Source organism: Pinus tabuliformis, chromosome 2_1 (genome assembly GCF_031772625.1).
Source record: "Pinus tabuliformis cultivar Carrire ecotype Pingquan chromosome 2_1, CPIR1, whole genome shotgun sequence".
Classification (NCBI taxonomy): Eukaryota; Viridiplantae; Streptophyta; class Pinopsida; order Pinales; family Pinaceae; genus Pinus; species Pinus tabuliformis.
The window spans coordinates 630482156-630554244 of record NC_142299.1 but is presented as its reverse complement, the minus strand read 5'-3'; the positions used below and the strand labels follow the sequence as shown (position 1 = coordinate 630554244).

Below are 72089 nucleotides of genomic sequence, written 5' to 3'. Positions count from 1 at the left end.
TATATTTACCACAAAAATGCATATATCATCAAACATACAAGAATGTGGAGGAAAAATTGAATAGCTTTATTAATAATCAAGAATAGTAAAGAGGATTACAACCAATTGTTCTGACCCAGCATCATCCTCTAGCATGAAAGCCCTTCTTTCACCTCATGAAAAGCTTAGATCACCCAACACTATGATATTCCAACAAGAAACCAACAGCACTTCCTTACAAGATACAAAATTCCAGCCCCTAGATCTCTGGGATGAGGGATCCATATATAGATGATTGTAGGGGGGTGAGTCAGCTTCTGGGATTTGATAAGTGTCCTCTCTCTAATAGTTATTGATTCCACTTGGAGATTGATGATCTCTTACTCATCCCTGGGCGAATTCAGAGAGGCAAGTGTCACAGGAGAAGTTTCTGGAAGATTCCATGATCATCCACCTCACAAACTGTCTCTGCCATTTGTCCACTCTCGCCCATCGCACCCCATAGAAGGGATTTTCAGTATGCATTGCACCTCCCATGTGCATTAGGTGGGATGCATTGCACTTTGACCATGGAGCAGGTGAGATGGTCTAGTTTTGACCAGTTCTGAGTAGTTTTTCATGGAGAACTTCTAGGAGATGATGTAATCAGCTGACCTTGTTGTTTTAGGGGATGGAACAACACTTTTAGGGACTTAGGAGCCCTTGGTTTATGGACATGTTTTATTGGGGTTGCAGTGCCCAAAAATGTCTATAACACACAAGGCTCGTCATGATAGGTCAGGAGGATGTCGAAGACTTCCTCCTCCCTGACACATCTTCTCAAGATCTGATCTCGGCCAAGTTTGAAGAGATTGCCTCCAGTCCAGGTGAAAGGGGCACTTTTCCTTACTATCTTGCTTTTCTCTTTTGAGGAGTGTGGTGGGAACTGTGCTGAAACCAAGTAGTTTGCTATATCAGCAAACCATGGAGAGAGTGCTGATATAGAAAATAGGTGTTCATCTGGCATTTGGTCATCCACCATTTCTTCTTCACCTGCAGGAAAATTTATTCTAGACAAAAATTCAGCAACAACATTCCCTTTACCAAGGCTATCAATAATGGTCAAATAAAACTGCTGCAGTAAAAGCAACCATCTAATAATGTGAGCATTTGCATCTGGTTTGTTCATTAAATATCTAATTGCAGCATGATCAGTGTGCTCAAAGGTTTGATAGCCTGTGATATAATGTCTGAATTTGTTTAAGGAATGCCCAACAGCTAGGAGTTCCTTCTCAGTCACTGTGTAGTTTAATTCTGCCTTTGACAAGTTTTTGCTTATAAAGTATATGGCATAAGGTAACTTTTCATCAATTTGTCCTAAGATACTCCTATTGCTTTGTTCAAGGCATCTGTGTGAATGTGAATGGGTAGGGCCCAGTTTGGGCCTCTGAGAATTGGGGTGGTCACTAGCTTTCTCTTCAAGGTATCTAGGGCTTCTTAACAGTTTTCTGACCATATGAACTCAACATCTTTACCTAGGAGGCCAAACAAAGGAGAGGCTATCTTGTTGAAGTCTTTAATGAATCTCTTGTAATATCTAGCTAAGCCTAGGAAAATTTTGACATCTCTCACCTTTTGAGGAGGTGGGACCCTTTGGATGATGGCAATTTTGTTGGGGTCCACCTGCAATCCTTGTGGAGATATTTCATGACCTAGTACGGTCCCTTCATTCATCAAAATTTCACATTTTTCTGGACTGAGGGACATGTTCATCTCAATACACTTATCTAGAAATCTTCCTAGGTTAGATAAAGCTTCCTGAAATTCAGAGCCATAAGGAGTAAAATCATCCATGTATATTTCTACTACATCATGAACTAGTTCAGAAAATATACTCAATACCGCTCTTTGGAAAGTGGTTGGAGCATTGCACAAACCAAAAAGAAGGACTTGGTATGCAAAGGTACCCCAAGGACAAGTGAAAGTGGTCTTATCTTGGTCTTCCAGGCTGATTTGAATTTGATTGTACCCACTAAACCCATCTAGGAAGGAGAAAAAAATTTTCCCCGCCAGGCCGTCTAACACTTGATCTATGAAAGGTAAAGGAAAATGGTCCTTTTTGTGGCCTTGTTCAACTCTTGATAGTCGACATAGATTCTCCAGTTACAATTTTTCTTTGCCACTAGCACCAAAGGAGAGACCCATTCACTGTCAGAGATGGGATAAATGAATCCTGCATCAAGAAATTTCTGTAGTTCTTCCTTAACAATATCTTTAAGTATTGGGTTCATCCTCCTTTGAGGTTGTCTGACTGGCTTGCAATATTCCTTGATGTATATATGATGAGTACATACTGAAGGGTGCACTCCCTTCATCTCCTTATAACTCAAGACGAAGGAAGCTAGATGTTTTCTCAGTATGCCGCATAGCTCCTTCTCTTGGGAAGTGGATAGGGATGGATTGATTTTTAATGTTCTTTCTGGGCTGAACTCTATATTTTTGACACGGAGAGAAGTGGAGTCGGCCACACAGAGATCAGTTGAGAGGTGTTTTTGGGTTTCTCTTACTATGTCTTCTAATGGTGATACACTGGGAGGTGGATTCTGAATCAAATTTTCAATCATATCATCCTCATCTTGCAGTTCCCCCCCATGGTGATTTCCAATGCACAAATTGGTGCAAAATAAACTTCATCTTCATCTTCCTCCTCCAACCAAAGAGGTAGATCATGTTCTAGCAAGGGTTGGGCAGGAGCATATAGGACTAACTGCTTGGACATGTGCCCGTTCTTTATGGTCATGTTCCCATCTCGGCAGCTGACGTAGGCATCAACTGTAGCCAACTAGGGTCTTCCCAGAATGAGAGGATACCTCGTGAGCTTTGCCTTTGGCTGGAGAACTAAGAAATCGGCAGCGTACTCCCAAGAATCAACGGAGACCATCAAATCTTCTACAATCCCCTCAGGGGTTACTGTGGAGCGGTCTGCTAGCTGTAGCACTGTCGTGGTCTTCCTCAAGGAGCCCAGGAGGTTAAGTTTGAGCATTGTGTCCTTTTTCATCACATTAATGGTAGCTCCTAGATCAATAAAAGCACGTGGGATCATTGTGCCGTTGATGTGGACATCAACGACTGGGCTTCTATGGTCCAGATATTTTGTACAGATTACCTGCCCCAACATCAGGTCAGACAGTTGTCCTATGACATTGATGGTTTGGGCATCTGCCTTGCAACTTCTTGGATGCCTAAAACAATTCTCTTTAATCAACCTATTGTAGATAGGCACATATTTTATGGCTTGGAGAAGTGGTATCTTTACACATAAATGTTTCAATTCTCCCAGGAGTTCAGTCTCTTTTGGGTTAGGCTAGATTATCAGGGATAGTCTCTCAGGAAAGGGTGGAGTTGCTTTAGGTTCGCTTTCCTCTTTATCTTCCTCAACCTCCCTAGGTGGAGGCTGGCTATCTCGGAGAACTTTCCCGAATCACAAGTTAATTTCTTGAATCTCCATAGCATAAATTGGGCATGATGGTTCCCCACTATACACTTGTTGAGCCTGTCTATTGTTCGGGTTCGGATAAGGCTGGGTAGGCATTTGGGGTTTCCTTGGTTGGACAGGTGGTGGAGGTAGAAGAGTAGGAAGAGAGTTGTATTGGGGCCTCCACCCTTGATGAGATGCATTCCATTGAGGTTGCGGCTGAGCATAGGATTGAAATGAATGGGTGGCTAGTTGGGCATGATATTGAGATGTGAAGGACCAAGGAGGGGGCTTGGGCCGGGAAGGATGAGCACGGAGGCCCCAAGAAGGTATGGATGCAACTTGGTTGGGGTTGTAGTATGCCTGAGATGTCCCTTGCATCCCCTATTGGTATGGTCTAGGTCCATGCGATCTCCTTTGGTTTATGTAATAGATTGGTTCAGTAACTCCTTCAGCCCCTTGGTATACAACTTTAAGTCCAGGCAAGGAAGGGCACTTATCTGTAGAATGATCTTGTTCACAGACTGAACAAACCTCTATAGAGTTCATCGAGCATTCGTTCCTAGGATGCCTCCTGGTGCATCTAGGGAAAAAAATGGCCAAAGCCCTCTCTAATTCCTCTTGTTTCCTTTTGATATGTAAGGTATCCATTTGCATGAAAAGAGTCTACATCATCTCACTCTTGAAGTCTTCCAGCATGTTTCCAATTTCACCTTTAATGGATGAATTGGAAGAAGAGGTACTAGCTATGGGTTGACTCCCCCTACCTTTCTTTATGGCTGCTCTAGAATGGTTTCTAAAAATAGTCTTTATGTCCTCGTATGATAGTTGGTAGATGTCTCCCTCGACCGGTAGATGGAGGGCGTCTAGAAGGTCTTCCTAAATTCGCCCGAGTAGGACCAACTTCAGGGACACCGGGTCAAGTGTACACCTGGCCCTTTTGTAACTGAGCTGGAACCTCTCTTCATAGTCTTCCAGGGACTCATCAGTTCCCATGGTCATTCGGAACATTTCTTCTTTAGTATCTTTTGACCTACAAGTATTGATACTTATCGTTAAAGGCCTACTGCATCCGAGCCCAAGTTGTGATGCTATTTCAATGTAATCCAATGAACCAGCACAATGTTGCGTCCTTGAGAGTAGAAGGGAACAATTTCAAATTTTGCTCACTTTTTTCATAGTCATAAGTTCGACAGATGACAGCAAACTCAAACAAGAAGGTTTCAGCATCTTCTGTAGTTAGACCATGGAAGTGAGGTAGAGCTGAAGGACTTATATTCTTAATTTTGGTGTCCCCATTAGTCTCCTGAATGGGAAAGGTACCCTCTATTCTCTCTCAATTTCCCCTAGCATTTATGTTTTCAGCCATTGGCTTCAGGGGAATGTTTTCTTCTTCTTCTTCTTCCCCTATAGGTTCTTCAAATATGTCTGGCTATTCACCTAAGGGTTATTCTTGATTGTAGCCACCTACGAAGAGAGAAGGTTGGCTATGTGAAGTAGTGGGGGTGTTGGGAAATTTTTTTCCTGAGTTATCTATATTCCTACGAGGTATGAAAGGAAATCTTTTTGGTTGGTTTTTGTTTCTTTTTCCCCACATTAAATATACCTGTAGAAACTGAAATTGTGATTGAACTAAACAAATTGCAACTAGCTGAAATGAACTTGCTGAATGGAAATTTGCAGAATTGAAAAGGGAAGAAAGGAAATGCATAACTGAAAGAAAAGAAATGACTAGTCTACTTTTGCTGAAATAAACTATTAGCAAAATGTTGCAATAGGAAATAGAAGAAAGCAGTAATCACATAATACTCTGACACTTCCCCGCCAATGGCACCAAAAAGTGGTGAGCGCCAGTATTACAGTAAGAATGCTACAACTCCTAGGCTACCAACTTTACTTTTATCAACCCCGTATTTCGTAACAAACTTGGAAGTGTCGGTGCTGTATGCACAAGTAGTAGTTCTTATTGCAAGTTGTCACTTGGTCAGCTGGTGCAAGATCACTAGGAGCTCAAGCAAACTTCTATAGATTTCAAAAGAAGCTCTATGTGTGATGAAAGGAGAGAAAGATTACTCTACAGATGCTATTCTAAATGCAGAAAGGAGAAAGACTAAAGTGCAAAGCAAAACCTAGTAAACCCAAATTAACAAGCTAATTCTACTTTTGCCAAAAACACTATGAAAACCATGAAATAAATTCCATTACCTTTCCAAGGAAGTGAGCAACATCTAACCATGCTATTTCTGGGAGTAAATAAGCAAGAATCATATTTTTGGATTTTTATGTGAATTCAATCATGCATTTAATTTATTGTGTGTGAGTGTGGCTACCAGTGAATAGGTGGCATTAGAGGGCGGTTTTACATATTGGGATGATGTAGGATGGTGTGGATGGGTCCTAGGAGGTCTTAGGTGGCCTTCTGGTGGCTTTTCCTCCTCTTGGCCTTCAAAAGAAAGCCTAAAGGAAAACCTACAGAAGGACACAAGAAAACTACAGGAGGAAAACATGGAAACTACAGGAGACCTACAGGAGGAGGCCGAGAGCAATTTTCGCTATTTTGAGGGTGTGAGAGTGGGTGGAAAAGGTGGATGAAGGTTGGAGTGAGGTGTTAAGTTGCTTAAGATCTACCAAGAATCACCAAGAGAGAGAAAGATGATTGGGATTGCTTAAGGAGAGAGGAAGAATTTCTATGAAAAATGAAGAAAACTAGGGAAGAATTGAGGTGAGGTTTGGGTGACCTATAGCGCATGGATCAGATGGAGGGTGCGATTGATGGTAAGCTGGCCTACTACTGGAAGAGATATTCTGCATAGAAACTGACAGTCAACCAAGAAAATCAAGCAACAAATGAAATGAGTGTATCTAGGAAAAACAGAGTTTTGCATTAAAATGGCCTAAACTATGATAAATAGAAGGAAATGCTGGGAAATGCTACAAGAAAGGAAAGCATGTAAAAGGAATATTGCAAATTAGGAAGTGAACATGACAAAGAAGATCTGAAGCAAATCAAAACTGGACTATCAACCTACTAGAGAGTTGCAAACACTAGTAGTACTATGAATGAGGAAAATCTATGTTTTTGGGGTAGCAAGAGAGTCTTTGCCTCAAAACATGGTCCCAAAGGGAGGAAGAGAGGCCAAGGTGTTGTTTCTATCCTTTTAAATCTTTTTTGATCACTGCTTAACCTACTACAGAAAGCACAAATGGAAGCAAACTACTAAATCATCAAAAGAAACCTATTCTTAACCATGAAAAAAATACATCTAACAGTAAAATATTCTACAAACTGAAGTAAAGCATATAAATACAAGTAGAGAGGAGCTTGGATTCTTGGATTGGGCCCTAAGCCAAGAGCTTTAGCCCTTTGAGGTAACTCAGTGCTGGCTCAAAAAGGATTCCATCTTCATTATCAAAAAATAGCAAGATTACATAAAACTGTCAAAAAATAGTGAGCTCAAAATTTGAGCAGGGTTTACATAAGCCAAAAAGTCGACCCTAGTGAGGCCCTAGGCCTCTCTACTTATACATCTGAAGCTACTAATAGCTTCCTTAAAATCAGGGAGGCTTTGATCCCAAAACTCGAGATAACTCTCAATCAACTTCCACTTGCTCGACTGCCTTCTAGTGCATGATTCGACTGCTTGTACTTCGAGCTGAATGAAGGGGAATTCGAAGTGAGGAGCAATAAATGAGGGGGATTCCCTCCTATAATTACTATTTTCTGTCCACTTCAATTTATTACTGCAGTTTGGCCTTTAAATCCTTGACTTTGACCTTGAAATCCATCAATAATATGCATTAAATACATGTTAGACCACATGGCATAATAACTAACTCAATTCACTCTATAAGCATAAATATAATCAAAAAATCATACAATAAGCTAAGAGAAAGGTTTATTTGACTAGGTTAGGAGGTAAAATGAGCCCATATAATTACCCATTTATGAGGCTTATCACCAGTGTAACACTCTCACATGATGACAACCAGAGCCAAGGCAAATCTCTAAGTATATGGAAACCGAGCCTTCATACCAGATGGGACTCTTACACCAAATGATGTGAGGTCTATTTGGGACTTCACATTGGGGAAATCCCCTTGGTTGATAGATTTCCAGCACCATCAACACTTTGGTAGGACTTCATGTTTAATAAAATCCTTCACCTCTCTAAAAACCACATCTCAGTTGTACCATCCTTGTTTATGGATTCCAAATATTATAACTTTTTAAACCATGCTTGTACCCAATAAAGATGCACCTTTCATATTTTCCATCCATCTTGGTTCTTTTCTCCTTTGGAACATGTACTTAAGCATCATAGCTAAATACCCTAAGATGTGAGAGAGATGGTTTCTTACCAGTCCATACCTTATGTGGAGTCTTATCCTCCAAAGATGATGAAGGTGATCTATTAAATAGGTAACACGCAGTATTCACTACCTCTACCCAGAATTCATGTCCTAACGTGGCACCACTAATCATGCTTGTTGCCTTTTCCATCAATGTCATGTTCATTCTTTCTACAACTACCATTTTCTGAGGTGTGTATGGAGTAGTCTTCTATCGTGCTATACGACAGTTCTTTCAGAACTCTTCAAATTCCTTCTTGCAGAACTCTCCACCATTGTTTGTCCTCAACACCTTGATATTTTTCTCTATTTTATTTTCTGCCATAACCTTAAATTGTTTAAACTTGTCAAAGACTTCATATTTCTTCCTGAGGAAATATATCCATGTATTCCTCAAGAAGTCATCTATAAGTGAGACATAGTACACAAACTTACCTAGAGATGAAACTGACATGGGTCTAAACACATCACTATGCACAAGCTCTAATATCCCTTTTGCCCTCCTAGGAATTGAGGGGAAACTCACCTCATTCTGTTGGGTGTGGAGCCTGATTATCTTCTGTATTCAAAGGTTTTAGCCGGATGTATACCACAGGAAGACTGTACACCCCTCCAAGTGGGGGGGGGGGGGGAGGGGGGGTGCGGGGGGACTTGTCCCCCCTGCGGGGGTCCGGGGGCTAGCGGTCCCCCAGTGGGGGTTCAAGGGCAGTGCCCCCGAAGCTAAAAATAGATGTAAAATTTCCTTGTTAAAGTCTAGTAATTTCTAGTCAATCTGGGCTGTTCATTAAGCAGATGATCTGATGGTAGAAGTTATGTTTAATTTAGGGTTTTTTGCCCTAGAAGGCAACCCCTCAGTATATATGAGGGAATTGTATTGTGTTTATGGATATCTGTATTCTGAGTAAGGAAGAGAGATGAGATTGAGAGTGAAGAGGGTGTTACGGTGGATCTGTTGTAGGTTGTATCTCTTCAGTTTGCTGGATAATATAATAAAAGAAGGACTGGCTGTTTCTCTGTGGATGTAGCCCAAACTGGGTGAACCACGTATATCTGTGTCTCTCTTGTTTTATGTGTTTTCTGTGTTTATATTTATGCAATATTTTATGTGTTCCATTGCTCCGTAATATATAATTTTCTAACAACTGGTATCAGAGCCGAAGGTCTATTTGGCTAATAAACTTGCAAGAGAGAAGGGTTCCTGGTTCGAGTGGGAGCAATGGCGGAAGATGGTAGGTTTAGGGTTGAAAAATTCAATGGCCAAAACTACCAGCTGTGGAAGATGTAGACGAAAGATTATCTGTGTCAGAGAGATCTATACCTACCATTGAGCAGAAAGACAAAGAAGCGGACGAGTATGACAAACACAGAATGGGATATTCTCAACAGAAAGGCACTTGGAACAATACGGCTGTGCCTAGTGGCGTCGATAGCATTTAATATTTCAAAGTAAATGACAACACAAGGTTTAATGTTGGCATTAGCCAAACTATATGAAAAACCCTCGGTGTCAAATAAGGTATTTCTTATGAAGCGTTTATTTGATATGAAGATGTCGAAGGGTGGATCTGTCGCTGATCATTTAAATGATTTTAATACAGTTACAAGTCAGTTAAGTTTTGTAGGGGTAAATTTTGATGATGAAGTAAGGGCTCTATTATTTCTGTGCTCATTGCCAGAAAGTTGGAATGGTTTAGTTATGGCCATTAGTAACTCTGTCTCTGGATCTATTACTTTAAAGTTTGATGATGTTGTCAGTGCAATCCTTAGCGAAGAAATGCGATGGAAAAGCTTCAGTGAGACATCAGGTAATGCTTTGATTGCAGAGACTAGGGGAAGAAAAATGGAAAGAGGAAAGAGCCTAGGATATCGCAGTAAGTCAAGAAAAGGTAGATCCAAGTCTAGTTCGGGGATAGTGTGCTGGAAATGTGGGAAGAAAGGACACCTGAAGAAAGACTGCAAGTCTCGGAAGGGAAAAGAAGGAGATGTGCAACAAGAAGCTAATCATGAAGCGAATGTAATAGGTGATGTGTTGCAAGATGCTTTGATTCTTTGATTAGAAAATATTATTGATGCCTGGGTGGTAGATTCAGTGGCATCATTCCATGCCACACCTGATAAGAAACATTTTCATGGTTATGTTCAAGGAGATTTTGGAAAAGTTCGATTGGGTGATGATAAACCCTGTAAAATCATTGGAATGGGTACAATTTTCATAAAACATAAAAATGGAAATCAGTGGCTATTGAAGAAGGTAAGGCATGTTCCAGATCTGAAGAAAAATCTGATTTCAACAGGGCAGTTGGGAGGTGAAGGTTGCGTAACTACTTTCACAGATAAAACCTGGAAGGTCACTAAAGGATCCCTGGTAATAGCGAAAGGAGAAAAGGTTGGTACATTGTATTTATGCAATGGTATTTCTAATTTTTTTAATGCTTTAATGTTTATAGGAGAAGATACGACATTGTGGCATCATAGGCTCGGGCACATGAGTGAGAAGGGGATGCAGATTCTTCACTCAAGAAATTTCTTGTCAGGTTTGAAGCATGTTGATTTAAAATTCTGTGAGAATTGTGTTTATGGAAAACAGAAGAGAGTCAGATTCCTTAAAGTCGGGAAAGAAAAGAAGAGCGAAAAATTAGAGCTTATGCATACAGATGTATGGAGACTTGCTCAGGTATCATCTCTTGGTGGCTCTCGTTACTATGTTACTTGTATTGATGATGCAACCAGAAAAACCTGGATTTATTATATTCGAAATAAATCTGATGTATTTGATACTTTCAAGAAATGGAAAGATTTGGTTGAAAATGAGACAGGGAAAAGGTTGAAGTGTCTCAGATCAGATAATGGAGGTGAATATTGCAACAAATAGTTTGGTAGGTATTGTTCAAAGAATGGAATTCGCAGAGAGAAGAAAGTTCCAAGAACACCACAAGAAAATGGTGTGTCAAAAAGGATGAACAAGAAAATCATGGAGCGTGCAAGGTGCATGAGATTGCATGCAGGATTGGCTTTATAGTTTTGGGCAAATGTTGTAGACACTGTTGTTTATCTAATAAACAGAGGGCCTTCAAGTTCCTTGGATGGTGGTATTCCAGAGGAGGCATGGACAGGTAAAAAGGTAAACTACTCATTTTTAAAGACTTTTGGTTGTGAAGCCTTTGTCCACATTAATAAAGAAAATAGAACAAAGCTTGAGGCGAAATCAAAGAAATGTACCTTTATTGGATATGGTGTTAATGATTTTGGTTATCGCTTATATCTTTATGAAAATCACAAAATCATTAGGAGCAAAGATGTAATATTCAATGAAAAGGTCTTGTATAAGAATCAATGGCAGGAAAAGAAACAAGGAAAAGAAAACAGAGAATACACAGTGCTTGACGATATCACAGGAAAAGTGATGGTGCCTGAAAATCATAATGATCAACAGGCAGAACAACAACCGCAATAGCAACAAGCACTTCAAACACCTGAAAGTGGTGTTAGAAGATCTACCAAAATAAGTAGACCCCCTGAACGATACTCTCCTTCATTATATTATGTATTGTTGACTGATTCTGGTGAATCAGAATGTTATGAAGAAGTAGTGCAGGTAGAAACCAGGAAGAAGTGGGAGCAAGCCATGAAAGAAGAGATGGAATCCTTAGAAAATAACTAGACTTGGGACTTAGTCAGGTTGCCTACAGGTAAAATAGCATTGCAGAATAAATGGGTTTACAAGTTGAAGGAAGAATATGGAGGTAGAAAAATGTATAAAGCTAGACTTGTGGTGAAAGGGCTTGCACAGAAAAAGGGTATAGACTTTGATGAGATATTTTATCCTATTGTGAAAATGACTTCAATTAGAACTATTCTAAGTCTAGTAGCTGCTAATGATTTACATCTTGAGCAGTTAGATGTAAAGACAACCTTTCTCCATGGGGATTTGGAGGAAGAGATATATATGCAGCAACCACAAGGATATGAGGTAAAAGGGAAGGAAAAACTAGTGTGCAGGTTGAAGAAGAGCTTGTATGGCTTAAAACAGGCTCCAAGGTAGTGGTATCTAAAATTTGACAGGTTTATGTCTGAACAAGGTTATACTAGATGTCACTCTGATTATTATGTTTATCTCAAAAGGCAAAATGATGGCAGCTATATTATATTGTTATTGTATGTAGATGTCATGCTTGTTGCAGGTTCTAACATGTAGGAGATAAAAGAAAATTGGCAAAGTAATTTTCAATGAAGGATTTGGGTGCTGCAAAAAAAATCCTTAGTATGAGAATAACTAGAGATAGGAAGAATTGCAAATTAACATTGTCTCAAAGTGAGTACATAGAAAATGTGTTGAAAAGGTTTAATATGCAGAATGCAAAACCATTTAGTATACCTTTGGCTAGCCATTTCAAATTAAGTAAGGAGGCATGTCCCAATACTCAGGAAGAAATGGCCCATATGTCTAAAGTTCCATATGCATCAGCAGTTGGAAGCTTAATGTATGCAATGGTCTACACAAGGCCTGATATTGCACATGCAGTGAGAGTTGTAAGCAGGTACATGAACAATCCAAGAAAAGAACATTGGATGGCAGTGAAGTGGATTTTCAGGTATTTGATAGGTACCACAAATCAAGCATTATGCTTTGGTGGTTCAAACATTGCTCTACAGGGATATGTTGATGCAGATATGGCAGATGACAGAGATAACAGGAGGAGCACTACAACATATGTATTTACTGTAGGTGGAACAACTGTCAGTTGGGTTTTAAAAATCCAAAGTTTTGTTGCACTTTCAACAACAAAAGCAGAGTATGTTGCTGTTACAGAGGTTAGTAAAGAAATGATTTGGTTAAAAAGGTTTTTGGATGAATTGGGTAAGAAGCAGGAGTTGGGTAGGTTATACAGTGACAACCAGAGTGCCATAGATCTTGCAAAGAACTCTACATTTCATTCCAAGACTAAACATATACAGCTTAAGTACCATTTTATACGGTCAGCATTGGAAGATGGACAGTTGAAGCTGGAAAAGATACACACTAACCAGAATCTTGTAGATATGCTAACAAAAGTTGTAACCAGGGAGAAACTGAGAATCTGCTCAGTTTCAATTGGTCTTCAAGTATGATGAAGAAGATGAGAAACGGCTAGGTCCAAAGTGGAGTCATTGTCTAGCAAATGAAGCAGCGATGGAGTTGCTGTAATTAGATTCCAAGTGGGAGATTGTTGGGTGTGGAGCCTGATTATCTTCTGTATTCAAAGGTTTCAGCTGGATGTATACCCCAGAAAGACTGTACACCCCTCCACATGGGGGGGTGTAGGGGGGACTTTTCCCCCCCGCGGGGGTCCGGGGGTAGTGGTCCCCCGGTGGGGGTTCGGGAGTAGCGCCCCCGAAGCTAAAAATAGATGTAAAATTGCCTTGTAAATGTCTAGTAATTTCTAGTCAATCTGGGTCGTTCATTAGGCAGATGATCTGACGGTAGAAGTTATGTTTAATTTAGGGTTTTCTTGCCCTAGAAGGAAACCCCTCACTATATATGAGGGAATTGTATTGTGTCTATGGATAACTGTATTTTGAGTGAGGAAGAGAGAGGAGATTGAGAGAGAAGAGGGTGTTACAGCGGATCTGTTGTAGGTTGTATCTCTTCAGTTTGCTAGATAATATAATAAAAGAAAGACTAACTGTTTCTTCGTGGATGTAGCCCAAACTAGGTGAACCACGTATATCTGTGTCTCTCTTGTTTTATGTGTTTTTTGTGTTTATATTTCTACAATATTTTATGTGTTCCATTGCTCCGTAATATATAATTTTCTAATAGATTCTTCTTCCCATATACACAATGTTCATAGAAATCGAAATAAAAAAATAAAGATTTGCAAATTTCCATTTTTCTAAAAATGAATTTGCCCAAATTTTATAGTATAAAATTATTTTACCTTAAAAATTGCCAATATTATATATTATATAATATAAAATAATTAGAAATATAAACATTTTTATAAAATTATCATCAAACATTTTAAAATTTGGATATTAGGGATTAGTAAGATTCGCCAAGGTTGCTAAACTTTAAGATAAACTTCCATCCTTAAACTTTTCGCTGCATACCTTCTACCATACCATTACCATGCAGTATTCAAAGGCTCTTCCCTCCAATATGTCCAACCCTTTGATGCCATATGATAATATTTTCTCCAAAGACCACTAGATTTCCACATTCAGGAACCACAAAATTGCTACACCCATCAATAGCAATGTTACCCAAAATGTTGTACAAAGTTCCAATCCAAAATCCCTGCATCAATACCAGTGCTCCCCGAACCATCTTGTAACTATCTTTCTTGAACACTATTTCTACACCTTCATCATCCATCTTCTTACAGACTTCATATTCCTAGCCAATGCAAGAATATGCAGAACACTGAGAAGTGCTCTAATCCTTCCACCTTGCAACTTTAGCTTGAATTTTTCTCGTTTGATGAATTTTTCCTTCCTGTCATCCTATAAGAAGACATCACCACCATGATATTTCTCATACTTGCATGACCACTCTCATGGGGAGTGAAGTGAAAGAATGCACTTGAATCAATCAACCATGCCTCATGATCTACATATGTACTTGAAGAAGAAGCCATGTACAAATCCCCACCTTCATTTGAGGTGATTTTTTCCTCTGTAGAGGGAGCATTGTCACATCCATTTCTTTTCTTAGGAGTTTATATTTAAAGTCATTTTTTTAATGCCCTTCTTTTCCACATTTCCAGCATACCTTCATAGGTTTTCCTGGAGATTTAAATCTCCCTCTAGTTTTAGATCTCCCACTTAAGGACTTAATTTTGTTTATGGTTTGGGAATGTCCTCTTACAAACAAGGCATTCTGGATCTCCATATTTTTTAGTGTCATCTATTCCGACAAAAAGGATTAGACTATTTCATCAAACTTCAAGGTAGTTATATTTCTACCTATAGCAACAACCGAAATATCCCTTGAATCTGGTAGAGAACAAAACAAATTGATGCACTTATCTTCGTTTGAAATTTTTATATCAATAGATAACAATTGGCTTACCACAATATTAAAGGCATTCATATGCTTCGTCACTAATTCTCCATCCTTCATCCTTAGGTTATACATATTTTTCCGCAAGAACAATTTTTTTACCAGAGACTTAGATTGGTACAAAGTCCCTAACTTTTCCCATAAAGGCTTTATCCTTGCTTCCCTGGGTACATTCAACAATACTGGATCTGAGAGACACAATCATATTGTTCTCTTCCCCTTCCAATCTAATTTTGGATAGTATTTTGTCGACATTCCTATTGGTGTCATTCCTGGATCTACAACAATCCACTAATCTTGATCCACCAATAGATTCTCCATATTGAGCTTGCACAACTCAAAACTCTAACCAATAAATTTGTCAATATCTATCTTTTCATTGTTATCCATATTCTTTCACTGTAAGAATCGATCCCACATATCTCCCATTGAATAGGGTCTACCATAAGCCAAAGAAAAACCCCTTAGTGGCAAAGGCATACCCTTTGTTATAGCTCCAAATCTCACCTTTGATATTTGTGATGCTGCATTTATCGCCTGGGGCAACCCCTCCTTCCAGACTTGGTCCAAATATTTAAAAAACAGTGTTTTACTCCCTACACACGACATTGACCTAAGCTAAACACGTGTGTACGCGAGTCAGTCTATACCCAACCCACGTATATGTATTAAAACACTTTAAAAATTAAATCTCCTTAATTTCGGGTGGAGATCACGAGTTTTACCTGTTGATTACCTATTACTGCCTGTGGCCCAACTGTTCCCAACAAATTCCCAACTAAAAAACTACTTTGGGATAAGTATAAAAAGGCTTCAATGGGAAGACCTTAAGGAGGAGAGAATAGAGAGAATTACTCTGTTGAGATTATCCCTGATCAGGTCTGAAGATCTCTGTGCTTCCAGCACTTCCCCCACTACAGGAAACCCTTGTTTCCTTGAGTTATGATGTCATTTCAATAGTTGAGATATCTTTGTGTGATTCATGGAAGGAACCTTTTGAAGACTTGGGATTGGACGGACCCGGAGGATAGTTTCGCTTGGAGACTGCAAGAGGAAGATTTAGGTGATATCATTCCTTGCTTTGTTTTAGTTATTTGCAATAAAGAAACATTTGTCTTGTTCCCGAAATCAATCTTCTTTATGTATATGATGTTATTGTTATGGTTTACATATGAATAATTGTTTCAATGAATAAGTAACCATCTTTCAATAAGTTGTGAATTTGATTTCTATATGATACTTTGTTTATATATGGCTATGCTTCTTTGGATTGGCTATTTTGCAGGTTCAAGGTGTTAGAGTCGGTATGGTCATCCCTCCATCAGAGATCATTTCTCTTATTGCATTTCATTTTTAGGTGTCTCATTCAGCTCTTCCATTTGCATTCCATTAGGGTCATACCAATGTCTGACGGAAGGGTCTCTTCACTTGTTTCCCTCATGGTTGTACCTGCTGGGTTGGTAAAAATTTCTCAAAGATCATCAAAGTTGATTTCAGTCATTTACAGTCATAGATGGTGTTTTGGTCAAAAAAGAGTCTTTCAGTTTCTAGGTCTAGGGTTTGGTCTTCAAAATGTCAAATAATGTCCACAAGTCATGAGGATGTCTTCATTAAGTTTTCATTTCAAATATTTTCATCGTCATATTACTGGACTATTACTTTTCTTCAAAACTCTGTTTTGAAGAAAATTCGTCATTTCGTTTTGTAATAAATTTCCATGTAATTGTCAAAAGTTTTTCAGTTGTTGAATTCTCCAGGCGTGGCCCTGGTCTTCCTTTGTCAAGACATGCCACTATCCCTGCAAAAATAGCCAAAGATTCATCATTCAAGTCAGATAATCAAAGAGGAAACAAAAGAACAGGGTTTGTATTAAAGTGAAGAAACACCAATTTTAAAACATTACAAAAGTGGGTCTTTACAAAGGCAAAATGAAAGCCATGTATTTATAAATATATCTCTATGTGTATCAATGTCATTTGCATCCAAGAGATCAAAGAAGGTCAAAGTTTAGTGGTGAGAGGGCGAAACTGTAATTTTCCAAGCCAAAACTGTGTTTAGAGTGCGCGCAGTGCACTGGGCAGAAGGCGCGGCGCACCTGAGAGGCGTGGCGCACTGGGAGCAAACGCGCAGTGTATTTTTGCATGGGCGTGGCACACTGGGAAGGCACGGTGCATTGGGCGAGCTGCGCGGCACACACAACAAAAGGCCCGAAACTGCTAACAATTCCTCCAAATTGCCATTAACTTGCACGGATTTGACAGGTAGAGCCTCCATCTCTGTGATTTATCAAATTTTGTGATTTGCTATGGTGGTTTAAGGGTGATAATGGTTCAAACATAATCAAACCCTACCTTGTCAAAGCCCTCACATAAAAATTGCTACCTAGGGTTTCAACAACTGTTTGCCACCAAGTTTTCTCCCTTATTCCATTTTCCCCTGATTTCATTGTTCCCTATACCCTAAAACCACTAAACCCCTATCCCAAATTCCCTTTCCCAAATTTCTAAATGTAAAACCCTAAACCCTATTCCCATACATAAAATCCCAAACCCTCCCATATTTTCCTAACAAAATCTATCCCAATACCCCCTAATCCCTCACTATTTTCCTCCCTCCTAACAGTCCCTTGTTCTGTTTTCCCCTTGGTGGCAGAGGTCAAGCACATCACTAAGAGCAGTCCAACACAGTTTTCATACATCAACAATCAGTTTTCTCCAAGGCATTTTGTATAGTAGTCATGTCATCTGGTCATTCATCTGATTATGGAATGGAAACCCAAAGTGACTCACCCATGGAGGAACATGCACCCCGGAGGCCTCATAGAGGTGGCAGACATATCAGAGAAGAACCAATCACCCTCACTGAATTACAAGCTTTCCCTCTTGCCATGTCTTGTTTTCAGTATCAGTCATGTTATGAGTTTTTTCAGAAGGTTGCTAATGTTCAATTTCATCATGAATTGGCTTGTCTATTTATGCTGCATTTACATGGAAATCAGGCTACCTTAGCTGGTGTTACTTTCACACTAACACTAGAAACGAAACCATTTCATTGGCAACCGACATACCCAACATTGGAGAACCATGGAACAAGAGGAAGAATATTGAACGGTAGCATTATGAGCCCTATATTAAACCCGGTTTCTTGAGGCAGCTCAAGAGAGTGTTTCCATTCAAATATCTTAAAGATGAATATGCTCCACTAATGAAATTAATCATGAAGTATTTCAGCTATGAGGGACGGTTCTTTCGTTTATATGCTTATCACATAAGGTTTCTCATGCATTTCACCGGGTACGGATGATGAAAATTCCTTATTTCATATGCCGGAACATAGAGAGGATGACCACCCTTGTGCAGCACAAAACCCCTCAGCAGCAACTTAACAGTGTTTATCATTTTGCTCTCATCAAGATTTTGGTGGTTCATCAGCTTGGATTACAGGGCATCACTTGGGATGATTTCATCTCCCGCGATTTCTCCAGAGCTTCACAGGGGCCTTTAGAGGCTGGGCATGAGACAGGTGGACCTTCTCATCAGCATGAAGGCCATGATCCACACACTGCTACTATACCGGTTTTCATTACTTATCAGAAGGGTACCGGGCAGTTGTTTGTGGCAGCTAAGCAAGTGTTATATCCACCTAGTGTGGAAGGGGCCTCGCTTCCGGCATCAGCACCATAGGAACAGGACAAAGGCAAGAGGGTAATGCAGGATGAGGGGCCTTCAGGTGAACGAGAGACCGACTTCATTCTCATTCAGGATGACGATACAGACATGGGTTCGCAGAGTGCCAACCTTAGAGATATCATCCAGGAGTAGCAGACAAAGATCAAAGCCTTGTCCCTCGACTTGGAGAGGGCTAAGTGGAATATAAAATACTTGGAGCAAAGGAACAAGCAGCTTGAAGATCAGTAGGCGATTATGGAATTACAAAACATCAGGGAGAATCGTCAAGCTGCCCAAAGGAGGAGGATTGAATTCACTTCTTTGGAGCAAGAGATTCATGATTATAGGGAGTCTTGGATCGAAAGATTCAACATCCACTTAGAGGGACTGCTAGACAAGGTTGACAGGGACAAAGCATTGCCGAGATACATGGATTTCCACTACATGGCACGGAACAAGGTTTGCAAGGCACGAATAAGGGATCTAAAGGCAAAATTAAAGAAGGCAATAAGGAAGAAAAAGAGACAAAAGGAGCTTGATCATATTCAGATATTGGCTGAAGCATCTTTAGCCCAGCATGATACTTGATAGAGAAGGTCCAGCCCAAAAATTCAAGAAATTTGGAGCAATTTTTGACATTTTGAAATTTTTTGCACTAAAAAACAGGTTTTGTCTCCCTATGCGCCGCGCCACGTGGCGCTCACTTTTGCTAGAGGGCTCCAAATCCAAAACAAATTGCATTTTTTGTTTTTTCATGATAAATTATGGTTTCTTTTGCATGGCCAAGAAATTTGGGCAGGTTTTGAGGCCTCAAAAGATCAAAAAACACTCAAACAATGACCTCACTACCCCTATTTTGACACACAAGAAGAAGTGTTGGGAGATTGAAGTTTTGGAAGGGAAAATGACATCCAAATTCAGAAATTCTACTCGGGTTGGAAAGTAGACAGGTAGACCTTTCCAACAAGCACACTTGGGCTCAATTTGGACTTTAGGAAGTGCCTCAAAATCAGCTCCAAAGTGGCGTGATGCATAGAGGATTTTTGCCTATTTTTCACTTTTCAGCTCAGTAATTCGCCTAGTTTTGACCAGTTTTGCTTTTAGATGTTACAATTGACCTTTCATGATGTAATTTGATAACCATGATGTAATATTGACACATTTTTACTTGTTCTAGAGGATTCATTCACTAAAAAGTGAAAATTAAATGAATGCATCAGTTTCCTAGCATATAGGGGTAAGTTGTTTGACTACCTAGATTTCAGTTCCTTGTTTAGAATTGGTTCAAACAGCTCCTAGACTGATGAGCTCAACCCCTAGAGGCATGGGAAGGAGTTAGGCTTGTCTATATCATGTAATTTCTCAATCATTTTTAGGGTTGGATACTTGGGATTGCTTGGCACTTCATTGTACATTTCATTTCTGCAATTTTGGCAAAGGAAAGACCAGGGTTTTGCAGCACTTGTTGGGATCCATGTGGCTCTATGTTTTGATGGTGTTTTTCTCTAAGTAATTGTAAGTTCACTGATGTTTATGTGTATCATTTTCCCTTCTCTTTTCTTCTGAAATTAAACAAATGAGTGATTGAGGTAGAATTCATTGGACTGTTGTGCTCTGCCTTGAAATTTTGTTTAATTTTACATGTTTTCATTTGTTTGAGGAGGACTCTTGAGACATTCTTGCCCTCCTTAGCCCCTCACCAGTCTGATCCATCCATTCATTTCATCTAAAGCATCAAAACTACTGCCTACCTTGCCCCAACTGGAACTCTGCAAAAATTTGGACTCATCCCCGGACCCAAATTTTCCTTTCCATTTTTTCCAACAAAACCCCCAAAAACTCAAATTAAATCCTTGCACTTAATACCTAGCCTAAGATTAGTAGTTAATTCAGTCATCTCAAGCCCCATATGATTATCTTTTGCTGAGATTGACCCGGAGAGAGCCCTCTCCAGTCCTTGTAGGGCTAGCTACGAGGCTGAGCGTGGTTTGATGTGGACCTAGAACCTTACCTTTTAAGCCTGAGGTAAATCTAGGCTCTAACACAAGGATCGAGAGGAACTCAAAGAGAGTTTGAACCCTGGCTGGATCTACCCGAACGAACGACTCCCAGGTGCACCTCTCTTCATATAGTTTGCTTATTTAAGTATCATGGCTGTGTGGAATGTTTTTTTTTTACTGTAGATAGCCCCCTCTCTGCTAGGGTGTTGACCCAAAACCCTAGGGAACTTTGTCCCTCAACAGAATTGGTGACTCCACTGGGGACAACAGTATTGTTGTTCCTATTTTGGGTTATTTTAAGCCAATCAGGGCTCAGCCATTGGTGTTCTTACTATAACTGGTTTGTTTGTTCCTGTAGGAACTCAGACTTTAAGTCTGAGCAGTTTCTTTAGACTTCTTTTTGTTTTTTCTTGTGAACTGTTATATACGCAGTTTTGTCAGGTTATAGTAGCATATGTACGCAAGTTTCCCCATATGAACCCGCGTATACGCAGGTTTCTTTGGGCTGAATTGCGTATACACGCAACTGTGTATTGACACAATCACGTATACCCTAATTTTCCAAGATTTTTTCAAATCTTTCTATTTCAGAAGATTTGTTTGCTGGTCTGAGTATTTCCTGAGCAGTCAGTTTTTGTTGTTAGTCTTTGGTTTTGCAGCAAGTTTACGGTTTCAAATTCTCTCCTGTTGTGGAAATTTTTGGTCTTGTTTTCTTTTGTTACAAGTATCATCATTTGTGTTTGAGCACATGAGATTTCTTTATGAGAATCTTGGTTGTTCTAGTCTTCCAAAGCAGAAATATTGGTTTCAATCTTTGTGACAAACTTTATCTTTGTGATCTTCTTGCTTTTTTTCAAAACTGCATTTTGTGACCATTTGCTTTTCCCACTTTTTGAAAGTTGTTGATTGACGATTTTGAAAGTTGTCTTTCTTGGTCTTTTGATCATTGTCAACAAGCTCTTTTTGCTGCTTTTTGGTCGTTTGGGATATCTTGAAACACCTATTTTGTTGAGTTTTTCCCACATTGCGTTGATAAGTTGCAAAGTGTTTTTGTTTCCTATCTTTCGGTCTTAAAGTCTTCAATAGTATTTGGAGCGCTTTTGAAAAATTGTGTTTTTTGCTTTTGTGAAAAAGAAAATTTCTTAAAAACTTGGTTTTTGCTTTTTTTTTGCCTTGTTTTTGGTTTCTTTTTGCGAGTGAGAGTGCATTTTGTTTGTCTTAAGATTTTCTTTTAGTGTTTGGATGAAAATTAGCATTAGGAACTTATATTCTATCTAAACATCTAGAGTGGCTAATTAGAAGCGATAAACAATTCACTTTCATTCTTTTCTTTAGAGTATTCTTAAGTTTTTGCATCAGAATATACTCATTGCATTGGGGTAGTTTATGCATCTTTTAGAGCATCCAATAGTTTTTGTTAGTTTTTGTGAGTGTGAAGCTTGTTGAAAGAAAAGAAAAGAGAAATTTATTGCTTTCTTAGAAGTTCCTTAAAACTTGGTAGAAATTTCTTTCATCGAAGAACAAAACAAGTGCATTTTCATATAGTTTGGTTTTCATTAATTTCTTTTGTGTCGAAGAACACCACAAGTTTCATTTCCATTTATCCTTTGACTTAAGAACAACCCATTTAAAAACAAGCGCTAATTAAAATATACTTGAACTTTTTTATATTGTCAATTTAGACACACCAACAAGTTTTAGGATATTTAGGGCCTTAGATTAGGCGAGTGGAGAGAAAACTCTCCAAGGCCATTTTAAACTGTCAAAACATAGAATTCTAAATAACGAGTGCAAATCCAATAGCGTTAGGGAGACCAGGAAAGCTCTGGATCTGGGAGTTAAGCATGAGGATTTTTGAAGATACGGAAGAGAGATACCCCCTCTCCTACTTGTCAGATCTTACCTCAAGACCGTTTCGCCTGGCTTCTGACACGAGTTGGTAACCTTAGTTGCTTATCCTAGGGATCTACACAGGTGGCTATAGAGGAGAATCCCGTGGCACTTGAGGTCAACATTGTATCACTCTCAACATTACTTTTGGAGGGCACCCTTGCGAAGCTCAGGGGCTTGCACCAGCACAGGCTGTTGTTTTGAGGTCAGCGTAACTTCCTCTGATACCTTTGCTAGTAGGCCTGGGCTGTCATTATCCCAAACTATCTTCGGAAGGCCCCTACTTCACTTTCTTGTATTTTGGTGTCCAGTCCTCATCACCCAGAGCGGAAATACTTGAAAGTTGTTTGAATAGCTTATATCTTTTAGGGACATTATTAGTGTGTGCTCTGAGCTCTTAGTTGGCCTAGATTTCAATTTTTCTTGAGTCTTTAATTAGATCTTAATAACAAATTCAAAGTGGTTGACCGATCACCTAGACGTTCTCGAAGACTTCGTGGTCTTTCACCACAAAGTTTAGAGCCTCCTCCTAGAAGGCGCAGAGGCAATACTGCCAATGGTTTTCACCCAGTGGCAGCTGATGCAATGGGGATTGATCCTCCACTTGGGGGTAGTAGTGTACAAGATAGGCCTAGTGCTACCACAGAGCCATAGAGGAACACTCCAGTTCTTTCTCGGGTTCTCTTCCAGTCAGAAGATTATATTCAGGTAGAAGAGCTCTCGGAGTCGATTGCGGCTCCAAATTCTCCTCTCCCTTCTGATTATCTGGACGTATTATTATACGTTGGGACTCTGACACATAGACCTTCAAGTCTAGGTCACCTCACACACATACCTTTGATAATCACTGCTCGAAGCATGGCATCCACCGCAAGTGCTACAAGTATGCAGACTCCTATATCAATACAAGGGGGAGGAACCCTTTCCATCCCTTCTACATCTTTATTTGAGTCTACTACTAGCACATCCTTGTTTGGGTCTATTTCCATTCCATTGATGAGTAGAAGTTCCCAAGCACATGCATTCGGTACTGGATTCTTCCCTTTTGGCTTGCCTTCTCTAGGTATTCCTTCAGTTCTGTTAAGTGTACCATTAACTGCCTCCACATCCATGATGAGTGGATCGACATCTTTTTAGGGTTTTCCTTTTGGAAGTGGTCATATACCACATTCCAATCTGACAGTCGGTTCTATGCATTTTTCTTTCACGAATCAAGGCAACAATCCCTTTCAGGGTTGGAATAATCCTACAGTTAGTGGCACAGGAGCTGGGAATCTGTTTTCCGGATAGCAGGGGAATATGTCGTACTCCTCGGTTAGTTCATTTTGAACTTTTCCACCCTTAGCTAATGCTTGGAACCCTTACCAAGGGTTTTCCATTGCTTATAATAATGCATTAGGGGGAAACTTCGCCAGTTACGGAGGTGTTTTGGCTAGAGTTGGTCAAACTCCAAGTTTTTCTAGACCATAAGGGTCACCTTTTGGTTCAGCGGGTTCTACTAGTTACTTCAAGCAGCCTGGTGCCTTTCAAAATCCAGGCCAATCTTTTCAGAACTTTGGGAACTCTGCCCAATCTGGGTGGAATCCCCAAGGTCCTCCTAGGCTTCCTTTTCTAGCAATGTTGAATTTGCCAGATCTCACGAAATTGACAAATGATCTAATCAGATACAATCTAGCCTGGTCTCCAGTCCCAACCAAACTCCCATAGGATATTCCAAAATTTGAAGGTAAGGGTGGTGAAGACCCGAGCGACCATGTAACCACATTCCATTTGTGGTGCTCATCAAACTCCCTCATCGATGACTTGATTAGGTTGAGACTTTTTTAATGCACCTTAATTGGAAATGCGGCTAAGTGGTATATAGAGTTGTCAGGGGGAAACTTTACATATTTCACTGATTTGGCTAACATTTTTCTAAACCATTTCTAGTTGTCCATCAGTTATGATGTCGGAACTGAACTTCTGGCCAATTTTCATCAGGATACGGCAACTCACATTTCTGATCATATTTAGGAATGGAGATGAAGAAACAGGCTCATTAAAGTCGAAATTCCTCCTGAATACCGTCTTGGATGGTTTTTGAAATTGTTACAACCTGAGATCTCCAATGATGTCTCTTTGTCTAGAGTCTATTCCAAAGAGCAAGCTGTTTTTCGGGCCCAACAGTTAGAATTGATTTATTCTCAATTGGGATCCTTCAAAAAATATTGCCTGATGCTCCTGGGGCTAAGGTTGATATAGCCAAATTGAAGCCAGGTCCCCAAGCGGATAGTATTGTTGGATCGATTGATGTGAATACGGTGAACCTTCTGAGCAAATTGTAGCAGTGGTCTATGCAAACTACTTCGTCCAATCAAGCTGCACCGCCTAATCCTTCACCTTCTTAATATTCTTCTGTAAATGTCATTCAAGCTTCTAACCCCAAAGGAAACCAAAATTCCAATGGGAAGAAGAAGGGATGAGGTAGAAAGAAGAATCAAGATGGGAAGAGTAATGCGAATAAGCTCGGAAATAATGCTAGTGAGGGTGGAAAAGAGTCTAAGAAGAAAGTTAAGTTTCCATGCAAGCTATGCAGTGGGGACCATTTGACTCATCCCTGCCCAAAAATTCAAGATGCTCAGCGCTTGTTAGTGAAGAAAGGTTCTTCTAGCTCCTAGGTTGTCTTAACTAACCCTTTCCCCCAAGGGCAGTAGTTGCTTGCTGGTGCGAATTCAAACCCTGATACCTCTGCAGGGGGCAACCAGGAGGGGGATCATTCCTCAAATGTCTTCATGATGAGTTCTAATGTCAATGTGGCTACACGATCACGGGATTATGGTGAAGCTGAAACATCCAAGGATAAAACTGTTCCCGGAACTACAGAGCCACTTCATATCGAGCGACCCTCTGTCGAGTCTATGCCTCAGATACCGAAAGGTTCTGCCAAATGCGCGACTATCAACCCTAATGCTAAAGTAGCTCATAATTACTCCATTGTGGAGGATCTGGCTCAAATTCCATGCGCTATGTCTACTTTAGAGGTACTCTAGTCATGTCTAGCTCAACGAAGTGCTTTACTTTCAACAATAGGGGCAGTTGATCCAAACAATTCCTTAGCGCTCACTTTTGACATGCTCAATGTCAAAAAGAAACTCCCTCATCATATGGCTTTTCAAATAAAGTCTACTTACTGGAAAATTAACATTTTTCGAACCGTTATTGACGAAGGAGCTTCCACGTGCGTCATGTCGATGTCATGTTGGAAGGCCATTGGATCGCCTTCGGCTGTTTCTTCACCTAAACTCTTGATGGCATTTGATTTTCATTCTCATAGGCCACACGAGATTCTCCCAACCTTTCCTATATGTGTTGGAGGGAAGGTCATTAAAATCAAAGTAGAAATCATCGATGCCAACCTAGATTACAATCTCCTCTTGGGATGAAATTGGATTTATGAAATGGAGGCTATTGTTTCGACTCTATTTCGAGTCCTTCGTTTTCCTCATGAGGGGGAAATTGTTAAGGTTGATCAATTGGATTATTCTCTAGTTGACCCTCGAGAAAATTCGAATTCTACTGTTCCGTTCGTGGATAACCCTCGCCAACCTACCAAGAATCTAGGAGTTGGGATGTATTCTTCATTGATGGGTACATTTGATTTTTCTGCTCCTATAGCTAGAATCAATGTCATTTCATCCTCCAAAGAGTCTTCACGGGAAGAGTTCTTACGGACTCGTTATTTTTCATACCCTTGGACCTTGCCCTCGCCTACTATCACATTACATGAAGGAAAAGTGGGTGGAATTGCGTTTCCTATGTCTACAACAGAGCTTAGATATTAGTCTATCGTCAACTCTACAGATGACCATCCTACTCTTTTTTAGAGGAAGAGTTAGATGGTGATGTGGCCCCAGCTTAGACCCTTGACTCTACTACTGCGATGGATTGCTTAGATACGGTTTTACCATCCGAGGAAGAAATCTTAGAAGTAATGATGGGTGTAGATTGACCTTGGGAAGACTTACACCATTGTTCATATTTTCTTCCCCCATTGTGAGAAGTCGAGTCCAAGTTTTCCAATATGCTTACTAGTGATGTTTGTACGGTCTCAAACCCTTTGGCTCCAACACACATTCGTGGTGAAGGTAACATGTCGGTCATTTCAAAAACTGTACCAATAAACATCTCTAGGAACCCTAGCATGATAGAAAATGTCTTTATCGGAGCTGAGTGTTACCCTAAAGAGTTTCAAATTTACACCGACCTCTTCAAAGAGTTTCGGGATGTATTTGTTTGGTCTTATGAAGAAATTCTTGGTATTGATCCATCCATTGTTCAACATGAGATCAAGACGTATGAAAATGCTAAGCCGATTCGTCAGAAGCTTCGACCATTCAACCCTAGGAAAGCAACAACTATTAAACTGAAGTAGAAAAGCTGCACAAGGCGGGTTTCATATACCCCATTCCCCTAATGGATTGGGTTTCTATTCCAGTCCGAGTTGATAAAAAACAAGGAACGATCCGTGTATGCATTGACTTTATGGATTTGAACAAAGCTTGTCCAAAAGATAATTACCCCAAGCCATTTATTGATCAGATAATTGATGAATGTGCGGGTAATGAGATTTTTTCCTTCATGGATGGATTTTCTGGTTATAATCAAATATCTATCTATCCAGAAGACCAGCATAAGACAGCTTTCATATGTCCCTGGGGTACCTTTGCGTACAAAAAGATGCCTTTTGGTCTTAAAAATGCTGGAGCGATGTTTCAGCGGGCCATGTCATATGCTTTCCATGACATAAAGCATGTCATCGAAGCATACTTATATGATTTAGCTGCTCGTTCTCGAAAGAGAATCGATCATCCTGGTCACCTTCGATTGGTTTTCGAATGATGTCATTTTTACAATATTCGGTTGAATCCAAACAAATGCGTTTTCACGGTTACATCAGGTAGATTGTTAGGGTTCACTGTATCAACTGAAGGGATTCGAGTTGATCCCTTCAAGGTGGAGGCAATAGTATAGTTGCCTCCCCTTTCCTCCATTTGAAAACTTCAAGGTCTTCAGGGGAAGTCAAATTTATTGAGACAGTTTATAGCGAACTATGCTGAGATAACTAAAGGGTTTATGCATTTGCTTAGAAAAGGAGTTCCATTTCTATGGGATGACTTTGTGCAACGATCTTTTGATGCCTTGAAGTAGGCGTTGATCTCTGCCCCACTTTTGAGTCCACCAGATTATGGTAGAGATTTCCTTTTATATCTAGCAGTTGTAGAATCAACCATAGGTATGGTTCTGGTTCAGGAAGATGATTCTCTCATGGAACATGTCATACACTACTTGAGTTGAGGCTTGGTAGGTCCTGAACTACGCTACTCTCCGGTTGAGAAATTAGCCTTGGCAGCTATCCATGCTATCTAGTGGCTTCGCCATTATATTCTATTAAGCAAAACATTTGTCTTAGCGGCTGTCAATCCTTTCCAATTTGTCCTCAGTAGGCGAGTGATTTGGGGCAAATACAATCAATGGATTGTTATTTTACAAGAATTCGATCTCGAGTTCTTGTCGTCCAAGTCTAAGAAATCATTGGTTTTTGCAGAATTAATTTCCGAGCTGCCTTGTGGAGAGGATATTGTTTATGAGGAAAGTTTTCCCAATGAACATCTGTTTCTCATCTCTTCATAAGATCCCTGGTATGGAGATATCATAATCTATCTCTAGACTTCGAAGTTTCATCCTGCTGCCTCCAAGGATGAACGTCGAAAATTACGTCACCTGGCTAAGAAATATTTGATCATTGGTGATACATTATATTGAAGAGGGGTTGATTCAATCCTTAGGCGTTATTTAACCTTAGAGGAAGTAGAGTCTATGCTTAATGATTGCCACAATGGAACTTGTAGTGGTCATCTTTCAGGGCTTGCTACAACCCAGAAAATTCTGAGTGCCGACTACTTTTGGCCTTCGCTCTTCAAAGATTGTATTGAAGTAGTCAAATTTTGCCACCCTTGTCAATTCTATACTCGAAATATGCGCACGCATCTAGCTCCTCTTTTCCCTGTCATCACCGTCGATCCTTTTACAAAGTGGGGTATTGATTTTACTACTTGTAATCTGCCTTCAGCAACGAATCACAAGTACATTACAGTGGTTGCGGACTACTTTACGAAGTGGGCTGAGGCCATGCCCACTTATAAAAATGATAGTGAAACAGCGGCATTGTTCCTCTTCAGTCATATTATTTCACGGTTTGGTATCCCGAGAGAGATGTCACTGACCATGGCAGTCATTTATAGAACCAACTGATGTCTGAATTGGCTATTAAATTGGGTTTCTGGCAGGAGCACTTGTCTCTGTATTATCCTTAGGCCAATGGTGTTATAGCTCCAAATCTCACTCTTATGGTTTGTGATGTTGCACTCATGGCCTAGGGCAACCCCTCCTTCCAGACCTGGTCTAAAAATTTAAAAAACAGTGTTTTATCCCTTATACGTGACATTTCCCTGAGTTAAATGCGTGTATACGTGGGTAGGCATATACCCAACCCGTGTACCTGTTGATCACCTGTTAGTGCCCATGGCCCAACTATTTCCAACCAACTCCCAACTAAAAAACTACTTTGGGAGAACTATAAAAAAGCTTCAATGGGAAGGCCTAAGGGAGAAGAGAAGAGAGAGAAAGGTTATTATGCTGAGATTTTTCCCTGACCAGGTCTGAAGATCCTTGTGCCTCCTGCACTTCCCCCATTTGTACATGAAACCCTTGTTTCCTTGTGTGTTGATGTTCATCCACTACTTGTGACATCATGGAGTAAGTCATGGAAGGAGTTTGTTAAAGGCTTGAGGCTGGACGAATCCGGAAGAAAGCTTTGCTTGGAGCCTGCAAAAGGACGACTCAGGTGAAGTTATTCCTTTTCTGTACTTTATTTGTCTATAATAAAAGAAACACATGTCTTGGTTCTTGATATAAATCTTCTTCATGTTTATGATATTCATGTTAGAATTCATATGTGAATGGTTGTTTAAATTTCATAACTAACTACCTTTCTTTATAACATGAAGATGGTTTCTTTATAAGGTTTTGTCCATATCAGGGAAAATTTTAAGAACCCCCCCAAATTTACATGTATAATAAATGGGCGAATCTCCATGGTATATAGGAAAAATGGAAGGCGATTTTATCAATAATATGATATGTATATATAATTTTTTGGCGAATCTCTCACCAGGCATGGCGAATATTTTACTCAATTATAAAATCTTGTGTTTATTGAATACACAAATGAAATCATTGCATTTCTTTAAAATATCTTTTGAAATCAAAATTACCAAAATTACATATCGATAACCTAGTGGGTGTAGGATAAAATTCACCCGTGCCATTCACAGAAAGCATGAGAAAAAACCTAATACTATATATAAAACCAAGAAATATTCAAATTCATTACTTCTAGGGACCTCGTAACCACCCTACCAATACACAAGTATGTTCCTGTTTGAAATTAGAAAAATTACCCAAATTACAATCTGTTTACTCCAGCATATGTTGGAAAGTTATAGAAGGATGACTAGTGCAATCAATCCATTCCTTTTAGCCCTGGATTTGTTTCAGTTTAAAACAGAAGTATACAAATATACTTTTCCAATGTCTATGCTTTAACCGTTCACCTTAAGATGTTTTTACAATATAATTTCCTAAGTCTATTTAATATCTTCATTATCATAAAAACCAAGCTATATCCATCTTAACTCCACATTTACCACTCTTAGGGGGATGAAATCTATTTATCCCTCTGAGCACTTGGTAGACCCAGAATTAAGATGGATCTAAGATGATAGAATTTCCCCTTTAAATAGTCTATGCTCACATGAATACCATGGTATTACCATGGGTTATCATAAACCTGGAGCTTAAAAATCACTATTAGTAATTTATAAAAATTAATAAAATTAATAGTTGATTTTTATTTTATTTTTTATTTCAACCAAGCTAAAATGTTTAACATACATTAAATTACAACATCCATTTTTACTCTTGATTGGATCAAATATTTTTTCACTCTATGCTAGTTTTCATATCACGATATTTGATACCTCTCGTAGATCCAGAGTAAAGATGGATCTATGCTGGTTTAATTCCCCCATTTAAATAGGCTACATTCCAGGTGAATACCATGGGTCAATACCATGTGCCATTTTGGTCAATACCATGGGTCAATACCATGTGCAATTTTTATTTTTATTAATACTAATATTAGGGTTAATTATGTTTTTTTACATGGTATTAATAAAAATCTAGTCCATGGTATTTGTCCCGTAGTATTTTGCCCATAGGTTTCACCTAAATATAACGCATTTTTTGAGTGTACGTAAATATAAGGTGACTTATGGAGTAAATATAAAAAAATGTTTTATTTGTTTACCATACCTCTCGTTTATTTATATTTTTATTAATTTACCATACCTTTTTTACAAATATGGTATTTGGCCCATAGGACTCACTTAAATAAAGCCTCTTTCTTGAGCCTTCATAAATAGAACAAGGGTTATGGACTAAATATAAGAGGAGGTTTTATTTATTTACCATGCGTCTAGTTTATTTATATTTTTATTTATTTATCATACCTTTTGAGTAAGTATAAAAAGACGTTTTATTTATTTACCATACCTCCACTTTACTTATATTTTTATTTGTTTGCGCCCTTGCATGTATATAAGGTGATTTATGGAGTAAATATAAAAAATGTTTTATTTATTTACCATACCTCTCATTTATTTATATTTTTATTAATTTACCATACCTCTTTTATAAATATGGTATTTGGACCTTTGGCCCATAGGATTCACTTAAATAAAACCTATTCTTGAAAATGGGCGAATGGATTCACTTAAATAAAACCTATTCTTGAAAATGGGTGAATGGAAGGTTGTAACTCCTAATTTCAAGGGCTAAATTTACCTTTTTTACCCTCTCCCTTAAAATAAGGTGGGCTATTTGAGGTGATTTGTAAAAATGTACTATGATATAAAATATTCGCCCACTAAAAATTTAAAACCCCTTAATTTCGCCAAAGGGCGAACATTCGCCCCTAAAATTTTATGTGGTCCATATACTGCTCTCTCCAGAATTGGTTGTTTTGCAGGACAAAGGAGCAAAAGTAACTCGAAGAAGGGTTTGGACCCTAAAGGACCTTCTCAAACGTAGGACCTCAGGTACGCCCCTTATCATAGAATTTGCTTATAATAGCATAATGGTTGTGTGAATGTGTGTTTCTCTGTATAGACAACTTTCAGCCTGCTAGGGTTTCAACCCAAAAGCCCTAGGGGAACATTTCCCTTAACAGAATTGGCCGCTGGGGACAACACTATTGTTGTTCCTAGTTTGGGTGTTTTCAAACCAATCAGGGCTCAGTTGCCTGTTTGCTTGCTGTTGTTGTTTGGTCTGTTCTTGAATTCTAAGTTTTGCCAGTTTCTTCAGACTGTTTTTTATTTTTTCTTGAAATCTTTTATATACGCTGTTTTTCTTAGTTACAGAAGTGTTTATACGCATGTTTCCTTAAGTGAACCCATGTATACGCAGGTTTCCTTAGGTACAGTCGCGTATACATGCAATCTGTACATCAGTACGGTCACGTATATCTTACAATTTTCAAGATTTTTAAATCTTTTTATCTCTGAAGGTATGTCTGATGGTTTGATTCAGTCTTAAACATTCACTTTCCAGTATCAGTTGTTAGTTTTACAGCAAGCATCTTGTTCCAAATTCTCTCTGATTGTAAGAAGTATTGGTCTTGTTTTTGTTGTTGCAAGCGTCATCGTTTTTTGCTTAAGCACGCAAGATTTCTTGCTGGGAATCTTGGCTGCTTTGATTCATTAGGACAGGAAGATTGATCTCAATCTTTGTGTTAAATCTTGCTTTTGGTGACTTTTTGTTTGCTTGACAAAACCGCTTTTTGTGACCATCCACTTCTTTGTTTCATGAAAGTTGTTGATTGATACTTTCTTGAAATTTGTCTTTTTGATATTTTTGGTCTTTGTTGCCAAAGCTTTCATTGTTGCTTTTGATTATTAAGAGCATCTTTAAACACATCTCTTTTTGTTGAGTTTTCATCCATTGTGTGGTGTCAACTTGCAAAAGTGTTTGTTGCCTATTCTTCAATCACAAAGTTTCAATCTTGTTGAGATCATTTTTGAAAAGACTCTTTTGTTGTTACTTTTGAAGAAAACTTTTTGAAAAACTTAGTTTTGCTTTCTTGAACTTTGTTTTGATTTGGTTTCCTTTTAGTGAATGAAAGTGCTTTTTGTTTGTCTTGAAACTTGTTTTTAGTGTTTAGACGAAATGAATGGCAGCATCTCATATTCCATCTAAACATTTTAAGTGGCAAAATAGAAATTGATAAGCAAGAAACTTTCATTTCTTGATTTTAGAGTAGTTTCGAATCTTGCATCAGCATATATTTGTTGCATTAGGATAGATTTGCATACCTTTTTGGCATCCATAGCTTTGTTAACTTTGTGAGTGTGAAGCTTGAATTAACGAAAAGAAAAGAAAAATGTGTTTCATTTGAAGTTCCTCTGAACCCTGTAGAGATTTATTTTCATCGAAAAACAAAAACAAGTGCATTTGCATGTAGTTTGGTTTTTATTAATTTCTTTTGTGTCAAAACACCACTAGTTTCACTTCCATTTATCCCGTGACTTAAAGAACAACCTATTTTAAAATCAACCGCTAATTAAAATTCACTAAAACTTTTTTTATCAAGTTAGATACACCAACAAGTTTTAGGATTTTAGGGCCTTGGATTAGGCGAGTGGAGAGTTAACTCTCCAAGGCCATTTAAACTGTCAAACATAGGAGTCTGAATAGTGAGTGAAAATCCAATAGCGTTAGGAAGACCAGGAAAGCTCTGGATCTGGGAGTTAAGCATGAGGGTTTGTGAAGACAGGGAAGAGAGATACCCCCTCTCCTACTTGTCCGAACTTACCTCACGATTGTTCCGCCTGGCTTCTGCGATGAGTTGGTATCCATAATTGCTACTCCTAGGGATCTACACAGGTGGTCGCGGAGGGGAATCCCGTGGCACCTGAGGTCGACGTTGCACCACTCTCAACGGTACTACTAGAGGGCACCCTTGCAACGCTCGGCGGCTTGCACCGGCGCAGGCTGTTGTTAGGAGGTCAGCGTAACTTCCTCTATTACCTTCGCTGATAGGACTGGGCCCTCATCATCCCAGACTATCTTCGAAGGTCCCTTAATTCACTTTCTTGTATTTTGGTGTCTGGTCCTAATCACCCGGAGCGGAAATACTTGGAAGTTGTTTGACTGGTTGATATCTTTAGGGACTTTATAATGTGTGCTCTGTGCTCTTAGTTGGCCTAACTTTCAATTTTTTGAGTCTTTAGTTAGATCTTAACAAGAAATTCAAAGTGGCTGACCGATCACCTAGACGGTCTCGAAGACTTCGTGGTCTTTCACCACCAAGTTTAGAGCCTTCTCCTAGAAGGCGCAGAGGTAATACTACTGGTGGGTTTCGTCCCACGGTAGTTCACACATCGGGGATTGATCCTCCTCTCAGGGCCATTAGTGTTCAAGCAAGTCCTAGCACTTCCGCAGAACAAGAGAGGAACACTCCAGTTCTTTCTCGAGTTCTCTTTCAAACAGAGAATAACATAGAGGTAGAAGAACTCTCAAAGTCGTTAGCAGCTCCGAATTCTCCCCTACCATCTAGCCATCCGAACATATTACAATACATTGGGACTCTGACGCATAGACCATCAAGTCCAGGTTACGCTACGCGCTTACCGTCGATGACCACTACTGGATGCACGGATCCTACTACAAGTGCTACAACTATGCAGACTCCAACATTGGTACCGGGGGGAGGAACGATTTCCATCTCCTTTGCTTCTTTGTTTGGATCTTTTTCTAGCACATCTTTAGTTGGGTTTACCTCCATTCCATCCATGAGTGGAAATTCCCAAACCAATGCTTTTAGTTCTGGATTCTTCCCATTTGGCACCCATTCACAGGGTATTCCATCAGTTCCGTTTAGTGCTGCCATGTCCATGATGGGTGGATCGGCTTCATTCCAGGGTTTTCCTTTCGGAAGTGGTCATATACCACATTCCAACCCAACAATAGGATCCATCCCTTTTTCTTCTATAGGACAAAGAAACAATCCTTTCCAAGGTTGGACTAACCCTGGGGTTAGTGGCGCGGGAACTGGGAATCCGTTTTTCGGCCAACAAGGGAATAGGACGTACTCCACAGTTAGTCTATTTCAAAGTATTCCTCCCTTAGCTTCGGCTTGGAATCCGTATCAAGGGTTATCAACTCCTTATAATCCCTTATGTTATCACTGAAAATAGTGTTGCTAAAATTTTTCAGTTTAGCTTAAGGGCAAAGTGTTTCCCGCAGCGCATAAATCCGTTAGCAGTTTCGCAGCGCCACCTGTTTTAGTGATTTCGTAGCGAAAACACTGATCTTGCACTGGCAGCGCTACGGAATTGGGGATTCGCTGATCAGGGACATCTCCAGCATGACTGAGCAGGTTGGAATAGCTGGAAGAACAGGTCTAGTGTCCTTAATGCCATATTTCGCCTCACTCCAATCTCTGATGGGAAAATACTTATTGATAATGTGGATATATCAAATGTCTCTCTCAAAGAACTCTGCTCCAGACTGACTGTTGTCCTCCAAATTCCATTCTTGTTTGAAGGGTCTTTATGGGAAGATTTAGATCCCTTTGGTAACATTAATCCAAATGGAAGATTTGTTGTTGTATGTGGTGATGATGAATACATAATTTATACAGCACTGGCATGGAGGAATAGATTCTTTGGATCTGCACTCGAATTTGTTTGGGCCTCAGATGGAGAATATGCAGTTCGAGGAAGTACTTCTAAGATCAAGATTTTTAGCAAGACATTCCAGGAAAGGAAGAGCATTCGGCCAACATTTTCTGCTAAAAATACCGGGGAAATATCGTTATGTAAGGAATGGAAATGAGCTGCCTTTCTGTATCACTCATGTTCCAAGATTGGCGGTAATGCAACATATTATAATATGGGTGCTTGCAAAGAAATGGTTGACAGTTGTACAAGCAAAGGGTTGCGGTGGTCATAAAGTGGACATAATGCGCTTTTCAATAGAAACCGCAATTCCAGGCCGTTTGCATGGCACCAACATAATTGATAATACAAATGGCACTGCAGCAGATAGGTTTTCCTGTTTGGTTGATCTATATGCGCCCACATAATCGGTATTTTGATAGATTAGATCCTCAAGGAAATGGAAACGGTGCTAATTTTAGTGCGCAGAATGATTGGTAGGAAGCGTAATGGCATGTTTTGACCCTGTCAAAAGAATTAGTGAAATGAGTTTGGAGATGAGTGGAAACTGTGGTATTTGTATTGTTCTGTCCGATTGCAGAGGTAATAAAAAATGTTCATCTACAGATGTGGATAAAAGGCCATTGAAGCGGCCTCACTGTAGCAAAGGTCTGATTGTCAGTTGGTGTGAAAAACATGAAGTCAAGGTTCCAGATCCAATTACTCGACCTCTTCCTACATCTCCTTTGAGATTAGACCCATCAGACTATGTTGACATCACATATCAACATGATGACTCTGTCAAACTAAAAACACCAGAAGCAGGGGAAGTCCAGTTTTCTAAGTTGCATTGTGTGTGGCAGGTGTATTATTCTCAAGAGGCTGTTACCATCATATTGGACATACAATTGCAGAGATGAATGCATCTTATAGACCTTTTTTTTTTTTAAAAAAAAAACATTCAGGAAGGGGAATCCAAAGCCCAAGGAGATTGAACAAATATCATTCCGGTTGCTAAATGAGTCATTTACAAATGCTTATCACTACATTCAGGAAATGAAGACTGGTTGTTTTGTCAGTGAGATGGTACAGGTGGAGACCGTTGCCCAATTTGGTGTTGTCTTCCTTCTTTTTGCCCTAGGTCTAGAATTTTCTTCAAAAAAGCTTCGAGTTGGATCCGTTGCTATTTTGGGAGGTCTGCTTCAAATCTTGCTTTTCATGTGTTTCTGTGGCATTACTGCCTTGCTATGTGGGACAAAATATTCAGAAGGTGTCTTTGTGGGTGCTTTCCTGTCAATGTCATCAACGACAGTGGTTTTGAAGTTTTTAATGGAACGAAATAGTGTCAACGCCCTTCATGGCCAAGTCACAGTTGGAACGCTTATTCTGCAGGACTGTGCTGTTGGGTTACTATTTGCATTGCTACCTGTTTTGGGTGGAAGCAGTGGACTTTTGCAAGGGATAATGTCAATGATGAAATCGTTAGTAGTATTGTCCATGTTCTTGACAGCTACAAGCATATTATCTTGGTCTTTTGTTCCCCGATTTCTGAAGCTAATGATAGGCCTCTCTTCCCAGACAAATGAACTCTACCAGCTGGCCTCGGTTGCCTTCTGCCTGCTAGTGGCTTGGTGCAGTGACAAGTTAGGTCTGAGCCTTGAACTGGGTTCATTTGCAGCAGGAGTTATGATATTAACCACAGATTTCGCTCATCATACACTTGAGCAAGTTGAACCCATACGTAATCTCTTTGCAGCACTCTTCCTTTGTAGCATTGGAATGCTTATTCATGTCCAGTTTCTCTGGAACCATGTGGATATTTTGCTAGCATCTGTGATTCTGGTAATTATTGCAAAGACCATTGTGGTTACTATCGTTGTGAAGGGCTTTGGTTACAGCATTAGGACGGCTTTCTTTGTTGGTATGTCTCTGGCTCAGATTGGAGAGTTTGCTTTTGTTCTCTTAAGTCGTGCATCCAATCTTCATCTGATTGAGGGAAAATTGTATCTCTTGCTGCTGGGATTGGTGGCATTGTATTTGCTTGTCTTGGGCAGCCGGTTATTACTGGATACTTACTTGCAGGGTCAATTAAAGAATGGTCTTCAGACTGTAAGGAAAGGAATATAATGTAATACAAAAAATAATTGGAGCCAGATGGGACATTCTCTATGTCCAATTCCATTGCAGGGTGGCATTTTTTAGTGGGAGGCTCGTTCTGAACTTTGAAGACTAAATAAACGCATAAGAGGACTGCGTGAGTAAACTTTTCAAGGAGATCGAGAATCCATGCCGGTTTTGTTTGGAACAAGCATTGTTTATACAGCTTAGGTTGCTGTTTGCGTTGCAAAGAATGAAGGGTAACTTGATTTGGAAATAGGAGTTAAGTGAAAACATGGATGACTCAACTAGTAATTCAATCTCATGCACGAGTCCAGAGCTAAGAAATGTTAAGGGAAAGAATTTGGCATCCAGAAAACCTTTTTTTTGGTTGCATCATTTCCTAAAGCTCTTTTGCAGAATGCGGTTGCGCCTTTCATTTCTTTGAAGCAAGTCAAAGTAACAAGAGAAACTACAGGTCAATTTGTTTTCTTTCTATTGAAAGTTGCAGTTTTAGAGGTGGTACAAAGGACTTCTGAAACAAAATTTCCAGTAGTATGGAGGGGTATACAAGGACTTGGGTTGCTTAAATGCCCACCTTTTAGCTGGTTGCAGAGGTGGACTCCATTCAGACTTCTTGCTAAGAGCACACAGGAATTCTCAAGGCCAGTGTTGTTTCTTTCAATTGCTACCACATTTCTGGGTCAGTCCAAGGATTGTGACTTGTCTGCAGATTCTCAAGCAAATCATTTACCAACTACAGATTCATTTGCTACGGAACAAATAGAGGTTGTTGACAGCAGTTTCGTAGCGCGCTACGAAACTGCTGTAGGTGATGTTTTCAATGCAGAATAAACAGTTTGACCGGGAATGTTAGAAGAGAGACACCTGTACATCAATACAGCCTACAGCTCATCTGGAGACATGGTATTTGGTAGCAGCGTTCAATACTTTGAGTTATTAAAGATTTGGGAACATGCTGCTACATTTTCGGAGAATGTTGGGAGACAGAGACCGTAAAAACAGAGCACATCTTTTGGTCAATTAATGAGCCATCAGCGCTTTCAAGCATCCAAGGTTAGCTGGTTTATTGCATCTTTAGCTCAGCCATCTCAGCCTAACTGAAGGAGGACAGCTGTCAAGGATCCAAGAAGAATCATGTTACGAGGAGAATGGAATTAGTGTTTTAGTTTGATTAGGATTTTGTGTAATTACAGCTCAGCACTTTTGTAATTAATGAATTAGTTAAATAGCATATAGGAGTAGTTAATAGAGCCTTTGAGCTCGCTCTAGAGAGGGAAGAATGTATTCCTATAAATGGATCAGACTAGGATGTAATAGGGGTTGGAGATTTATGAAAAAACAGAGTTTTTATCAGCTCATGTAAAAGACTTTGATAGTAATATAAAGATTACTTTTTCTTCCCAAGATTCATCATGTGTTCAATGCTCAGAATATGTGTGGTTTTGTGATTATCCTTTATATATTTTACAGCTCACTAAATGTGCAATCACTCCGAATTCACCTAGTGCTCAGACTTCCTGTGTATATTTATGAGTTGTGTTTCTTTTTGAGAAATGTTTTGAGTGTTAAACATTATATGCCTTGGCTTCCATGATTGAGTGATTAATAGTTTACTGCAGAAGTGTTTGACTCCATGAGCCCAATGGAAGAAGTGTTATTTTGTTGTTCCAACCAGCTTTATTTTCATGAACTGTATGAAGAGTTAGCCATCTTTTCTTGTAATTGATTCTTATCAAAAATCTGTGAGAGAGCCCTCTTTGACTAAGGAGGCTAAGCCTTAGTCTAAAGCCTGGTTGAAATAGTTACATGAGATCTTGCTAGGTAGCAGCCCTTAGTACTGATTTTGTGATATCATTTTGGTGCGTCTGCCGAGAGCCTGATGATTACTCATTCCCGAAATTTTAAGATTGAATTTCTGAAGGTAGCAGGAGTTCAAAGTGGTTTTCGAGGCTGCAAACCTACCTTGGCGACTCCATTGTTGAAGAATTCAAAGTTCATACATTCATGGTGATTCCACTGGAGTTATGAAGGACCCAGAAGCTGCCATTCTTAGTTCAAGGTATGCATGCATAGATTTTTCAGGAATTCATGGTTTCCCAAATCATTTTCCCAAGGATGCATATTTTCTAAAGAATGGTCCAAAATTCAACGGTGAAGATTTGAGTTTAACCTTGAAGCATATATCAGATTTTTGTGAATTTGCACAACTTCTTAGAGTTACACATGAGGATGTTTGCATTATGTTATTCTATGATTCACTTCAACGGAAGTGCAAACAGTGGGTTGAATGCTTTCCTGCCAAATCCATTAAGTCATTTCAAGACTTTTGGCTTATGTTTTTTGAGGAATGGATAGATAGGTCAGAGGAGGTGGCAAACTCTCCCTCAGTTGAAGGTTTCAAACAATGGAATAATGATCATAGTAAAGAAGAAACAAATGAATCTTTTTCTTTGTCCTTGTCCTCATATCTAAAATCCTTTGACTGCAAGGCAGAGGATAGGATGAGATTTTTGGATGAATTTGCTGTGGACCTTGAAATAGAAATTGAAGGTTTAGAAGGACAAATTCAGGCATACAGTTTTCATGATCATGATCATTATTCTCAGAAGATTTCTATGGCAGAACGCAAGGAGACAATGCTGGTTCCTTTCTTTTTCACGATTGAGGAACTGAACACTGTGGTTGAAGATCAGTTTGCACAGCTGGAAAGTTACAAGGAAAAACAAGCTGATCATGTATTCTGGGATCCTGTAGCTGATTACATGGAAGAGTTTTACTCTCCAGTGCTTCAGTTTACTTATAAAGATCAGAGACAATTTCAGTGGCAGCGGTCATCACACCATCATATTGGCTCTGAACTCCAATGCAGTCAAAGAAAACAAATATCAGATAAAACAGAGGATTGGCTACATTGGAAATTTCATATTGATTGAGTAGAAGGAAGTTGAAATTGTTAGGGTGGGTAGGTATAGGTAAATGCAAATAAGCTCAAGGTCAACTGAGCATTTTTCAGTAGATGTAGCTTTCTTTCTCCTACAGTCGTGCTTGTCAAGCAAATTTCTGTTTGTCATAAATGTATAAGGCACTGGACCTGCGAGTTCTTAGAGTACCACAAGGGCACACTATCCCAAGTGGAGCCACTGTTATCACTGAAAATAGTGTTGCCAAAATTTTTCAGTTTAGCTTAAGGGCAAAGTGTTTCCGCAGCGCATAAATCCGTTAGCAGTTTCGCAGCACCACCTGTTTTAGTGATTTCGTAGCGAAAACACTGATCTTGCACTGGCAGCGCTACGAAATTGGGGATTCGCTGATCAGGGACATCTCCAGCATGACTGAGCAGGTTGGAATAGCTGGAAGAACAGGTCTAGTGTCCTTAATGCCATATTTCGCCTCACTCCAATCTCTGATGGGAAAATACTTATTGATAATGTGGATATATCAAATGTCTCTCTCAAAGAACTCCGCTCCAGACTGACTGTTGTCCTCCAAATTCCGTTCTTGTTTGAAGGGTCTTTATGGGAAGATTTAGATCCCTTTGGTAACATTAATCCAAATGGAAGATTTGTTGTTGTATGTGGTGATGATGAATACATAATTTATACAGCACTGGCATGGAGGAATAGATTCTTTGGATCTGCACTCGAATTTGTTTGGGCCTCAGATGGAGAATATGCAGTTCGAGGAAGTACTTCTAAGATCAAGATTTTTAGCAAGACATTCCAGGAAAGGAAGAGCATTCGGCCAACATTTTCTGCTAAAAATACCGGGGGAATATCGTTATGTAAGGAATGGAAATGAGCTGCCTTTCTGTATCACTCATGTTCCAAGATTGGCGGTAATGCAACATATTATAATATGGGTGCTTGCAAAGAAATGGTTGACAGTTGTACAAGCAAAGGGTTGCGGTGGTCATAAAGTGGACATAATGCACTTTTCAATAGAAACCGCAATTCCAGGCCGTTTGCATGGCACCAACATAATTGATAATACAAATGGCACTGCAGCAGATAGGTTTGCCTGTTTGGTTGATCTATATGCGCCCACATAATCGGTATTTTGATAGATTAGATCCTCAAGGAAATGGAAACGGTGCCAATTTTAGTGCGCAGAATGATTGGTAGGAAGCGTAATGGCATGTTTTGACCCTGTCAAAAGAATTAGTGAAATGAGTTTGGAGATGAGTGGAAACTGTGGTATTTGTATTGTTCTGTCCGATTGCAGAGGTAATACAAAATGTTCATCTACAGATGTGGATAAAAGGCCATTGAAGCGGCCTCACTGTAGCAAAGGTCTGATTGTCAGTTGGTGTGAAAAACATGAAGTCAAGGTTCCAGATCCAATTACTCGACCTCTTCCTACATCTCCTTTGAGATTAGACCCATCAGACTATGTTGACATCACATATCAACATGATGACTCTGTCAAACTAAAAACACCAGAAGCAGGGGAAGTCCAGTTTTCTAAGTTGCATTGTGTGTGGCAGGTGTATTATTCTCAAGAGGCTGTTACCATCATATTGGACATACAATTGCAGAGATGAATGCATATTATAGACCTTTTTAAAAAAAAAAAAAAAAACATTCAGGAAGGGGAATCCAAAGCCCAAGGAGATTGAACAAATATCATTCCGGTTGCTAAATGAGTCATTTACAAATGCTTATAACTACATTCAGGAAATGAAGACTGGTTGTTTTGTCAGTGAGATGGTACAGGTGGAGACCGTTGCCCAATTTGGTGTTGTCTTCCTTCTTTTTGCCCTAGGTCTAGAATTTTCTTCAAAAAAGCTTCGAGTTGGATCCGTTGCTGTTTTGGGAGGTCTGCTTCAAATCTTGCTTTTCATGTGTTTCTGTGGCATTACTGCCTTGCTATGTGGGGCAAAATCTTCAGAAGGTGTCTTTGTGGGTGCTTTCCTGTCAATGTCATCAACGACAGTGGTTTTGAAGTTTTTAATGGAACGAAATAGTGTCAACGCCCTTCATGGCCAAGTCACAGTTGGAACGCTTATTCTGCAGGACTGTGCTGTTGGGTTACTATTTGCATTGCTACCTGTTTTGGGTGGAAGCAGTGGACTTTTGCAAGGGATAATGTCAATGATGAAATCGTTAGTAGTATTGTCCATGTTCTTGACAGCTACAAGCATATTATCTTGGTCTTTTGTTCCCCGATTTCTAAAACTAATGATAGGCCTCTCTTCCCAGACAAATGAACTCTACCAGCTGGCCTCGGTTGCCTTCTGCCTGCTAGTGGCTTGGTGCAGTGACAAGTTAGGTCTGAGCCTTGAACTGGGTTCATTTGCAGCAGGAGTTATGATATTAACCACAGATTTCGCTCATCATACACTTGAGCAAGTTGAACCCATACGTAATCTCTTTGCAGCACTCTTCCTTTGTAGCATTGGAATGCTTATTCATGTCCAGTTTCTCTGGAACCATGTGGATATTTTGCTAGCATCTGTGATTCTGGTGATTATTGCAAAGACCGTTGTGGTTACTATCGTTGTGAAGGGCTTTGGTTACAGCATTAGGACGGCTTTCTTTGTTGGTATGTCCCTGGCTCAGATTGGAGAGTTTGCTTTTGTTCTCTTAAGTCGTGCATCCAATCTTCATCTGATTGAGGGAAAATTGTATCTCTTGCTGCTGGGATTGGTGGCATTGTATTTGCTTGTCTTGGGCAGCCAGTTATTACTGGATACTTACTTGCAGGGTCAATTAAAGAATGGTCTTCAGACTGTAAGGAAAGGAATATAATGTAATACAAAAAATAATTGGAGCCAGATGGGACATTCTCTATGTCCAATTCCATTGCAGGGTGGCATTTTTGAGTGGGAGGCTCGTTCTGAACTTTGAAGACTAAATAAACGCATAAGAGGACTGCGTGAGTAAAATTTTCAAGGAGATCGAGAATCCATGCCGGTTTTGTTTGGAACAAGCATTGGTTATACAGCTTAGGTTGTTGTTTGCGTTGCAAAGAATTAAGGGTAACTTGATTTGGAAATAGGAGTTAAGTGAAAACATGGATGACTCAACTAGTAATTCAATCTCATGCATGAGTCCAGAGCTAAGAAATGTTAAGGGAAAGAATTTGGCATCCAGAAAACCTTTTTTTTGGTTGCATCATTTCCTAAAGCTCTTTTGCAGAATGCGGTTGCACCTTTCATTTCTTTGAAGCAAGTCAAAGTAACAAGAGAAACTACAAGTCAATTTGTTTTCTTTCTATTGAAAGTTGCAGTTTTAGAGGTGGTACAAAGGACTTCTGAAACAAAATTTCCAGTAGTATGGAGGGGTATACAAGGACTTGGGTTTCTTAAATGCCCACCTTTTAGCTGGTTGCAGAGGTGGACTCCATTCAGACTTCTTACTAAGAGCACACAGGAATTCTCAAGGCTAGTATTGTTTCTTTCAATTGCTACCACATTTCTGGGTCAGTCCAAGGATTGTGACTTGTCTGCAAATTCTCAAGCAAATCATTTACCAACTACATATTCATTTGCTACGGAACAAATAGAGGTTGTTGACAGCAGTTTCGTAGCGCGCTACGAAACTGCTGTAGGTGATGTTTTCAATGCAGAATAAACAGTTTGACCGGGAATGTTAGAAGAGAGACACCTGTACATCAATACAGCCTACAGCTCATCTGGAGACATGGTATTTGGTAGCAGCGTTCAATACTTTGAGTTATTAAAGATTTGGGAACATGCTGCTACATTTTCGGAGAATGTTGGGAGACAGAGACCGTAAAAACAGAGCACATCTTTTGGTCAATTAATGAGCCATCAGCGCTTTCAAGCATCCAAGGTTAGCTGGTTTATTGCATCTTTAGCTCAGCCATCTCAGCCTAACTGAAGGAGGACATCTGTCAAGGATCCAAGAAGAATCATGTTACGAGGAGAATGGAATTAGTGTTTTAGTTTGATTAGGATTTTGTGTAATTACAGCTCAGCACTTTTGTAATTAATGAATTAGTTAAATAACATATAGGAGTAGTTAATAGAGCCTTTGAGCTCGCTCTAGAGAGGGAAGAATGTATTCCTATAAATGGATCAGACTAGGATGTAATAGGGGTTGGAGATTTATGAAAAAACAGAGTTTTTATCAGCTCATGTAAAAGACTTTGACAGTAATATAAAGATTACTTTTTCTTCCCAAGATTCATCATGTGTTCAATGCTCAGAATATGTGTGGTTTTGTCATTATCCTTTATATATTTTACAGCTCACTAAATGTGCAATCACTCTGAATTCACCTAGTGCTCAGACTTCCTGTGTATATTTATGAGTTGTGTTTCTTTTTGAGAAATGTTTTGAGTGTTAAACATTATATGCCTTGGCTTCCATGATTGAGTGATTAATAGTTTACTGCAGAAGTGTTTGACTCCATGAGCCCAATGGAAGAAGTGTTATTTTGTTGTTCCAACCAGCTTTATTTTCATGAACTGTATGAAGAGTTAGCCATCTGTTCTTGTAATTGATTCTTATCAAAAATCTGTGAGAGAGCCCTCTCTGACTAAGGAGGCTAAGCCTTAGTCTAAAGCCTGGTTGAAATAGTTACATGAGATCTTGCTAGGTAGCAGCCCTTAGTACTGATTTTGTGATAACACCTTAGGAGGAAACTTTGCTGGTTATGGAGGTTTTGCGACTGGAGTTGGTCAAACTCCGAATTTTTCTGGATCACAAGGCTTTCCTTTTGGTTCAGCCGGTTCTGCTGGTTACTTCGGGCAGCCTGGTGCCTTCCAAAATCGAGGCCAATCTTTTCAGAACTTTGGGAGCTCCGCCCAGTCTGGGCGGAATCCCCAGGTCCTCCTAGGCTTCCGTTTATGGCAACTTTGAACTTGCCAAACCTCACTAAGTTAACAAACGATCCAATCAAATACAATCCGGCCTGGCCTCCGGTCCCAACCAAACTCCCTTCGGACATTCCAAAATTCGAAGGGAAGAGCGGTGAAGACCCAGGCGACCATGTAACCATATTCCATTTGTGGTGCTCATCTAACTCCCTTATCGATGACTTGATCAGGTTGAGACTTTTTCAACACACCTTGACTGGTAATGCGGCCAAATGGTATATAGAGTTGCCAGGGGGCAGCTTTACATCTTTCGCTGACTTAGCCAATATTTTCTTAAATCATTTCTAGTTGCCTGTCCGTTATGACGCCGGAACTGAACTTCTGGCCACTTTTCGTCAGGATAAGGCAACCCACATTTCTGACCATATTCAGGAATGGAGACGGAGAAAGAGGCTCATTAAAGCCGAAATCCCTCTGGAGTACCATCTCGAATGGTTTTTGAAATCTTTACAACCCGAGATCTCTAAGGATGTCTCCATGTCTGGAGTCTATTCTGAGGAGCAAGCCATTTTTAGGGCCCAACAATTAGAATTGATCTACTCTTAGTCTGGGATCCTACAAAAATACTTTCCAGATGCTCCTGGGTCTAAGGTTGACATAGCCAAGTCGAAGCCAAGTCCCTATGCAGATGGTATCGTTGGGTCGGTAGACACAAATAAGATGAACTTGTTGAACCAATTGCAGCAATTGTCTTTACAAACTGCTTCTAACAACCAAGTCACATTGTCTAACCCTCCGGCTTCCCAAACCTCTTCGATTAATTCCGTCCAATCTAATAACCCAAAAGGAAATCAAAATTCCAATGAGAAAAAGAAAGGACGAGGTAAGAAAAAGAACTAGGATGGGAAGGCTGACGCAAATAAATCTGGCAATAATGCTAGTGGTGGAAATGAGTTTAGAAAGAAAGTCAAGTTTCCATGCAAGTTATGTAGTGGAGACCATTTAACTCATCTCTGCCCCAAGATTCAGGATTCTCAACACTTGTTAGGGCAGCAAGGGACTTCTAGTTCTCAGGCTGTATTAACCAACCATTTTCCCCAAGGGCAACAAATGCTTGCTGGCGCGAGTTCAAATCTTGGTACCTCCACAGGGGGTAACCAGGAAGGGGATAAGTCATCAAATGTTTTCATGATGGGTTCTCATGCTAATGTGGCCACACGATCACATGATTATGGTGAAGGTGAAACTTCCAAGGGTAAATCAGTTCCCGAAACTAACAATACCGACCTTCATATTGAGTGACCTTCTATCGAGTCTATACCACGGGTACCGAAAGGTTCCGCTAAACGTGCGGCTATCAACCCTAATATTAGGGCAGCCCAAAATTACTCCATTGTTGAGGATCTGGCTCAGAGTCCATGTGCTATGTCCACTTTAGAGGTTCTCCAGTCATGTCCTGCTCAAATAAGTGCCTTGCTATCGGTAATGGGGGCAGTGGATCCAAATAATTCCTTAGCTCTCACTTTTGATATGAATAATGTCAAAAAGAGACTTCCTCATCACATGGCTTTCCAGATAAAGTCTACCTACCAGAAAATGAATATTTTTCGGATGGTTATAGATGAGGGAGCTTCCACGTGTGTCATGTCTATGTCATGCTGGAAGGCCATTGGATCACCGTCGGTTGTTCCTTCACCTACCCTCTTGACAACGTTTGATGGTCATTCTCATAGGCCATACGAGATTATCCCGGCCTTTCCTATATGTGTTGGAGGGAAGGTCGTTAATATTGAAGTAGAAGTCATTGATGCTAACCTAGACTACAATCTCCTCTTAGGAAGGAACTAGGTATACAAAATGGAAGCCGTTGTTTCGACTCTGTTTTGTGTCATTTGCTTTCCTCATGAAGGGAAAATTGTTAAGGTTGATCAATTGGACTATTCTCCAGTTGATCGTCGAGCGACTTCTGACTCTATTGTCTCGTTACTGGGTAACCCCCGTCTGCCTACTGAGAATCTAGAAGTCGGGATGTACTCTTCATTGATGGGTATGTTTGTTCTCCCCCCTCCTACGGCTAGAATAGATACAATTTCATCCTCCAGGGACCCTTTATGGAAAGGGTTTGCTCAAGCTCATTATTCTTCAGATCCTGGAACCTTATCTTCATCTGTGACCACATCAGGTGACAGCAAGCTGGGTGGAATCGAATCTCTTATGTCTGTAGTAGAACCTAGATGTGAATTAATCGATAACTATGCAGATAACCATTCTACTCCTTCCTCTAGGAAAGAGATAGATGGTGATGTGGCTCATTCTCGGACCCTTGATTCCACTTATGCGTTGGATTGCTCGGATATTGTTTTTCCATCTGATGAAGCAATATTCGAAGCAACGACAGCTGTAGATCGACCTTTGGAAGACTTAAGTCGTCGGTCATGCTTTCATTCCCCTTCACATGAAGTTGAATCTAGGTCCTCCAGTCCAACTAGCGATGTTTGTACGGTTCCTTTGGCTCCAACACAGTTATACGCCGAAGGAAGTATATTTATTGGTTCGATAATTGTACCTATAAACATCCTTAGGAGCAAGTTGGCAGAGCGACCTGACGGGCTCTACCTCAGGGAGTACTTTGCTTAGTTTAGGCCAATCAATGGCTTCTTTGTACATTTTGTATATTTGTACATATAGCATCGAGAGTTTTTTGATATCAACACTTTTTTGTCTGCTGTGATAGGTGTTGATGGATGACTTGGTGTATTTTGGATTCCTTGATGGTGCTAGTCGGCACACTCGGAATCTCGCTTCCGCAGCTTGGCTACTCTATTACCCAACTGGTCAATTGATGGTATCAAGAGGCGTATGCATCAGTCCCGCTTCAAACAACATGGCTGAGTATACTGCCGTCATTAATTTACTGTCCGAGGCAATTTCTTATGGAATTGACTCGTTGGTATTTTATCTTGATTCTCAATTGATAGTGTCACAATTAAACAACGTTTATCGGGTAAGGGATCCATGTTTATATCGCCAGTATTTAAGGGTGAGGTTGTTGCAAAGATCATTCACTTATATTAATTATTTGCAAATTCCAAAATCTCATAATTGGTTAGCTGATTCTATCGCTAATCAATCATTAGACTGGCACATCAATCATTCATCACAATAAAATCAAGCTTCAAAAAGTCGAACTGTATATATATATATATATATATATATATATATATATATATATATATATATATATCATAAAGCGTCTCGAGTGTACATATGTTTGTCCAAAAACATACAAATTGGGACTCAAATGCCCATAATCATGTCCGACATATCTAATGCCCCGACTCAGGATGAGCGCTAAGTAGGTAACTATCGCATTAGCCACACGCCGAAAAGTGTGAACCCAGTCACGTGGCATGCCAATCACATGACGCTGCGTATCCTCAGGAAGGTCCTCTACGGCAACCATCGGTACTCGGCAACTCAGTCTCGCCAAGTGTCACTAGACGTTATGTGGAACTCGTTCTGTATCAGTAGCTGCCTCTTCAGCTCCTTGGCCGCGCCATCCATGCCGCGAGAACCCATCTGGTCGTACCGGCCCAATATCTGGAACATGATCATCATATTAGTCATTTGAATCCCATCAAAAATGATCCTGCAAAGGAAAATTGATAAAAATCCCTCCAATTGGCATCTCATGTTGTATTCGGCTCTCTAGGTGTACCGAACTTCGGTAAAGATTGCTACTGGTTTTACACCTTTTCAATTAGTTTACGAAATGGAATCTATCTTTCCTGTTGAATTGGAAATTCCATCTCTTACACTAGCTGTCTATCTCCTTCCAGAGACCTCTAGTCTCGAAGAACACCTCCTTCATTTGGAACATCTTGATGAGCAACATCGAGATGCAACCACAATCAAGGAGGCTCATAAGAAAAGTGTTAAAAATCAGTATGATAGAACTGTCTGTCTTTGAGTATTTTCTGAAGGTGACCTTGTCTTGGTCTATGACCAAGATAAAAAAGGGGCTTACGAATTAGTCGATTTTGAAGGCAACAAGTTGGTGGAGCCCCGAAACGGGCTCTACCTCAAGAAGTACTTTGCCTAGGTTACGTCCGAGCAATGGCTTCTTTGTATATTTTGTATTTTTGTACATATCTCATCGGGAATTTTTATGTTACTGACACTTTTTGATCTGATTTGGCAAGTGTTGATGGATAAAATGGTCTATTTTGGATTCGTTGATGGTGCTAGTCGGCATTCTCGGTGTAGAGTTGTAATAAGGGTCTCTTTCACCTCTAGTTATCCCACATTAATAAGTCAATCCGGGAACGCTTTGTTATTGCAAAGAGTATCTCAATCCGAGGCTATTCGTCAGAGTAATGCTTAGTAGTACAGCGTTCAGAAAATACAAGAGTAAACGGATGCTAAACTATGACTAAATTACTTTAAAAGAATAAAATCACACAGGGCAGTTTATCAGTCAAGGGTGCGGAAGTGATAACCCATCCCTCTAGAAACTGATGGAAAGGAAATTAGAGCATGGACCATAGGTCTGTGAGCTGGGCAGCGACTGCTGAGGCTCACTACAGCCTTAGACCTTCTCTCACACCAAAGCAGCAAATGCAAGTAAATGGAACGACAGAAAGTAAAATGGAACAGCAAATAGGAAATGGAACAACAAGTCTAAAATGGAACAGCAGTAAATGGAACAACAATCAAATAAACTAAGTCTCGCGATTCAGAACTAAACTTGCTCTATTGAACCAAACTCGCATTCTGCAATAAAATAACAATCTTCTCTCTTAAGGCAAATCAGATGAAATGTACTTTATGGAACAACACTCACTGATGAATTATGGAACAGCAAGAATCAACCATATATACACACAACACGCTAATATATTAATCAGACGATTAAGGAGAATATGACTATGTTTCCAAACAGAATAACATTACTTTCGGATTCCAATAATTGGGACTTCAAATGAATCCAATAACAGTAATATTCAGTAAAAATGCTTTGTAACAGAAATAGCTGGTTTAGACCAATAACATGCAATCAACTCCGAAAAGATTCACTCATACAATACAGAGTCACTACATGAATTTCCTGAAGAAACCATTGATGAATTAATCGTAGCAGAGCATGGAATAGCACATGAAAAGCATATCAGATTACTGAGCAATAAAGATAAGCAAACCACGCAGAAATCAAGTTATAATGATACAAAAGCAAGTGTCCTTCGGAGCCGGGCCCTTAGCTTCCAATGGTACACCGCCTTAGATTACTCCAGACGCAAAGATGAAATAAACACCAAGTCTTTTATATTAACGCATCAACAAACGTACAGTAAACCAAGTCTCAGTGAGAGTCGATGATCAAAGTTTAGTCTGAAACTGAAAATTACATAAAAGTCCCTTTGCTTAATGATGTTGTTCCTTTTTATAAAAGTAACGGCGGAGGTATCTAGGTAACAAAAATAAGTAAAACAACGATCCCTCAGGATCAAAGATCCTGAGGGATTCACCAAGCCATTAATCCTTTACTTTTCTTTCCCTGTTCCGCCGAATTGGTATCCCTTCTTTCTTTCCTGGATAATTCTGCTTCGATCTGTTCGATCTCATTTGCATCCGGTTCCCTTCTAGAGGGACAGCAGTTATTCCTCCTTTGTCTTTCCCTTTTGAACGGCAGCTCTTCATTTCCACCTTTCCCTGCATAGAAAAATGACAATTATCAGCGATTAAGCTTTCCATACTAATTCTCACACGTTCTATTAGAATTCTTTATTTCTTTGAGTTCATGATGCAGAAAAGGTTACAATTGTTACTGAAAAGTCACTAAATTGTTTGTCAAAAACATACCTTTCAAGTGCTCCACACACCGCCCTACTTACCCTGTTTCATGCCCTCATGAAAACATTATAGTTGACATGCAAGGCGGTAAGAGAATAGGCCAGAGAGGGAACCTCGTGTGGAGGCCTACAACTATGATGAGCAACTAGATCATCAAAGAACTGATTTGTTTGAACTTCAGGCATTTCATATAAGGCCTGATATCCGGGTGCAGGGTGCCAAATGATTGGACTACGAAATCGATACCCTAACCAGGTTGGTCCTGCTTACAAAATACGTTCGCCATAAAGGTTCAATCGGCTGGCAGCCAGCTCAAAATTTTCGTATTTGAATGGTTCCCTGAGTTGGATGCTTGGGTTAGAAATCCGGTATCGGAATTTTGCAGCATCGATGGCGAGGTCTTTAATAGTCAGAAAATATTCCAGACTGTGTCGGATTAGGTCCTCGTGCATGGGTCCTAATGTCTCCATAACACCCGGGGTTCTCATAAGGTTCCTATGTGCTCTCCATAATAGCACTGGGTCTCTAGGCTCAGCTCTCACCCACAAGTCTAGGCTATTTTCCTGTCTCTGAAAAGTGTTATAAGCCCTGAGCCATTTTAGCTGATTAACCCCGAATGAAACAAAGGCTTGCAATTGTATGTCCCCAACAAAAGGGCCAGGATTTAAATCAGTTTCCTGGTCTAGCACAAGGTTATGCAAGTAAAATTCACACAATAATCTTTGAACCTTAATTCCATAATGCTTGCAACAATCTATGAAATCATTAACAGTATTGATTTGTATAGGGGCACCTGCCCTGACAGCTTTTATCTTTAATCATAAATATCGTTCAAGCAAAAATAAAGCATAGTTTTTAGCAGGGGCCCTACAGGCTAGCACGTCATTATACAAAGAACACACAGTGTCCATCTGCCTAACAACAATATCTAATCAACGAGTTACCTTGGCAACCTTTTCTTGCTCCTTTTTCCATCCTTCGAAGGCCTGGCTCTCAGACTGACTAATATCTCGAAGTTGCTGTTGTAACTCTTCATATTTCTCCTGGGGGACTATTTTTTCTCTCAGCTGTTCGACTTCTTGCTGAGCTTGCTTCATCATCTTGTGCAAGGTTCTTGTTTTCGGATCCTTTTTCCATAGAGCCGTAGAGGCCGGGAGTTTTACCTGAACCTTTTTGTTATGCTGTTTGGAGTTCAGAACCCGAATTACCCCTGAGGGTGGTGCCTCTGTTTGGATCTCCTTATTCTCCTTTTCTTTCTTAACACGAATGAAAGGTTGTTGTGGTTCCCCTATTAAAGGAACATTATCCTATCCCTCTGCCTCAATTGGAACGACAGTCCGTTCTTCAGTGTTAATTGGAACAGCAGTCTGTTCTTCAACGTCATTTGGAACAGCAGTTTGTTCTTCAACATCATTTGGAACAACAGTCTGTTCTTCACTGTCATTTGGAACGGAAGTAAGTCTTTCAGCGGGGTTTTGACCAACAGGGCGGCTATAAGTCCTTCGTCTTCTTGTCCTACGGGATTTTGCTGCAGTGGCCCTTTTTCTTTTCCTTGTGGTCCTTCGTATCCTCAGATTGGCTTTCAGAATCTGAATTTGTTGTCGAAGCTGGGCTATAGTGTTCAGCAGCCTCTGTTGTTTCCTCCTTAATTTCTTGATTTCTATTGCCTCAGCAGAGTGCTCATGACTGGCCCTTAAATCTGCTCCTACTCTGTCTAGAATTTCTTCTGGTGTCTTGGGAACAGATTGTTCCCGATTGGTGTCTCTTATCTCCTCATCATAAACGGGCAGGTTTTCTTCTCCTGCCTCTTCTGCATGTGATTTCTCAGGTATGTCTTCCTCTGGAGGTCTGTCGGGGAGACCTGCTGGGCTGGAGGGTTGGCCATACTCCCCCATATTGGCCAGGATTGCGACCAATTCGTCTTCACCCACAGGGTCTCGCAGCGGGCTGCCCTCTGGCTGTACTACTTCCTCCTCCTGATTGTCCTGCTCAGTGACTGCCTTGGAGTATTCAGCTTCTGTTTCTGTTTCGGAGTGCACGTATCCCTCCTTGACTCCTTCTCCGGCTTGCTCAGCCTCGCCCCCGGATTGTTCAGCATTTTCTTCGGAAGGTCCTCCTTCTGGTTCTGGAGGTTCATCTGTAATCTCAATTGGCTGGCTGGTGCTCTCCTGAATCTTTTCCAACCTCCCTCGTATCCGAGCTAGCCGGGCTGATTTTCTTGGTCTCTCAGGTCGTTCGGGTGTACTAGCAACAGGTTTTTCTGCTACCAATTCTCTGTGTTTTTCTGGTCGTTCCGGTGTACTTGAAGAATGTTTTCGTTTTGGAGCAACATGTTTTTCTGCTGCCAATTCTCTGCGTTTCTCTAATCGTTCTGGTGTGCTAGAGGAATGTTTAGGTTTTGGGGATGGTGCAGCCAATCCCCCCTCGATCAATGCAATGAGCTCCTCCCAGCTATTTTGCTGTTGAGTGAGACTATGGCTCACTATCAATCGAATCAATCCATAGTGGCTAACAACTGTTTCTACGTGCTGTGCCTTTTTCAGGCTTCGGGTTGCATCATGCAATAATGAATTTAAAAGTGCAGGTAGATTTACAGAACATTTTTCTTTCAAAACAGCTAAGAGTTTAAGATGACTTGGTCTTACCACGTCTTTCCTTCCTTCACAAGTGATGTAGCTCTGCACTATCTTTGCTAATTCGGTCCAGGGTTCTCCTAACGATACTGGCAGAACTCCCTTCCCCTTAACTGTCAAGCTTTGGCCTTCATCCTGAAAAATCTCCATAATCTTTTGTAATCTTTCTTTCTTCAACGTCCATACAGGTCCGGTGGCTGGTAGTCCTGAGACTTCTGCAATTATATCATCAGTGACCGCTATCCGCCTCTCTCTTACTATGGAGTAGTCCTCCTCAAGTTTTGCAGAAACTCCAACGCCACTGTTTCGTTTGATTCTTGTAGGCGACTCAAATAATTCAGCCATCCTGCCTTTTCCAGGATCTCCCGAGCAGCAACGGAGACTGTCAACTCCTGAGGTTCGCTTCAGATTGCCTTTCACCCCATGGTTCCACTAAGAATTTCCAATGGAACAACAACTGCCTGTGCTGTTTGAGACGCGGAGAGGGTGATCGTCGCAAGAAAAAAATAGAGTATGCAACAAAAATGGATTGTGGATGGCAACTTGCGTAAAATAGAATTGTCATACCGTTAAACCATGCCATACCTTCGTACACTATCTTCCCCGAATGGTGTGCTGACACGTAATTCGTGGAGTAATGAGGTTACCTTCCCCCCCGCGATGTGATAGGCTGTCCCAGCCGTCAAATAGAGGAGCAGCAGCCATTGTGTAACCAAGTCATAAAGGAACAGCATATAAAATTATGCCATGTTTTAGATGGACAACGAAATACCGAAATCGAGGCAAAAAGGTGGATCGCGTTTTACATAAGAGCCTGTGTGATATGATGCGAGGTCAGGGGATGGGACGTGTGTTAATCGTACGAAATCTCCAGAGGTCATTGTCAGTTCCCTTGCCATGATTGGTGGTAATGAGTGTTCATGCGATGTATACATCGGGACATAAAATATGACTTATCCATAGGATATAAGAGACAAAGAAGTATTAATATCATACCTATTGGTGTAACCATTACGACTTTGATACCATTAACAGAGCTCTGCTGCCGACAGGTGTTCATAACCTTGGCAGAGTTGTTTATTTCACCCCTCAGAACCATGATCCTTTGTGTGTATTTTGAAAAGTATTTTGTCAAAATGCAGGCCATTATGCTGGCTTGGTAACCAGGTAGCCATAATGCCATTCACAAGGAAGGTGCGAAACATGGGCAGGCCGGCTCGTGATGAGACCCCCGTTCCAAGGTCTGTTTATTTAGTGTACCTTTTGGACCATATCCCTGGTGTGGTGGCCATAATGGGAATGCCACTTCACTTCCATCCTGATGATCATGGTAGGCTGGCTCTTGATGAGACCCCCTATCCTGCATTTGACAATTGATAATTGATCCAGGTGGATATTGGTGGCCACCTGCCAAGTCCACCTGGACCCCCACCATTGTCTTTCTCAGCATTTTCAGTTTCCTTAATTGTAGCACAACTTACTATTTTTAGCAGTTTTTCGGGTCATGAACTTCCGGAGCCGTTTTGAGGCCCTAAACGACGTTTTTTGGGGAATCCGGGGGCAACACGAGTCCATGGAATGGACTGGTGTTGCCCGTTCCAACAATGATAGTGCTTGGATAGATCTTTCTAATGAGCTATTTTACGCGTCAAACGGAGATCATATGCCAAAGTTACGACCCCGGGAAGTTGATGTACCAACTTACCCCCAAACGGGGCCCACAGTTTGGCGTTTTATCTCCTAGGGTTAGGTTTTGGAATGTTAAGGGTTTTTCCATTGTTTCTCAACAATAAATAGGCCTTCGAGCCTCATTGTAACACAGTTCAGAGGCATGTAGCCATCACATCTCTTCTCAGAGATAAGCTACCATCACCCTAGCTAGTTTATTGCCATTTCTGTTTGTAAGCATATTTCAGTATTTTCCATTAATGAAATGAAGTATAATTTCCGCTGCATATTTGTGTATATGGTTATCTCTGTAATTTGTTGCGTTCCTGTTTAAATCCGGATCAGTGGTATCAGAGCGGTCTGCTTTTTCTCTGTTTTTCTTTGCATGTCCCCAACAAGGTCGGGATATAAGGAGTTAGGGCTTGAACTGGTTGAACCTTTGCAAGACCAGCCTCGCAAATCCTGACGGCCTCCCATGGCGGATGAGAAGAAAGATGAGGGGGCAGGAGATCCCATCAAAATCTTGCTCGAAGAAGCGCTCGAGCGACAACGGAACGCGATGATGGACAGCTTTGCGCAGATCCTTCAGCGGCTACCCAGAAGCGGCGCATCGGCTTCCAGCAGCTCCTCTGGAAACGCCACACCCTTTAAGGTACAAGTTAATTTTGAAATCCCCATATTCGAGGGTCAGATAGACGCCGATGCCGTAGATAAATGGTTAAATCTGCTAGAGGGTTATTTTTCTGTTCATGAATTTTCAAGTCGGGAAAAGATTGTTTTTGCTCTTCTCAAAGCAGCCCCCCACGTCAAGGACTGGTGGGAAACCTACTGCGAGCAGAAGGATGAAAGTACTGGCTCACTATTTTCAGCCGCACCCACCTGGGATTCGTTCCGGGATGCCATCAAGGAGCAGTACTACCCTGTCGGAAGCTATGAGGATGAATACATAAAGTGGACCACGCTGCGGCAGGGAAGGGACCAAGACGTGCCGGAGTTCACCAATCTTTTCCATACCCTTCGCACAAAGTTGGGTATCAAGGATTCGGAGCAACATTTGATACTCAAATACCGTGGCTGCCTGCACAAGTACATCCAGGAAGAAATACAGTTCCTAAACATCCCCTCGCTCGGCGCAGCATACCGGTATGCCGTCAAGGTCGAGCAGAAGTTTAAACAAAAGAAGCGAGACTTTGGATCTGCGAATCCAAAGCAGGGGAAAGGTGCCCCTAAACCACAGAACAAATGACAAAGCCAAGGCGGGACAGCCCAAGACAACCAGCCGAAGCTGCAAGCAAAGAGCAATGCCGTGAAGCCGAGAAAGGACACTGGAAAATGGTGCGAGTTCCATAAGAGCTCCACTCACAACACAAGTGAATGTCGGGCCAAGCAGTCACTAGTGGCTGAGCTAAAGGTTTCAGAATCAGATGCATGTTCCGACTCTGAGTCAGAACCCGATAAGGGTATGAAAAAGGGAAGCAGATCATTGATGCGGATCCCAGCGCCACTGTTGCTACCGCAAAGATCCAGAAAAATGAACCCGAAGATCCAGAGGAGGAGGAGCGTCTCTTCCACTCCCAGATGTGGGTAAAGGGCTCCCCGATACAGTTCATTGTTGATAGCGGGAGTCAAAAGAACCTCATTTCGACAGAGGTCGTGAAGCGGTTGGGCTTACCGACCACAGCACATCCACAACCATACACCATTGGGTGGCTTCACCAAGGGCGAGATCTTCGCGTGAGCCAGCAGTGTCGCCTTCCATACAACATCAAGCCCTTCACGGATGAGGTATTGTGTGACATTGCTCCCCTTGAAGTTTGTGATGTATTACTAGGACAACCATACTTGTGGAAGCGACATGCTGTGTATGAATCAAGGCCCCGTGCTGTTATTATTACATTGGGAAATAAGTTGTTCAGGATACCAGAGGTAGCACCACCTGCCGCCATCTCTTTGATTACTGCAAAACAATGCAGTAAGATCATTTCCAAAACCAGGAAATTTGTTTTCCTGATGATACGCCCTCAAGGGAAGAAGAAGACAGTGGCCGCGGCCTCCAAACGGGGTCCCTCTGCACGGCAGCTACAGATGGACAAGATTGTGGAGGAGTATGAAGACATCTTCACCTCCCCGGCAGGGGTTCCTCTGCACTGTCAAGTCAAGCACTCCATCGATCTGACCTCAGGTGCGCCGCTACCCAATGGACCAATTTATCGGCGCTCCGTTCTGGAGAACAATGAAATCAAGAGGCAGATTCAGGAGCTCCTGCAGAAAGGTCACATCCGTCCGAGTTCTTCGCCCTGTGGGAGCCCGATAGTGTTGGTACAGAAGAAGGACGGGACGTGGAGACTCTGTATTGACTATCGGGCGCTGAACAAGATCACTGTCCGTAATAGGTACCCGATCCCGCGGATTGATGACCTCCTAGACCAACTAAAGGGGGCGAAATATTTCAGCAAGATCGATCTGAAGTCAGGATATCACCAGGTACCAATTGAACCCTCAGATGTGTGGAAGACTGCCTTCAAATCCGAGGAGGGCCTCTTCGAATGGTTGGTCATGCCTTTCGGATTGACGAATGCTCCTACAACCTTTATGAGGCTAATGGATGACATCTTGCGGCCATTCACCAACTCCTTTGTAGTAGTATACTTGGATGGCATTCTGATCTTCAGCCAGAGTTGGGAAGAGCACCTCCACCACATCCGACAGGTTCTCCAAACACTGCGGCAACACAAGCTATGTGCCAATTTGGAGAAATGCACTTTTGGCATGACCGAGGTTCAATATCTGGGATACATCATTGATGAACAGGGGGTGCATGTCGATCTAGCCAAGGTCCAAGTCATTCGGGATTGGCCCTCTCCAACCACTCTAACAGAGCTCCGCAACTTTCTAGGTCTTGCCAACTTCTACCGCAGGTTTGTGTTGGGATTTTCTCATATTTCTTGGCCCTTGAGTCAAGTCACCAAGGGCGGGGCGAAAGCAAAATTCTTTTGGTCTGAATCTCAACAGAAGGCATTCAGGGAGTTGAAGGATCGCCTCTGCACGGCACCAGTGCTCGCGTTACCAGATTTACAACAACCATTTGAGGTCGAGACAGATGCCTCTGACTATGCTATTGGGGCAGTCCTTACTCAACATGGACATCCAGTGGCATATCACATTGAAACACTTTCAGACACAGTCCGGAAGTACCCCACTTATGATAAAGAGATGTATTCCATTGTACAGGCCTGCCGACAATGGAAGCATTACATTTTGGGGAAGGAAACGGTCATCCACACAGACCACCGACCTCTGCAGTTCATACAGACCCAAGGGAAATTGCAGAATGATCGCCATCAGAAGTGGTCTACATACCTGCAACAGTTTCACTTGAATATCAAGTATAAAAAGGGCAGCACCAATAATGTTGCAGATTGCCTTAGTCGACCACCGATCATGGCGCTAACCACCGTGCTCAACTCTTGCGGGCACGAGACTTCTGATTGGCCACTTCTCTACAAAAGCGACCCAGAATTCGGCCACACATACCAGACACTCTTGGAGGGTCGGCAGGTTGCAGATTTTCACCTCCAGGATGCCCTATTATGCCACCTCGGTCACCTCTGTGTTCCTTCAAGCGAGCGTGCCAAGATGATTTGGGAAGCACACTACAGTCGGGCTGCTGGGCATTTCGGGGTCGAGAAAACAGTGGCAGTACTGCAAAACTATTTCTATTGGCCGAATCTTCGACAAGATGTTGGGAAGTACATCCGATCATGTACTGCCTGTGCCATTGCCAAACCGACCATTAAGAAGCAAGGCCTCTATACCCCGTTGCCTACCCCTAGTCGACCTTGGGAATCCATCTCCATGGATTACATGTCAGGCCTTCCTTCCACTAAGCATGGAAATGACTGTGTTTTTATGGTCGTCGACAGGTTCTCAAAGATGGCCATTATGATGGCCTGCAAGAAGAATATCACAGCAGAAGCCACTGCTAAACTCTTCTTTGAACGAGTGTGGGTGCACTTTGGGATCCCACAGTCTATCATCTCAGATCGGGACAGTCGGTTTCTCAGCACCTTTTGGTCCAGTCTCTGGTCAATGCTGGACACCAAACTCACGAAGTCCACAGCCTTCCATCCTCAAACTGATGGCCAGACTGAGGTTTTCAATAGGATGATTGTGCACATTCTACGCATGTATAACTCAAAGCATCCACGCACATGGGACGAGAGCCTCCCCTACGTTCAGCACAGCTACAACCGAGCTCTTCACAGCTCCACTGGCCATAGCCCTTTTCAGGTGGGTTTGGGATTCCAGCCACTATGCCCCATTGATGTGGCCATGCCACTTGCAGCTACTCACATGAATTCAGCTCATGTCCAGTCCGAAACAGATAAGGCCACCAGCTTCATTGAGCGCATCCAACATATTCGCCAGCAGGTCCATGACATTCTTGAGAAATCAAATGCCAAGTACAAGCAGCGACATGATCAACATCGGGTGCCACACAAGTTTCAGGTGGGCGACAAAGTCTGGTTGCATTTGCAAAAGGAACGCCTTACTGGAGCCTATCGGAAATTGAGACCACTCCGATATGGTCCTTACACCATTACTAAGGCTATGGGAGACAATGCATTTGAGCTCATCATTCCCCCATTCCTTGGCCTGCACCCAGTATTTAATGTGGACCGCCTTCGGCCATACTTTCCACCATTGCTAGACACATCTAACATTGCAGAACAGCTCACACCCACAGAATTAAATCCAGATTGCATGGAACAAGCTGCAACTGATTGGATCATGGACACACAGATCAAGAACACTCGCCAACAGAATATCCAACTGTATCGAGTTGTCAAAGCGGGCCAACTCCTTCAACAGGGCAAGTGGCTCACCAGGGAACAAGTTCAGCAGAAGTTTCCTCATCTCATGGAGGAGCTCAACGCAATGGGGACCATTGCTTCCTAAGGGGGGAGGAATGATCCAGGTGGATATTTGTGGCCACCTGCCAAGTCCACCTGGACCCCCACCATTGTCTTTCTCAGCATTTTCAGTTTCCTTAATTGTAGCACAACTTACTATTTTTAGCAGTTTTTCGGGTCATGAACTTCCGGAGCCGTTTTGAGGCCCTAAACGACGTTTTTTGGGGAATCCGGAGGCAACACGAGTCCATGGAATGGACTGGTGTTGCCCGTTCCAACAATGATAGTGCTTGGATAGATCTTTCTAATGAGCTATTGTACGCGTCAAACGGAGATCATATGCCAAAGTTACGACCCCAGGAAGTTGATGTACCAACTTACCCCCAAACGGGGCCCACAATTTGGCGTTTCATCTCCTAGGGTTAGGTTTTGGAATGTTAAGGGTTTTTCCATTGTTTCTCAACAATAAATAGGCCTTCGAGCCTCATTGTAACACAGTTCAGAGGCATGTAGCCATCACATCTCTTCTCAGAGATAAGCTACCATCGCCCTAGCTAGTTTATTGCCATTTCTGTTTGTAAGCATATTTCAGTATTTTCCATTAATGAAATGAAGTATTATTTCCGCTGCATATTTGTGTATATGGTTATCTCTGTAATTTGTTGCGTTCCTGTTTAAATCCGGATCAATAATTCATATTTATTTTTTTCTTTTTGCAAAGCACTTTTTCTTATTTATTTTGACATAAGGGTGGTTCAGCACTCCTTAAGAGTGGGAATGGTGGAAGAAGTCTTATCATCCCAACAGGAAGATATAAATCCTCTGCTCTTATCCCTAAGTAATAATCAAAGAAAATTTTTAGGGAAATCGTCATGATAAAGATAACCAACCAAAGCAATGGTAATAAGACAATGACAACGGAGATGAGAGGTAAGTGTGTCCCTCCTCTTGTCCTCTTATCAATACTAGGCCCTATAAAGATAGCGATCTATGATCTGCTGACTTCGGTATGTCGTGATTTATGTTCATTGCATAAGTGCATAGCTGTATCTTAAAGACTGGAGAGAACATGGGCGAAAAGCATCCTCAATATAAATCATCACAGAGAGCAAAAACATGGCGATGGTGTTCCTTTTGAAAAAGGAACAGCAGAGAAGAATCCATGCAAACAAATACTTAAGATGTCGTTTCTTTAGAAGGAACAGCCGAAGATCACGAATGCTGTCCCTTTTGAAAAGGAACAGCCGAAGATCACGAATGCTGTCCCTTTTGAAAAGGAACAACAGAAACTCACAAATTTTGTTCCTTTTGAAAAGGAACAACAAAAACTCACAAATGTTGCTCTTTTTGAAAAGGAACAGCAAAAACTCACAAATGTTGTTCCTTTTGAAAAGGAACAACAAAAACTCACAAATGTTGTTCCTTTTGAAAAGGAACAGCAAAAACTCACAAATGCTGTTCCTTTTGAAAATGAACAACAAAAACTCACAAATGCGCAAAAACTCACAAATTTTGTTCCTTTTGAAAAGGAACAGCAAAAACTCACAAATGTTGTTCCTTTTGAAAAGGAACAGCAAAAACGCACAAATGCTGTTCCTTTTGAAAAGGAATAGCAAAACATCACAAATGTTGTTCCTTTTGAAGAGGAACAGTAGAACATCACAAATGCTGTTCCTTTTGAAAAGGAACAGAAAAAACTCGCAAATGTTGTTCCTTTTGAAAAGGAACAACAGAAAATCACAAATGTTGTTCCTTTTGAAAAGGAACAGCAAAAACTCGCAAATGTTGTTCCTTTTCAAAAGGAACATCAGAAAATCACAAATGCTATTCCTTTTGAAAAGGAACAGCAAAAACTCGCAAATGTTGTTCCTTTTGAAAAGGAACAGCAGAAAATCACAAATGCTGTTCCTTTTGAAAAGGAACAGCAGAAACACAAAAACAGGCAAATGTTGTTCCTTTTGGAAAAGGAACAGCAAAGACACGCAGAATGCAAAAATCAAAATTAAAAAAAGAGAAAGATCAATGAAAATGTTAAGAAAACGTATATACAAAAACTTATGTACAAGTTATAGGAAGAAAATGCATTCCTTACTGAATTATAGGTGAGGAAGATTTTGCTTCCTCTCCTAAAATTTCCATATCAGTGTCTCGACGTAGCTGCTGACAGAAGGATTCCCGAGTGAGTGGCTTGCGATAGAGATGCACTCGGTGGCCATTTACCTTGAATGCATATCCAGAACCGTCGATTGTGATCAGAGTGAGGGTCTCATTATCATGTACTTTCTGGATTTCATATGGTCCCAACCAACGAGTCTGCAGTTTCCCCGGGAAGTCCTGAAACCGAGAGTCATATAACAGAGCCCAGTCCCCTTCATGAAAGACTTTGTTCTTGATAAGTGCATCATGCCATTTAGCTCGCTGCTGTTGAATAAGTGCTGTATTCTGTAAAGCAGAGAGCCTGATTTCGTCCAATTCATTAATTTGTTGTAATCGACTAATTTGTGCCTCACTTAAATCTAGGCCAACTTCCTGTGTAGTTCGTAACGTTTGGATTTCGAATTCTATGGGGAAAATAGGTTGTTTTCCAAACACTAATTGATAAGGTGAATAACCAGTGGTACTTCTCCATGTGGTTCTATAAGCCCACAGTGCTTCAGGTAGTCGGGCGGCCCAATCACGCCTATGTGAAGCAATGGTTTTTGTTAAAATTGATTCTATTACCTTATTGCTACTTTCTACTTGCCCATTCGCCTGCAGGTGATATGGGGTAGTAATTTTATGTTGGACGTGATAATTGTTAAGTGTTGCAGCTAATTTGTTTTCGTCAAATTGTGGTCCTCCATCTATAATTATTTCTCTCGGAAGGCCATAATGTACAAACAAGTGAAACAGGAACTGTATTACAGAATCTTCTGTAGCTCTAGGCAACGCTTCGGCCTCAACCCATTTGGTGACATATTCTGTGGCTACCAAGATATATGTTCTCTAATTTGATGATGGGTTGATGGGTCCAACGAAATCAAGAGCCCAACGTTCAAATGGTTCAATGACTAATTGTGGCCTCAGAGGCATTTCATTGGCTTGACCAGGTCGTCCTACTCGCTGGCAGCTGTCACAGGCTTGGACGAATTTCTTTGCATCCTTGAAAATTGTAGGCCAGTAGTATCATGTCTGCAATACTTTATGTGCTGTTCTTTTTTCAGCAAAGTGTCCCCCACATGGTCCGTCATGACAGGATTTTAAGATGTCGAAAATTTCATCTTCTCGAATACATCTCCTAATTTGCATGTCTGCCCCTGTGTGGAACAAATAGCCCCCAATCCACGAAAATCGAGTACTCTTCTGAACAATCTGCTTACGTTCATTAGGAGTTAAGTGTTTTGGTAGCTTACCTACTGCAAGGTAATTGGCAACATCAGCATACCAGGGTGTTTGAACAGCAACAGCAAACAGGTGCTCATCCGGAAATTGATCTTCTACTGCTGCTGCTTCAATTGATTTTGGTATTCGTGAGAGAAAATCAGCTACAGGGTTTTCCTTGCCGGGTCGATCATTGATTGTGATATCGAACTCCTGCAATAAGATCAACCATCTAGTTATTCTAGCATTTGTGACAGGCTTATTTGCTAAATATTTGATAGCAGAATGATCTGTATATAAAATAACGGAATAGCCTGTAATATAATGTCTAAACTTATTGACATGTATTACAGCCAGGAATTCTTTTTCAGTGACAGTGTAATTTAATTCAGCAGGGGACAAATTTTTGCTGATATAATAAATAGCATATGGTTTTTTATCTTCTTCCTGCCCAAGGACTGCATCGATTGCTGTATCTGAGGCATCAGATGAGATTTGGAATGGTAGATTCCAGTTTGGTCCTTGAAGGACTGGAGCTGTTGATACAAGCTTCTTTAATTCCTGAAATGCACGGTCGCATTTTTCTGTCCACAAGAAATCAACATTACCAGTTAGTGCATATAGAGGTGCAGCAATGTGTGAATAATGTTCTATAAATCGTCTATAATACCCAGAAAATCCAAGAAAGTTGCGTACCTCTGTTTGAGTAGTGGGGGTGGGGATAAGCAAAAGTATTTGAATTTTAGCCGGATCTACCTGAATGCCAGCTGCTGAGACATAGTGTCCTAGAATAAGCCCTTCAGTCATCATCATATAACATTTTTCGTGGCTTAAGAAAAGCCTGGTAGCAATGCAACGCTGTAGGACTTTTTCTAGAGTGTCTAAAGCTGGATCAAAATCATCTCCATATGGTGTAAAGTCATTCATGTACACTTCAAGTCCATCATTTATTAAATCTGCAAAGATGCTAAGCACAATCCTTTGGAATGTAGCAGGAGCATTACATAGGCCAAAGGGTAGAACTCGATAGGCAAACGTTCCCCAAGGACAAGTAAAAGTAGTTTTATCCTGGTCTTCAGGGGCAATCTGAATTTGATTGTATCCACTGAAGCCATCCAGGAAAGAAAAGAATTTCTTTCCTGCTAAAGTGTCCAATACTTGGTCTATGAATGGGAGAGGGAAGTGATCTTTTTGTGTGGCTTTGTTTAACTCCCTGTAATCCACACAAATCCTCCATTTCCCATTCTTCTTGGGTACGACCACAAGCGGAGAGACCTATTTACTATCAGAAATAGGATAGATAAAATTAACATCTAAAAGTTTCTGAAGTTCAGCTTTTACGACATCTTTTAGATGAGGGTTGAGTCTTCTTTGCGGTTGACGAACAGGTCTTGCATCTTTTTCTATATAAATATGGTGGGTGCACAATTGGGGATCAATCCCTTTCATATCAGGGTAATCCCATGCAAATGCTTCTTGATACTTTCGTAACAGATGGATGAGCTTTATTTCTTGGTCCGATGTAAGGTTGGCATTGATATTTAGAGTCTTTCCCGGCCCAATTTCCACTACTTTGCTATTGGCAACAGAAGTCACAGGTATTGTTTGGTCATGCACATCTTTCAAAGGATATTCTTCTAGTTCGCTATCGAATGCAGCTTCTATCATGAAACACTGTGTGTGAGATCTAGATTCAGTTTGACTAATGAAATTATTGATAGCATCGTCTTCTATTTGGTCTTTAAAGTCTAGAGCCTTCTGTACAATCAATGGGGATCTAATATTGTCAGTAAGGTATGACACAGGGTGCTAGTTAGTTTTTATCATCGTAAGACTTGGCTGTGTTGAAGGGTATAGAACTAGATTTTTAATATCTGGTCCTCTGGTTATAGTCATATTTCCCTGCCGGCAACCAATGTAAGCATCGGTGGTAGCAAGCCAAGGTCTACCTAGAATTAGCGGGTGTCCATCCAGTCGGGTTTTTGGATTAATTACCAGGAAATCGTTTGGGTATTCCTAGGAATCTATAGAGACCATGACATCGTATAGAGTACCTTCTGGTCGAACTACAGATTGGTCGGCCAATTCTAACAAAGTAGAAGTAGGTTGTACCGATGTAATGTCAAGCTTTTGGCAAGTAGAAGTTGTCAAAATATTAATTGCAGCTCCTAGATCAACTAAATCATTAGTCAGGGTTTGACCATAGATTTGAACAGTTACGATTAGATTTCCCGGATCTTCATATTTAATGGGTGTTCCTGATAACAGGTCAGATAAAGTACCGACTACTTGGACTCTTGGGTTAGTGGTTACATTCCTCCTTGATTTTTTTATGCACAATTCTTTTATAGTTTTTGCATATATAGGGATATCTTGAATGGCTTGGAGGAATGGAATTCTTACGTACAGATTTTGTAACTCTCCCAGAATGTCAAATTTTGGATATTGTACAGGTCATGGTATGACTAATCATTCTAGGAAGGGAGGAGAGGATGTACTTGCTTGATGATGAGTCTGCTCCTTATTTACACCCTCTTGTTGTAACGGCTGTTCTGTTGGTAACTGATCTTCAATGTGAATTGTTTTATCTCCCTCCGTTTCTATTATACGTCCAGATCTTAACTGAAGGTCATTGCACTCCCTCAGGTCAGGTCTGATTTCAGATGATTCCATGATTTGGAGGGATTGGACCGGTCTGTTATTCGGATTGGGATTGGGTTGGACTGGGAGTTGCGGTCTCAGATTAGACTGGGGGTTTTGTTGTAAAGCTGGCAGAGTCGGTTGAGGGAGCGGAATAGTTCCTGCTGGCTGATATGTCAATTTTGGCCAGTTTGTCTGCCAGGGTGAACCTTGTGAAGTAGGAGGAGTCCATTGTGGAGGATATGGGTTATTCTGCCAATATGGTGGGGCGTGAGGAAAATTCGGCCAGTCAAATTGGCTTGTCTGATTCATCCACGGATTTGGAGAAGGAAATGGCTGTGATGACCAGTTCGAAAATGGGCGTTGAGATTGGTTTTGCCACATACCATATTGCTGAGCATTATAATGCGGAGGATGGAAAGAAGAAGTTGGGTCTGAAAACATACCAGATTGCCTTGGTTGCCATTGGCGATGCTGGTTAATGAAGTATGCTAATTCTAGCTCTTCTTCCGCTTCCTTATATACTGCCTTCAATCCAGGAAGTGAGGGGAAGCTCTCAGTAAGGTGATCTTTTGTACAGATAGCACATGTTTGAACTGCATCCAGTGGACATTCCTTGTGGCTATGTTTTCTTCTACATCGGGGGTAGAAGATCGCCAAATTCTGTTCTGCCTCCATCTGCTTCTATTTAGCCTGCACAATATCAAGTTGTGTAGTTAATGTCTCCAGAATATCAGTTTTAAAATTTTCTACTAAATTTCCAAGTTCTACACGTGTTACTCCTTCTGTTGGTATTTTGTTATCTCTGACAAACCGATCATATTCTGCTGGTTTTATCCTTGTGCTGCCTCTTGAGCTCCTGATACATAAATCAATTATGTCAGCAAAATTCTCTTGATAAATATCCCCTTTTCCCATGATATTTAATGTTTCAATCCATTGTTCCTTCATGCCTCTGATCAATGCAGTTTTTAACACATTATCAGGCAGAGGTAGTGATGCATAGGGAGATCTTTGTAAATTGTACTGAAAACGTTCTACATATTCTTCTAATGTTTCATTTGGTCTAGCTATCATCTGAAATATTTCATCTTTCAGTTCTCTAGACCTACAATAATATTAATATTTCTTTAGGAAAGATTCTTTCATTTGCTCCCAGTTATTTATAACTCCACCACCTAAACCCATAAAACATCTTAAAGTCGCCCCTTTCAAAGTGGAGGGGAACAATTTTAATTTCTGGGGGTCAGTGGTGTAATCATATCCCCTGCATAGCACATCAAATTCAAATAAGAATGCATCGGGGTCCTCTGATGTAAGTCCGTGAAATGTAGGAATGTGTTGAAGGGGAATTGCTTTCATAGGAGCATTTGCTGCGGAATCCACTATAGGATATTGTAATGTAGAAGTTTGAGTATTTGGCTGATTCTGCGCCATGGGATCGAATATATGCCAGTAACCTTCCGGGATTTCTAGGAGGGTATTCCTAGGTTGAGAAGGAACGACCTTGACAGGGATTGTTTTAATAGCACTTCCTTTGTCTGGAATAATGAAAGTCCCTGTGGTTTGAGGAGATTGAATTCCCCCAATAATGATTTTTGCAGCGCTCCCTTTATTTGGGCTATTTAATGGCTGAATTATCCTAGGAGGAGATCTTGGCTCCCCAACTTCTCCTGTTTCCCCTTCTCCTTCACAAAGATTGCTTAGATTCCCTTCCTGCAGTCGTTCTGGAATAGAATTTTCAATTTCTTGAAAGTCCTGTTCATCAGTCTGACTATGCACCTCAGCGAAGGCTACAGATGGTGATCCTGTGGCTTGAAGGGAACTAGTAGGCTGTTTAGAATTGGTTTTCCTGGGCCCTACTGATGGCTGAGATTCAGTTTTCTTATAGATTTCGTCTATGAAGGTTGTTTGGACAAGGGTCACCGGCCGTTTGGCTTTTTCGGGTTTGAATGGAGGTTTGATATTCTTTTCTGGCTTTTTCTGCTTAGTCATGCACTCTATAAACTACTAGATCCTATTCAACCCACAATTCTGCCAGGAAAGCGGACGGTGGAGCAGGGCTTTTACATGCTCCGTACGCAGGTTCTTACCTTCCGTTTTTAAAATCCAACTTTCCCCTAGCAGATTCGTACACTACTCTGTAAAAGACAAATGGCTATACTCTTTCCCCGGCAACGGCGCCAAAATGTAGAGCTGTAACAAGGGTCTCTTTCACCTCTAGTTATCCCACATTAATAAGTCAATCCGGGAACGCTTTGTTATTGCAAAGAGTATCTCAATCCGAGGCTATTCGTCAGAGTAATGCTTAGTAGTACAACGTTAAGAAAATACAAGAGTAAACGGATGCTAAACTATGACTAAATTACTTTAAAAGAATAAAATCACACAGGGCAGTTTATCAGTCAAGGGTGCCGAAGCAATAACCTATCCCTCTAGAAACTGATGGAAAGGAAATTAGAGCATGGACCATAGGTCTGGGAGCTGGGCAGCGACTGCTGAGGCTCACTACAGCCTTAGACCTTCTCTCACACCAAAGCAGCAAATGCAAGTAAATGGAACGGCAGAAAGTAAAATGGAACAGCAAATAGGAAATGGAATAGCAAGTCTAAAATGGAACAACAGTAAATGGAATAGCAATCAAATAAACTAAGTCTCGCGAGTCAGAACTAAACTTTCTCTATTGAACCAAACTCACATTCTGCAATAAAATAACAATCTTCTCTCTTAAGGCAAATCAGATGAAATGTAATGTATGGAACAACACTCACTGATGAATTATGGAACAACAAGAATCAACCATATATACACACAACACACTAATATAGTAATATGACGATTAAGGAGAATATGACTATGTTTCCAAACAGAATAACATTACTTTCGGATTCCAATAATTGGGACTTCAAATGAATCCAATAACAGTAATATTCAGTACAAATGCTCTGTAACAGAAATAGCTGGTTTAGACCAATAACATGCAATCAACTCCGAAAATATTCACTCATACAATACAGAGTCACTACATGAATTTCCTGAAGAACCATTGATGAATTAATCGTAGCAGAGCATGGAATAGCACATGAAAAGCATATCAGATTACTGAGTAATAAAGATAAGCAAACCACGCAGAAATCAAGTTATAATGATACAAAAGCAAGTGTCCTTCAGAGCCGGGCCCTTAGCTTCCAATGGTACACCGCCTTAGATTACTCCAGACGCAAAGATGAAATAAACACCAAGTCTTTTATATTAACGCATAACAAACGTACAGTAAACCAAGTCTTAGTGAGAGTCGATGATCAAAGTTTAATCTGAAACTGAAAATTACATAAAACTCCCTTTGCTTAATGATGTTGTTCCTTTTTATAAAAGTAACGACGGAGGTATCTAGGTAACAAAAAATAAGTAAAACAGCGATCCCTCAGGATCAAAGATCCTGAGGGATTCGCCAAGCCGTTAATCCTTTACTTTTCTTTCCCTGTTCCGCCGAATTGGTATCCCTTCTTTCTTTCCTGGATCGTTCTGCTTCGATCTGTTCGATCTCGTTTGCATCCGGTTCCCTTCTAGAGGGATAGCAGTTATTCCTCCTTTGTCTTTCCCTTTTGAATGGCAGCTCTTCGTTTCCACATTTCTCTGCATAGAAAAATGACAATTATCAGCGATTAATCTTTCCATACTAATTCTCACACGTTCTATTAGAATTCTTTATTTCTTTGAGTTCATGATGCAGAAAAGGTTACAACTGTTACTGAAAAGTCACTAAATTGTTTGTCAAAAACATACCTTTCAAGTGCTCCACACTCGGAACCTCGCTTCCGCAGCTTGGGTGATCTACTATCCAACTGGTCAGTTGATGGTATCAAGGCAAGTGTGCATTGGTCCTGCATCAAATAATATGGCTGAGTATACTGTCATTATTAATCTGCTATCTGAAGCTATTTCTTATGAAATTGATTCGTTAGTAGTGTATCTTGATTCACAACTGATAGTATCTCAATTAAATAACATTTATCGGGTTAGGGATCCATGTTTATATCGCCAATATTTGAGAGTGAGGGTGTTGCAAAGATCATTTGTTTTTATAACTTATTCGCACATTCCATGATCTAATAATTCATTAGCAGACTCTATTGCTAATCAAGCTTTAGATTGGCACATCATTCATTCATCAAGATAAAATCAAGCATCAAAAGTCGGAACTATATATATATATATATATATATATATATATATATATATATATATATATATATATATATATATATATATATATATCATAAACCACCCGTGTGTACATAAAATGTGTCAAAATAATATACAAAACATGGGACTCAAACGCCCATAAAAATGTCCAGTACATCTAATGACTCGGCTCAAGATGAGCAGCCAAGTATGTGACTACAACCTTAGCCACATGCCTACGAGTCTGAACCCAGTCCCGTGGCACTCCAACCACGTGACGCTGCATGTCTATAGGGAGATCCTCTACTGCTGCCATCGGTACTCAGTGAGTCAATCTCACCAAGTTCCGCTGAAGTATGTGTAGGACCCGCTCTGCATCAGCAGCTGCCTCTTCAGCACCTCGGCTGTGATGTCCAAGCTGTGGGAAACCATCTGGTCATACTGGCCCAATACCTGGAATATGATCATTACATTAGTCATCTGAATCCCATCAAAAATATTTTTCAAGTTCATTTTCATATTTGAAAAATCATAAAAATCATAAAATCAAAACATTTGTTACCTATATTCCCCATGCTGCGTCTGGTGGTAATGCTAGATCAGGATCTCCCCGGAAGTCCAAGCCGGCATAGGGGTAATCATCTACTATGATGATTTGTTGCTCCCATCAGGAGAAGAAATCATCGTCAAAAGCTATCTGTGGTATGTCCCCACCTCCTAGTCATTTCATCAGATCAACCTACCTGCCCATTCGTGGATCTCGCGGGCTACTGATCGGAACTGGTACTCTAGGGCGTATCGCTAGGACCCTCTCAAAAAAGAAAGAACACAAAATAGTCCCATACCCAAAGTTTTTGGTCTGTACCTTTTTAATATATGATAGCTAGCTCTTCAAGTTAGTGAAAAGAGGTGTACACCCATCAAATACTGTGGTGAGATAGTCTACAATCAAGCTCATCGCAAGTCGTGAAGCCTGGTGTAAGGAGGCTGATCCATTCACTCTAGCTATAGTGAACAGGATGATCCTCAATGACAAACTCTCTACGTGGTTGATTGGAATTTGGCTTCCAACCTTTTCTGGATGGCCCGGGCAGTATATATGCACATAGTCCTCAATAGAGAGGCTACCTCGTGATTGGCCCGTAGAATGTACTACCTCTCCCCTCTGGGAAGGCCTGTGATAAAATAGATATCCTCAATCTCTATCCTCAGTGGCATCTGATCAATCATGAATGGGTCATCCTTGACACTCTAGTAGTGAATGAGCATTTCAAGCAAGCGAGTATTTGCCTTCATATTCAACATTTTAAAGAATTTTAGCAAACCGCATCCTCTTAAGGCATCCAAGGCCTATTGATCATTCATAATATCATCATCAACAGTGGCATGCTCCCTTTCCCTCCAGGTGATTGTCATTCTGAGAAAATAACAATTTTGGGCCCTTAGTTTTTTGTTTTGAAATCATAATGGTGTATATGCGGGTCTGTTTTATATACAGTTGCATCTAGGGCCTGCATATACGTAGGTTTCATATAGCCAATCTGTGTATACACCGCGACAAAATTTTTGACATAAATTCAACAGTGAAACATTAATTAAAATTCTTAAAAACAATAAAAATTGATGCAAGACAAGTTTAGGGGTTACCTGGTGATTTTGTGAAGATTTGAACGAGTGGATTCGGCAAAAGGCAAGCTTGCTTTTTTTTCTCCACTCCTCATGCTCTCAACTCAAACGGT

The 72089-nt window shown here is 40.6% G+C and overlaps 1 protein-coding gene and 1 pseudogene across 1 annotated transcript; both read left to right on the top strand.

Moving 5' to 3' along the window:
• Positions 1-35707: 35707 nt before the first annotated feature.
• LOC149202129 (K(+) efflux antiporter 5 pseudogene) lies at positions 35708-41367 on the top strand (annotated as a pseudogene).
• A 647-nt stretch (positions 41368-42014) lies between these two features.
• On the top strand, positions 42015-43066 carry LOC149202128 (K(+) efflux antiporter 5-like). The gene has a single exon (XM_089401496.1). It carries the CDS (start codon positions 42023-42025, stop codon positions 43064-43066), a length of 1044 nt encoding a protein of 347 aa, XP_089257622.1. The 5' UTR covers positions 42015-42022.
• The last annotated feature ends 29023 nt before the right edge of the window (positions 43067-72089 follow it).

Bases quoted from the DNA above. Each gene is read 5' to 3' on its own strand.
- LOC149202128 (XM_089401496.1), top strand. From the start codon at position 42,023: ATGGTACAGGTGGAGACCGTTGCCCAATTTGGTGTTGTCTTCCTTCTT.